The 67037-nt window shown below is 31.4% G+C and overlaps 2 protein-coding genes across 2 annotated transcripts; both read left to right on the top strand.

Annotated features, from left to right (window-relative positions):
• The first annotated feature begins 6547 nt into the window (after window positions 1-6547).
• On the top strand, window positions 6548-37026 carry LOC134248579 (uncharacterized protein in xynA 3'region-like). The gene is made up of 8 exons (XM_062730996.1): window positions 6548-6605; window positions 10359-10558; window positions 11957-12258; window positions 13948-14088; window positions 14661-14903; window positions 26234-26340; window positions 26443-26584; window positions 36817-37026. The coding sequence occupies exons 2-8, from the start codon at window positions 10363-10365 to the stop codon at window positions 37024-37026; spliced, it is 1341 nt and encodes a 446-aa protein (XP_062586980.1). The 5' UTR covers window positions 6548-6605; window positions 10359-10362.
• A 22023-nt stretch (window positions 37027-59049) lies between these two features.
• On the top strand, window positions 59050-60500 carry LOC134248578 (uncharacterized). Its single transcript, XM_062730995.1, has one exon. The coding sequence runs from the start codon at window positions 59050-59052 to the stop codon at window positions 60370-60372; it is 1323 nt and encodes a 440-aa protein (XP_062586979.1). The 3' UTR covers window positions 60373-60500.
• The last annotated feature ends 6537 nt before the right edge of the window (window positions 60501-67037 follow it).

The raw sequence follows: 67037 nt of genomic DNA, 5'->3' as shown, positions 1-67037 counted from the left end.
TGTATGGCGTCACGTAAGGGAAATGATAAAAAGTCAGAAACCCGTGCATGTTGATGATGATAATTTTGTGATGAAATTTTGTAATGCATTAGAGTTATAAACATCGCTTTTGCATATTTGCAGTCAGTATAAATTTCTTGCAATCGTGGTATTGCTGATGGAAGCCACTGTGGGTTTAGTAATTGAATTCAATATTGCATAAGTATATAAAAACATGCTGATTTACAGATTCTTTTCAACTTTTCAACCAAATAAAAGTTTTTCGGTTGTTAAAGAGTTAACGTAAAATGTTGTCAACCAACCATGACGGTGACGTTGGCGCGTAACAACGTCACAAAAAAGGACTTTTCATTATGTCACCTCGGTTATTGTCAAGGCATTATCACTGAAACTGATATTTATACAGCAGACAATCATACTCATTTTTTTCACCCTAGATCGACAGAATCTCTCTGCTCTAATTTGGGCCGCGAGTCTGGCCGCTTTACGTCGATTTCAATCTCAAACGCGGACGTACGCATCGTTTGTGTGATTTTTTTAGCATGTTTACACTAGAAAAATGTAGCTAGTGTTTGTTGAGACTTTTTTTTACAAACATCCACGTGTAACAAACCTGCTGGGTTCTGTACATTCTATCCTAAATCGAAAATTCGTGGGATTCGATTTGGCGGGGGATTTCTTGGCTTTAGAATAATGCAGTTAATCTCAGTCATTAAGACTACCGTCGGAAGGGTTGAATAATAATGCTATGAAAAAGATAAATACTCTGGTGAACACAATGCACAGGAAAATCAAGTTTGTTAGAGATGCGAAAGGGAGATTGTAAGAATTTTTAGTTTTATTTTTGGGGGGTGTTGACATATTGATATCAATATCTCAGGAAATATCACTCAAAATCACACAAAATTTTGGTAACTTATTGATTAAAGATGAATTAAAATGTATGATAACAATGCTGGAAAACATAGTACATATATATATATATATATATATATATATATATATATATATATATATATATATATATATATATATATATATATTTTTAAAATTTTACTAAAAGTTTAATATGCGTTTCTTTATCCTTTCAGTAAACAGTTACATATGATGGCTTGTTCGGGGCATGGTATAAGAATTATTCCATTAACTACTTTAGCCAAAAGTAAATTTTTGCGACGAAATGAAATTCTGAACTGCGGGAACAAACGATGGAACCCCCTTCCCCCGAAACGAAAGCATACGATCCCCCACAGAAAAAAGGGGATGAAAGGAAGGGGAACGGAATTCCTGGTCTAAAAATTAATTTTCTGTAATCAAAATAAAAGGTGTGGTAATAATTTTTGTTCGATGTATTGTGTTTCTACAGTACATGTACAGTAGAAAGCTCGAGAATCACATCATGTATTTTTTTAATGCAAAATTGTAAAAAAAAACTATTTCAATGCCAAAAAAATTAAACTTGGTAAACTTGAGTTGTCTATATTTTGAATAGAAGAACTACTTATAAGCTTCAATTGATTCATATTTACATTATTGTCGTCCTGTACAATAATGAGTTCTAAAACTGAATAATTAATGGGTCTTTTATAGAGGCCTTTCTTCCGCTTTATTTTAGTCTAAGTGGTCATTAAGGTTTAATTACATATCAATTTTTATAATAACACATTTTAACAGCATTATACAATGTTTAAAAGTGCAGCTCATATTGCTTTAAACATTTAACTGCTGCAGCAGTTTTAATGTTATTGTTATTTCTCTTGCTGCTTTATACTTATAAAAACAATTCATTTTTGATATATGAAAGCCTTTTCTTTCGGAATCCAAAATGTTTTACCACTCCATGTACCTTAAAAATAGAAAGTAACCAAAACTTCAAGCCAAATGGGTGAGTAAAACTATTATGGATTATTTGAGAAGATATTGACACAGGTAATACATGTATATTGAAAAAAATTATGATGCATTTACTCACTTATGTTTAAATCAAAGATTAATATTTTGAAAAGTATGACAAACTTCAAATAATTTGTGATGAGGTTATACACTATCCAGAACAATTGTATTTTATAGATAAAGGAGTAAGAGTAATGTGTGAATGTTATCTATTCATACTGCGGTATATTGTTTGATTATCTTTTACTGACGAACGTTATCAGAACGGTCGATAAGGGCGTAAAAGCAAAAATTGTTTTGCAGTTATTATGTCAAATTTGAGCGGCGGACCTGACACAAATAATGTGTAAGTAATCTAAACATACTTACTTTGAAAGCATAATTTTAACAATATATCTTTAAAGATCGTATTCACAATTATATTTTGTCTGTGTAAGGCTTCCCCTGCTGACTAGTCCCGCCCACCGAGTGATCTTTGTTATGATCAAGAACGGGAAAATCTGTCGTCAATTCAATGTATAAAGAATGGAATAACAATTAGTATGAAAAGCGTCAGTCACATTTGATTCAACGAAAAATTGTATTTGCTGACAAGGTCATTGTATCCACCATGGTATTTACGAAATGATTACTTTAATTGAGGCTGCTGATATTCTTGTTTCATCAGTTTGTTTGTCAATGATTTACATTGTTTTAGAAATTGTTCATACGTAAAGCATGCTCTTGCTTATCAAATCAACTGAGATATAAAAACTTCGTATGCAAGTGTTGAAGGTACATGCATATTGCTGCATAAGAAAGGGAATTTGACGATAGAATAGGTAAAGTCATCACGTTTAGCATAGAGTTTGGTTGTAAGATGATCATTGATGTCTTTTAAAATTAAATTGCAGTGATTTCATTAAAATTCATGGGAATCAAAGTTTGTTGATTTAGTGAAAATCACAGTTTTGAGGAAACGTAAACTAGTGGATAATGGTCGTGATATCTGTTATCTTTTTATATTTTGTTTAGTCGTTTGGTTTATCAGGAAACATAATGTCATCAACAATAAAAAGAATATGTAGGTATTTTTAATAATAAAATGCAAATTCTTTTGATAAATTGGATGAATTTTGACTCCTTTGAACGGAGAGTATTTATTTTTTTTTAATTCAACAATAAGTTGTTGCTTTTATTGTACATATGATAATGGGGAATTGGCAAATATTGTTTGAGAAAACACATGTGCAGTATATTAAAAAATATATTTTAATCAATATGTCCAAATAATTATGTAAAAGAATTTCTTTATCTATATTTAATATTCTTATAATGAGAAAAAAAAAACGTATATAAAATCAATCTGTTGAGAAAAAGAGGTGGGTGGGTTAATTTGATATACATTAACGAATGTGTCGTCATAATAGGCTTTTTAAAAGTTATCATTAATTTAAATGGAGGCAACAGACTTTGATGGACATTTAATTTCGAAGATTAACTCAACAACGAAATCCCCGCAAATAATGATGAAGGAACAGTTTCGAAGTTTGAAACAGATTAATCAGACTCTATGGTATCTTTTATCTCAAGCTCACCAGGATAAATTATATCGTATCAACATAGGATTGTTAATTGACAGCACGTCATCGATAAATCTAAATGTCGAGTTGAAGGTCACAGCAAGCACCAAAAATCACACATATACTGTCAATCAGAAACTCAATAATTTTCTTGATGTCAACTTAAGACTCTGTGTGTAATCAGAATGTGCTTTAACAAAATAATTTGCAAATAACCAATGACAAGAGAAGTGAATTTACGACGTCCATTTTTTATTCATAAGGTAGTTGTCGATGCTATCAAGTGTTGGTGTATGGGGATTGAGATGGGAGAAGTTATTCAGTATTAAGGTTCATTGATACTCTGATAAGAGAGATAACTCTACAGATAAGAAAGATAACTTTCTGCAGACATTTTGTCATGAAATTCAATAATTTGTCATGCCAGAGTTTACAGATCTCTATCATAAGGACCATTTTATTGTTAACTCAAGCAAACCTAACCCATGGTTCAGAGGTTGATTTATAGTTCTATTGCTAGTATATTTATAAATTATTTTTAATAGTTTACCTAAAACCTTTATACTCAGTTCCTTTAAACGGTGTAAATTGATAAAAAAAATCTATCTCTAAACGTGTAAGTCTTTTAATTGTACAGAAATAACAGCTGCAGAATTGTTTATAAACATTTAATTCATATTTAATTTCATTAAAAAAGAATTTCAAGGGCGATAATGGAAAGATAACTCTTGTTTATGGATGCATTTCATTTTACATGCACAGAAAACAATTTGATATTCTGATTTAAAAAGCATCGCTCCAGTATGTTTTCTAAAGGGAATTAGATAGGTATGAGAGTAAATATTATTTTTATATATATATTTCTAATTTAATTGTGAGATTAAAAATAATTGATCTTTCTAATGACCATATCAAATTTTCTTCAAATCACGATTTGACTTATCATTCATTTCTGAAAAAGTAAGCAACGCTTCATACTCCAAACTATTTTTTATTTGAATTGAATGTTATAGTTGTTGCTGAAAATCAATGTTTGGAATTTAAAAAAAAAAAGTCGTGAAATGTGGAGCAGAGGAATATTGTCCCTTAAAATGTATCTAAACATAAAAAAATGTTAATCGGAATTTCTCTTTATAAATTACGAGATACACAAAATATTTACTTTCATTACAACAGGTCCCCTTTTTCAGAACATCGAATTGTACTTTTTGCAAAAAAAACCCCGTACTTTACACAGTTAATGCTATGAGTTTTTAAAATTTTCTCGATTATCGTCTCCATCATTTAGACGTATGCCTTTTACACACATATCGAAGCAGTTTGATGATCAAGACTCATTTCTATCGTGTATTTCCCGGGCGACAATTAATGGTTACATCAATTTTTTCTTGGGTGTAAAGTTAAAAAGTCGAAAGTTTTAAAGCTATTGATTTTGGTAAGATCTTACTTGTAATTTTAAATTGTCAAAAAGTTATTTGGAGTTTTTTCAGTATCCACATCCAATTCACACCACGTCTGGAATATATTGTTGCACGGTACTCTTAAAATTTCTCTATCACTACTTTTAATATCTCAATGAATGGTAAAGAAAGAGACTTTGTTGAACATTACTGGAATCTGCAATGTATCTTTGTTTGTGAGGATTCTTATTGATGGCCAATTCATTTTCAAAATGGCCCATCAAAAATGTTAGAAGTTGTGTCCTCTTTAGCCCCCTTGACCTTTCAAATCACGGCTTCTGGCTCCGTTTAACATTGTTGAATAATAATGAGTTGGTAGATTATTGGATGAGGTCTTATTGAATATTTTCTTTTCAAAAATAAAAAATCAAATAATTAAACATTTTTAAGTCGACTTCATTGTTTGCGTTCCTTCACTTTTATCTATAATTATCATAACAACAAATTTCCATTGTGTTTTTTTATGATTAAATCTAGTGTTCATAAAAACCATCAAAACGGACCATTTTTAAATATAAAGGGAATCTGTCTTCATCTCCTTTGCAGGTATTTTCCACTTTATAAGTTAAGGAGTACGGAAAGGGAAATAACAAAATAATCTTCTGTTTTAAGACATATGCCCAAAAGGTAGAAAAAAATGTCTGTTTCGCAGTTTACAGATGAAGAATTCAAAAGTAAAATGGTAAGGAAAAAAATAAATAACAAAATCCAATGTACATGCATGTAACATATGCATATTTTAATTTGCTGAATGCAAAAGTTTATGCATAATTTTTTTTTATATTCATATACAAGAGATTTAGGCATTGATATTACTCTTCAAACAATCAGTTCGTCTGAAGATTTGATCATTAAATTTAAATGGAAACACAGAATACTATGAGAATCTTTCTATAAATTATTTTTCACTTTCGTAAGTTGTTAAGTTTGTATATTCTTTGTAGTTAACAGAAAATTCAAGCAAGAGTGAATATCTGACAGAAGGTGAAACTAAACCAGACAGGTTGGCATATTTATAAATAGCAAGAGCTCGGAAGGTTTATATTGTCAGCAATAAATCTCAAATACTTTATGTCTTTGGCTTCATGTAAAGAGTGTTTTTTTAATAGTGTAAAGAGCAATCTTGTCTCATTTTATTTCAACATCTTATCACATTATCAATCTATTTGTTTACTTACTTAATAGCTTCTGTGCATTTATACCCTTTGACTTAGTTTATATATTTTAACATTTCATAAAACCAGCACATGAGGTACCAAGGAATACTGAAAATCAAATTAACAAGTAATTCTCTATTCCCTATGCACAAATGGTAGTAAATGAACTTCCTGGTTCACAAGACCAGTTTACAGATGAAGAGTTTAAAATCAAACAGGTATGGAAAAATTAGAATAAAAAAATCGATATATATACATGAGCGTAAAATATGCATTCCCTTTAAGTATAATGTATAATTTTGTCTATATATCTTTTTGAAACATATTTGCATGTAATTATTCTTATAATTCTTCCAATGTTCAGTTTAACACTTTAATCACTAAATCTTAAAGGAAAATACAGACTACTATAAGAAGCTTTTTTAATAATGAGTTATTTTTACTTCCACCCATACGTTTGTATTTTCCTAATAGTCAACAGAAGATTCAAGCAAGAGTGAATACCCTTCTGATAACAAAACTGAACCCAGCAGGTAAGCATATTCATTATTTCTAAGAGTTCGGATCGTTCATCTCGTAAACATTAAAAGAAAAAAACACTTGAGATATTTGCGCGACTTCATGTTAAGAGTTTCTTCTACTTTGCGTTAAAACTAATCTTGACTCCTTTTATTTGAATCTTTTACATGCATTGCAAAGTCAATTTGTCTGTTTTAATCACTTTATAGTTTCTGTCCATGAGATTTACATGTAAACTATATATTCTAAACATTTAATAAAATTGTTAACATTATTTTAATTATTTAATTAATAGATTAATTGCTGTTTTTACTTCCTTACTGATCGAGAAGATTTTCAGGAAGAAAGATTTACTAATCTATACATATGCCTTTTAACAAATTATGCATATTAAAGGTTCAACAACAACCCACAAAATGAAAATTTTTGAACTTATTTCATATAAAGGAAAGCAGGAGGTGTTGTAGTTTATTGTAATGCTCATTTTTTTTTTATTTTGTTAATTTAATTAATTACAGATGATACAAACAAAATTTTGTCAAAAATTTGAAAATAACAACTTGTGTCATTATAAAATGAATAAAATTAATAACTTTCGCCGCCTAGTTTTTATTTTTTTTTTCAAATTTCGACAAAGATGGAATTCACAGTAAAAAATATTTTGTTTAGATTAATAAGGATAGTTTCAATAGGGCAGAAGACCTTTGAACATCACAGAAGGTTTACAATTTCCTGACATTCTAGAAATTTATCATTTGCCTCATTTGCAATGCAATTAGGCCAAATAATACATACGAATCCAAGCATCTATTTAGACGTTGTATCATCTGTCCTTAAGTATAGATCGTGCAATGACTTTTTATTGTATATTTGAAATCGTCATAAAAATGATGCTGAAATGTTTTTGTTATAGATCAGTGGTATAATGATTCCTAAAGTCGAAATCTAGGTTGTATTATAGTTTTGTGGAAATAAAGCTGCCCAAATGAAACGTATTTTTTTTTTTACATTGAGTCATAAAAATTTGATATCTTCAAACGCACAGAATAAGTTAAAGAAATAATAGGCATTCAAAATTTGATTGAAAATTTGACCTTAATTACAGTTTCTTAGATGTTCCGTGGGCCGGTGAAATGTTGAATATTAACCCAAGTTAAAAATTGACCCAGGGTTTATTTGGCAAGGTTGAATATTGAACGTATGGGTTTTTTACATTGAAAATTGAGACCAAAAGTCGTTAAATTTATATCCTGGTTCATATTTCAAAAACGTGATAATTTTTTTCCGATGATCTCAGCAAGTTGAAAATTGACCTTGTTAAATATTGACCCCACCGCAGAGTTTGAACATTTTTTTAACTGTAAAGTTATTTTACGGAATAAAATAGTATCTCTATATTAAAATTTGGTTTCAATTTTTCCCTTTTCAAGAATAATAGAAATAAACCTATCAACCTTGTATATATGTACATTTTGATCAGTATACGGATTCAGTTATCTTCAAGCAGGACAACCTTATTTTTTGAAAATACAATCTAAACCCCATATCACCAATAAATAACTGCAAATCTATGATAGGACATAAAACAAAAATCCTGGAAATCTGGTGTCTAAAAAGTGAGCCTTATATATATTGATCAGGTGTGCAAACCATCTCATATAGTCAAATTCAGTATAAAAATCAACCAAATCCAAAGCCCTAAAATTTAGAATGAAACACACCAGCCAAATCGAATCCTATTATATGGTATATTTGTGAAACAAATCAATGTAGCAACCATGATATATAAGTAATGACTTATAACAAGATTATTGAAATCTCTGTAACAAACCTATCTGTCAATAGTATAGCCTGCTTGGCTTAAAAATTGATCGTTTTCGGAGCATAGTCTTGTGAATTAGATAATTCTTATTCTAAATGATGTCATTCTAATTCTATTTAATGTGATTTCTATTCGATTGGTAGTTATTCCTATTTGATAACTTGTAATTTGTATTTGATAAATTGCTATTACCATTTGGAAGAAATATGACAATATGATTCCTATGTCATAATATATCATTCCTTTTGAAAACATGCGTTTCCTTTTCGATGTCATTCATATTTAAAAACATGCAATTCCTATTAGCTAACTCTGTCCTTCCTATTTGATAATTTTATCATATGCAATAAAGTTGTTGGTCGAAAACGCCATTCGATTTTTATATGATAAGCTTCTTATTGTATTGCAAATTAAAATATTATCTCTCTTTTACGACGCTTTTCCGTTTCTTTTTCAATAATTACATTCTGGGAAATATGACAAAACTGGATCTGGTCGTAAATTCAATTAAAGGTGCATGGACACAGATTTGAAGCTAATATTTTCTTTATAATAGTACGACTAATATAGTTTAATAGCATTTCAAACAAAAATATATTAAAAATCTTACTACATCACAAAATTTTTATAACAAAGTTTTATAACAAATTTTTATAACAAATTTTTATAACAAAGTTATTAAAATTTCAATTTTTTATACGCGTTTGATTGACACTATTATAAAATTTAATTTTTTTCTGAATACTAAGAAAAGTGGCAATCTTGTTTATAAATGAAAAAATATGAAAACTATCATCCAGAAAATTCAGAGTAGAAATGTTTGAAAGCAAACCATACATACAGTATATTGTCAGTCGTGGTAAACAGACTTTAAAAACTGAAAGCTCCCAGTGAATCTTAAACATCAACAATAACAGAACTCGTGCCCAGTTTACAAAAACTGTATCTTTCGCAGGTGAGATCTATTTGTAAAACTCTGTACATAATACTTAGCACGGGATGACGATACTATTGAAGGGGTTGTGCGATCTAACACTTCTATTTTAAATATAATTATTTTTCTTGAACAAAGTTTATTAATGCATAATTATAACAAGATTGCTACCTTTCCTGAGAATTCAATATAAAAGTAAAATTTGTGAGAGTGCTAGGATGTGTCAGTCAAACCCATCTAAAAATTTTAATTTTCATTAACTTTAAGATGAAATACTTTTTTTTTAATTTTTGGTGTGGAATGCTTTTAAAATATCTACACTGTAAGTCGATAAGTCGTTATATCATACAGAAAATATTAATTTCAAATCTGTATCCATGCAACTTTGAATAAGAATTACATGTTTATCATGATTATCGAATACAAATCATTTTAGAAATGACAAAATGTCGTATAGGAATCGTATATTTTCGAATAAAATGACAAGTTATATGTAAAGGTGATGTATTCTCGAACAGTTATAACTTTTTTCGCACAAGAATAAGAACTTACCTATAGGAATAATATTTTTTTCGAACAGGAATGACATGATTTAGAAAAAGAAAAAAAAAATCTTTTTTATAAAAATAACGAAAAAATATAACAATGCAACGCTTCACCCGTCATACCATAAACAGGTGAAAGCGGAATATTACTTTACAAATACGGAAATTTTCACTTAAGATAAAAAAATGAAGAATAAATAATTTCTTTTCTTACACTATATAGTTTCAGTTGACCCGGATTAATTTTCAATCCGGGTCAAATATCAACGTTACACCTATTTATCGTTGTATCGTATTTTCGCGCGCCTTCTCCCAGCAATGGAAAAAAAAAACATTTGCAGTGAAATGTTATGGTTTATTAAAAAAATGCCAATGTATGAAAAAAAAATACAGACTATTTACTGTTTATTGAATATATTTCATATTTTAAAGCGCATATTATTTACATATCTACAATTTTATTAAGATTAATGGTTCGGCCGCCAACAGAAAGTCCGCAGAATAAATTAAGTATCTTGTTTGAAGAACTTCAGAAAATTCTTGAGAGTGATGAATTTGACGACGGCCTAAGGAAATACTTACACGAATCCAATCCAGACTATTTGAGAAAAATTGAAAAATGTAAGAAAGATTTGTTAAAGGAGGATCATGGAATTGTAGTTGCAGGTAATATATTGTACAATAAATTACTCTGTTCAACACATTTAATGGAAATAAAATCTATTACAATCATTATATTGTTTTTGTAAAGATAGACTGAAAAAAAATATAAAAAAAAGTATTAGAATTTATTTTTCAAGGTGATTTGAAAACTCGGCAGTAAAGATTGGAAAATGCAGTTATGTTTCCTGAGTTGTTCCAAGGCCCCCGGGTAAGGGAGAGGCCATTTTAGTGAATCAAAGTTTAAAATTGAAACATAATGGAAAAACCTTTAAAAATATTTTCTTCTCAGTAATAATTAGACCAGTACAGCTCAAAATTTTCTAAAAGGTTCCCGATGTTTGTTAATTCTTAATTGTTCAAAACATGGTTAAGGCATTCAATACCTAATAGGATCAAATTCAATGCAATTGAATACATAACAGATATGTAGGCACTGAATACTCAGTTTATTTAGACATACTTCCCATTTATTTGCATTAGTATGTATATTGGGGTGTTGTGACCTTGAACTATGACCTTTTTTTTAACTAATAAAACAATTAATTAAAAAAAATTAACTGTAAAAAAGTTGTTTTCAATTGTCATTCCTTTTATCAGCAGGATTTACTGATATTCAAATTATTTGAATTTTTATTTTGAAAAAAAAAACAACAACGCTTTTCCCATAGAATTCAATGAATTCTTTGTTAATTTACAACTTCTTAATTATTGACATTTTTAAAACTTTCTCAAGGACAATCCTTTTCTATTATAAAATGCTTTAATATAAAATCAGAGTATTATGTTCTTGACAGACATTTAAAGGTAGATAATTTGGTCCCATTAGTGATGGAAATCCTCAAATGGGTAGGTTGAGGCTACAAGAGGAATCAAAGTATTACAAGGGGAATCTGTTGCGGGATAATTTGCATAACAAACGAAATCCGTTATGCATAAAATAAATTATCACACGTTTCCAGCTATCGTTAATGGCCCTGGCATATTCTAATAAATAGACAGTGATTTCTTGTATTGCCATTGCATAATGAAATAAAATTACAAATTTACATTTTGAAAATATACATTCATAGATTTAAAATACAGGAGGCCTACCATTTCAATTTCAATAACCCCGTCCCTTGACGTCAAACACAAAGACAGTTGCACGAGATTTACATGCATATAAGGCCTCTTTAGCATCTCAGATTCAAAGACGGACTCAAGATATTCACGTGTGTATTAGGTCTCCATAGTTCCTGAGGTATCGCTTGGAAAAGTTTACATGTCGGAAGAATTATCAAGATATCAAAATATCTATTCTTAAAAGAGTTATCACAGAGAATACAAATAGAAATGGAAATATCATAGTATAAATTACTTTAAAAGAGACTAGAATGCAGTTAAATAAAATTCTCTTTTTAGGTGAAACGAGTGCAGGGAAATCAACGTTAATCAACAAGCTACTACAGAAAAGGATATTCAAAGGCAGAAATAAAGAATCCACATCTACAATTTGTAAAATAAGAAATTCTGAAGATATAAAGATTATAACTGAACTCTTAAATGGGGAAACAGAAATAATTCCTTTACAGTGCAGTATCGAAACAGAGATTGGAGAAAAGATATTAAGGGATACATTGAAAAGATTAACAGATATGACGTCTTCGAAAGACAGCAAAGATTTTCGATCTGTAGACGTAGGATTTCCGATACCTTTTCTGAAGGTGATGTATATATATATATTAAAATATAGATAATCCAATTAAAAGTTTCAGTGGTCGGTATTAAATACTTGAAATAAAAAGAAAAACACGAAAAACTTCAGTAAAGCTTTAGGCCTTTCATTCTATCATCAGAAGCTTTACAAAATAAATATATTATAATAAATATAAATATAAATAAATATATTAAAATATATATATATAATATAAACATAAAGCATATATAGGCTATTTTGATTAGTACCTTATGAAAAAATAAATGCATTGACAAACTTTTCGAAAAAGTACACAGGATGTGCATTTTGATCTGCTTAGCAGAATGCCTGCATGTCTTTTTTTTACTTGGTACATGATTGGATTTATAATGGTCAGTACAAGTTAGACCAGCTCTGAATTAATTGTTTTATAAACACAGTCAGGGGCAATGGACTGGTAATATGGAGCATTTCTCTAAACAATGCATTGTTTTAATATTGTTACATAACCCAGAGGCATAGTGTGTTTTGATGACATTCTAGTTATTGAAAAGGTGGCAATTGTCAGTTTACAGTGTACAGTAATTAATGTATCTCATATGCGATTTTTTAAAAAAAGATATTTTAAAACTATTTTATATAATTCTTTGAAATCAATTCTTATCTGAAATACGTTTGAAAACTTAATTGTAATGTATTTGTACTTTCAACAGCAAAAAGTGCATTTAAATAGATACAGAAATTCTATTAAAATAGTTTAACTTCTTCCATTCAATTTTATCATTTGCAGAAGTAAATAAATAATCAAATAAAAATAACCTAAACAATAATTTCCATCATCAATGTCAAATTCAATATCTTAAAATAGGTACATGCAAAATAATGCTGTGTAATGCTATGTAATGCCAGCATTATACTGGATTTTATGAAGTAATGCATAACATTACATTACCATTACATGTAATGCAAATTTTTGGGCATTACACATTACTAGCATTACTTTGAGTTCATGTAATGCATTACAATTACAATTACCATTACAATTACCATTACCTCAAGCCTGATATATATATATATATATATATATATATATATATATATATATATATATATATATATATATATATATATATATATATATATATAACGTCGTCATGTCAACGGAGTGGTTTTATAAACTTAGTCACATTCTGCGAAAGTGATGTGTTCTACCATAATATCTACATTTGCAAATGTTTTCCTTCATATAACACTACTGAAAGCAATGCGTATGTATAACTGTATAAATACAGGTACGGGGTCAAGAGGTCATCGATGTGCGTTTGGATAAACGTTTCGACGTAATTTCTCTTTGACTTCATAAAGGGTCGATACGCGTTTAGTTGATTACATACATTCCGTTTAGTTTGAAAAATAACGCATTTCACACGTTAAAAGTAACAATCAGGTAAATTTAAAGTATGAATAAGTCACAAATGTAAATATAAGTAATAAAGCATAATTTTTTTAGTTTATTTAGGATGTAAAACGGGTTGGCATATGATCAAATCTTCCATAAAGCCCTTCGGGCTTGATGGGATTTGATCACGTGACCAACCCGTTTTACATCTCAAAAAAACTCAAGAAATGATACCTTATTTCTTAAATAATACACGTGATTTTATTTTATTTATATTGCATTTTTTTTTTCAATTTTTTAAATCTATCACTCCGACAGGGCAACACAATCATAGTTGATACTCCAGGAATTGGTGGTTCAGGAGAAGTGAGCAAGAAAGTTATGGAGTACCTCCCTTATGCAGTTTCTTTTATTTTTGTTGTTGATGTAGGAAGTGCTGGTGGCATGCAGAATGATCGGGTACTTTTCTTTGCTAAGTCATATTCATTCTTAAAATTTGAGAGTAAACAAGCTTCATTTAAAGACACTGTGTCACTTTCGTCCTTGTTTTCTTTATCAGCATATTTCATTCCTATGGTCTTTTTCTATGTAAATGATAAGTGTCTTTTATGGCCCCACCTTACACTTATGGTAGTGATTTAAGCTAATATTATTACTGGTGTGCATGCATACTATATGAAGATGCTTTAAAATTTTATCTAATCATCCATGTTTTTGCATCATTCTGAAACCATTCTCTTTTTTTTCAAATGTTTCTCTCCCTCATATAACTAAGTGTAAAACTTTGAACATGATTAAGTCTCAAACTGTCCATGGGTTCCGGACTTAATATATATAAATCTACTTTAGGAAATCCTTTTCATGGCAAAATGCTTTTTAAGAAAATATTCGTGAATTAACGACTATAATGACTACACACAGTAGAGTTTTTCTTTTATTTGAAGTGTTAACTTGTGCTTTTGTCTGGGATATGCAAATAAGCATTCTATCTTCAAAGTCGAATAACTTTTTACTACTTAAACTATTCAAAGCTTCCGGAGATTCTGAGGTCAATAATTGAACTACAGTTAGAAGATGAGATGCCATGCTTTGATCCAAGAGAAGTAATCTTTATTACAAATAAGTGGGACACAATAGCGAGAGATGGGGACAGTGATGAGGACAGCAGCGATGAAGATCAAGAAGAAAAGACCTGGATTGAACTTAAACAGGATATAAAAAACATCTGGCCTTCTGTAAAAGAGGAAAACATTTTCAAAATGAACCTTAAGCATGTAAGAATTACTGGAATCTTCCTTCATTTCATAACTCAGAAAAAAGCATTGTAGTATTTGTCTTACGTCATGTGCAGAGTGTTTCAGAAAATATGCTGCCATTTTAATTTCTGAAATTTCAATTATGTCTCATCAATACCATGCCGAAAGATAGCTGCAGATCTGTAGCTCTCCGAAAATATATATATTGATATTGATATTGATAGACCGGAGAGCTACAGTGCCACCCATTTAAAAAACTGTATATTTATTGCGCACAAAAAGTGCGCTCGGTTCTTGATTAACTCTTCCAAATTCTAACCTTAATTGTAAAATATGGAAGATTTCAAAAAATTCCTCTTTCCCCTATCGAGTACCCTCATAGTTGACATCCGAACGAAGCATATTGGGTCGAATTATCTTTAAAACCAAAATGGCAGTATAAATAAGCGAAATGTTCGATGATTGCAATAACAGGATCAGGAGGGCCATTAACAACCATTATGAGGAATGTTTTGTTGTCGAAAGTGTAAAAGAATATGTTAGGAAGACACGGTTAGTAATATTTTGAGAATACAGTTTTAAAAACATGGAGAAATAAATCGAGAACCGAGCGCACTTTTTTGTGCCCAATAAACGTACAGTTTTTTCAATGGGTGACTCTGTAGCTCTCCGGTCTATCAATATTTTTTTTCGCAGAGCTACAGATCTGCAGCTAGCAGAAAGAGTATCAAAAACTTAAACGTAAGACTTTACCTAGTTCAAACGACATTTTCGCTAAATGAATAAATATTATCGGCGCAGGAAATTTCTTATTTCGAAGCACGCAAAGTAACCCTATAAAATGTTCGTGTCGTGGTCATTTATAATGCTTTATATAAATTTCCATCCGTGACCTTGTATCTACTCGGTAGATCCGACATTTAGGATATACAGTGTTGTTGGTTTTTTAGTGCTTTATATATATATATATATATATATATATATATATATATATATATATATATATATATATATATATATATATATATATATATATATATATATATATATATATATGTGTGTGTGTGTGTGTGTGTGTGTGTGTGTGTGTGTGTGTGTGTGTGTGGGTGCGTGAAGGGTATCAAACGGGGACATTTGTTTGTTTACACACCTTCCAACCGGGGACGACCTTCCAACCGGGGACGTCCCCGGTTGTCTCCGATTGAAAATAGCGCCAAATTCGAAATCAGGGATGTTTAATTACCCCAAAAAGCCGAAAAAATCCATTTTTTAACATGTTGAAAAATGTCCCCGGTTAGTTAGGATTAAAAGATGTGTGTTAGTGTGAACTTTTCATAATGAGCGAAGGTTCGTACTTGGGGGTTACACACGTGTCCCCGGTAGTATAGTGAAAAACGTGTCACGTGACCTTTCCTGAAACAAACATTACCTTGAGATATATTATCTTTCTTATTTTTAAGTCCGTATTTTTTTTTTAGATTTTAAAGTTACACATATTATGTTACGTTACTAGGGTATAATCATCAGCCAGTCTGACAAACGTTCGTGTTAATGGAACATCTGGATTATAGATGTACGATTGACTTTGTACTTACGCATGTAAATTAAGTTTCTTAATCGAGCCTATAATTTTTTTAAGGAATGAAGGTAATTTAAACTTAAGTTATTCGAATAATTCGATAATTCTAACATAACTTGGGGCAGTTTGCACGTTATAAACCATGCATTATTGCAGTTTGATGATTGACGATCAGCAGTTGCGATACATTCAGCATAATTCATAGGCGTCAAAAGAAAATTAAACCGGGGGGGGGAGCTAATATTGAAAGGGGCTAACCCCCAATAAAACCGTTAACCCTATTTTCAATGTCCACATAATGTATATCTTTGCAAAAAAGTGGAGTACTTAAGTCGATAATTCGAAATAATATTGTTTATATTATGTTTGAATGCTGCAGTAGGGTTGATTTTCTTAAGCTTAAACATGATTCTTGATTTAGTGACAAAATAATACTCATTTAAATAAATATACTTTGGTATTATTCGCATAGTTAATTAAAGAATTTCCTGTAAATATACATTTCACCAGAATTGAAAGTTGTCATGCATTTTTTTTTTTGGGGGGGGGGGGGATTAGAGCGGGGTTGGTGTTGAAAAGTAACAGCTTACAGTGTTTTTACCATTTTATTTCTAGGCTGTTATTTGCATAGCTAAGGATGGTACACATATCCATATACATGCATGGGATTCCTATAATGTGCCTTGTAATAGTGGTGTGGCAAATGCTAGCTGCAGAACGGTAGTTCTCCGAAAAAATATTTTGACAGACTGGAGAGCTACAGTCCCATCCATTGTGAAAACTGTATATTTATTGCTTGGACAAAAAGCAGCGCTAAGTTCTGAATTAATTTTCCATTTTTTTTTACCTGAATTGCAAAAAAAAGATATATCTTAACTCTCGTACAAATATAGGTGACATCTGCACAAAGTGCGTTGGACCAAATTATGTTGCATACCAAATTGAAAGTATAAATTGTCGAAATTTTTGATGATCACAGGAGGGCTATTAACAACAATAAAATTTTAAAATAAAGCTTCGACAGTCTGAGATTCTGAAGGGGAGAGATACTGGAATAAAAAAATATCAATAAATGCCTCGCTTCATGAAAACGAAATGTTTAATGTGGCGTTGAAGAGAAGGAAGGGGGGGGGGTATGCTGTAATATTTCCATTTCTAATTTTTCTCTCTGTGATAACTCTTTGAAACTTAGCGGAGTTAATTCATTGGTAATTATACCGGAATGTAAGTTAGACAGGTCAATAGGTCAGGAGCTAAGGAGGCCTTATATGCATGCAAATCTCGTGCGCATCTGTCTGCGAGTCTAACGCTAAGGAGGCCAAATTTGCATGAAAATCTCGAGCGGCTGCTGTTGTGTTTGACTTCAGTGGTCGATGGCTATTGAAATTGGGATGGGAATCATCGTGTAATTTAAATCTATGTCTGCATTTTATTTAAGTCTAAATCTAAAATTTTATTTTCACAATGACATGGAAGTATAAGGAATCATTGACTAGGCTTCGCCCATAATGCAAATTATCCCATGTTTCACACTATTGTTGATGCCCTGGCATACTATACTAACTCGACAGTGATTCCTTAATTGTATGCTGTCTATATGCCACAGCGATCTGATCATACCCCTTAGAATTCGAAGTGTGTGAAGACGAGATATTGAAAAAAAACCTATATATTAAACCTGTGCGATTCATACAGTTAGCTTATATAGAGTATTTTCAATAAATCTGATTAATTAAAAGGATCCTTTATCTGTAATTAACCAGTAACCATTGTAAATATTCGGACAACCATTATATCTGCTACTAGTATTTTCAAATTAAAAATATAAAAATAATTATATTTTTATAATACACAGAATAAGTAGCAGTCCACTCCCGGTACGTCGGTACGTGGAAGTTGTTATGCATGGACATATAGAGTAGTACAATGCTTACGTTTGATCACAGTCGAAAGATAGAAAGGAAGAAGGCGTAAAGAATAATGAAGAAAAAATATTTAATCATTTGACTGCTTTTATGAAAAAAGGGTCCTTAAGGACATACGCAAGGTACCTTACCTGCTGATAATTTTTCAAGATATTCTAAATTTAAGATTATAGTGTCATCAGATGTTTATAGACAAAAAATCAGCATGCATTACCAGGGTTTTCGAAATTATGAAAATGTTCCCATTATTCAAAGAAAAGTATACAAAAATTACAAAGCACAATTTACAGATTTTTTTCGAAATTTGTTTTAGAAGAGGTGTGCAAATCCATAATAATAGAAAAATTTAAAGTACTGCACACAGGTCAATCATCTAGTAGAATTCAACTCCAGGTAAAAGCTCAATAAAGTTCAAAGTATGTTGCATACGACCTTAAGGTCAAAATTTCAGAAAGGTATCGTCGTTATTCAGTAAGAACATAAAATGACGTCGCGTGCAACGAATTAAGTTTCCAATCATTCAAATAACTTTATAACATATATAAACTCTTTAAAGATGTTTTTTTTATAATTGTCTTCTTTCAAGATCTTGAATTTTCAATATATACCATGAAGATGAATTTGTTCTCTCCCATAAGCAGATCTAGTAATTTCGACGGGAGGGGGGGGGGGGTATATACGGATTCTGAAAACAGATTTTGTTTATTTGGAAATATAATATGTGTACCGTACAATTCAACACTAATAATTATATTTGATATTCTACCTCGATTAAAAGATACAAAGCACTATACATTAAGACATAAAATCTACTGATGATATACTTTTTCTATAAAAAAATGTCGGATGGTCATTTAAAGGAAGTAAATAATTTCTTGACAGCTTTATATATTGTTTCTTTTCAAATTATTTCATGCATATATTTTTAAGAATAAGTACACTACTGTCGATGTTATCATTACTTCACTTTAACATTGATTTATACGCTTGGAGGTTTGATGAGGTGTGGATAGGAGTTCCACATTAAATGTATTTAATTCCTAAACAAAATGCAAACTCAATTTCAAGCTTTCATCCGAACAAAATAGAATCAAAAGTAATTATTATCAGAGAATAGCTTTTCGGCATCTTAAATTTTATAATTGCTACCTTTTAAAAAACACTCCGTATTTTCACTCAATTCTTCTCCATTGAGGTATTAGAATAATTCATAAACATGTTCCTTCTTGTATTTTGATAAGCCTAAGGTACCTGTATATACATACGTCATTCACATTTTTTTTTGTATTTGCATGTTATATACAGGAATGTCCACTTTTGTATTATAACCATTTATACCAACAATGTCCCCTATTGTAATGTGAATTTTTATACACAAATATGTCCCCTATTGTATTGTGAATTTTTACACACAAATTATGTCCCCTATTGTATTGTAGTTTTTTATACACAAATGTCCCCTTTTGTATTGTGTATTTTTATACACAAAATATGTCCCCTATTGTGTTGTAGTTTTTCATACACAAATGTCCCCTATTGTATTGTGTATTTTTATACACAAAATATGTCCCCTATTGTGTTGACGTTTTTTATACACAAATGTCCTCCATTGTATTGTGATAATTTATACACACAGTTCCCTATTTGATTAAGATATTTTTTTTTAATTTATTCCCAAGATATACTAGTATTACAAAATTCTTTCTGTTGTTATGCTGTATTTTTTATGATCTTTTTTGTACTGATTCGCGAATGTCCATACAGCTTACTGATATTCTTCATTATCCATTCATGCGTCCTCTACTTTTCGGTTATAATCAAATGTAATGCATACAAATATCGGTCTTTCCCCTTTATAATCTCACCCATCGTAAAACTAGCTCTATAGTAGAATTTCGCCCAAGGAGAACTGGCTTAATCAAATGAGCTAGTCCCCGCCCCCAAAAGCTTATTCTCAGTTATCCATAACACCACAATCCTCATTAATATATAATTTATTATTATTTTTGTGTAGGTATAATTGTATATATAAAATGTATATCATTGATGGAGTAAACAAGGTTCCAGTTCCCCTCAACCAGGTCCTGACCTTGGGGATCTGGAATCTTGCTAACCCCCCTTAATGACATTCTTTAACTGTATAATAATTACCTCTTTTAAACGAGTTAATTATCTCGAAATAATTTTTCCTTAGAGTTGATATCTGTTAAAGTAAAGAATAACAGAACTAGAAATAAGCGTATTCGAGTTATTAAAATGTCTGTGTAATATGTAAAATGAAGAGATAAACGAATTGAAGAATTGTTTTGCAACTGATTGATTAGTGTTTTTTTATATGTCAAAAAAGTATCTCCTTGTTCACGACTTTTTTACAGCAGTGATAAAGTTAATCCTTAAGATTATTGGCAGCAGAACAGCTTAAGAACAGCTTTTTCATAACTTAGCCCCAACGCTAAGTAAAATTTTAGCCATTTATCAAACATTAGAAAGATAATCATTAATGGGATTTAAGGTGAGAAAAAAGTGTGTAGAAAACTAAGGATAGTCACAGAAAGATGGAAAATTGAACATCTAAGTAAATTAAAATTTCTTAGTACATGTATTTTTTAAATGTATATTTTTAATCATTTACAATCAAAAAATATTCAAGAAAAGATTCCCATCTATACGATCAGTTTTTGTTCGTATCATCTGTCCTTAACATGATAACAAACCTGTTATTATATACTGCATGAAATGCATGAAATTGATTAATGGATTCCTCTGGAGAACTCTTCACTCATATGTAAACGTACGCCACCACTTTCCGGTGGAGAGCTCCAAAATTTGCCCTTCACTCGGCAACCAGGGTCATTGAGCAGTGATGGATCATTTTTGTGCCAGCACCTACTGCGACACGGGACATCGGTTTATACGGTCTCAAACCCGCGGCTAAAGCAGGCGCGGATCTAGAAATTTTTTCCAGGGGGGTCCACCAAGTCAAAAAAAAAATTCCAATCCCAGAAATTTCTTGACAAGCAAAAAAAAAAAAAAAAAAAAAAAAAACGTTAACTCGCCCAAACTTAAAAAACCTATTTCGTGGGTAGATTAATATATTGGATAAGTATCCTATCAATACCGTCCACTCCAACGAAAACTAATGTTTTTTTAGCCTCACGAAATACGAATTCTATGAAAACATATTACAACTAGAGGTACTGTGAGCAATGAGCTCACTAAATAATACCCCCACCTCCCATATGAATATAATGGCAGTATCCACGTTTTGCTCTGGAAAATCACAAAAATAGGTGTCAGATGAAAAAGTAAAATAAGAGGTGCACAATGGCAATATGTAATAAAGATTCTGTGAAAGTTTGCATTGAATTTCCTTCAGTGGTAGGAGAGGAGTTGCAGATAAGAGATGGGTACCCCAAACGTAACAGACGGACGTGCAGACGGACGGTCGGGCATACCATTCTTTTTATATATACCCTCCCACTGTTCAAGCGGGGGTATTATGAACCTTACGCGCATGAATTCTGCACAATCAATATTTTTTTTTATACTATCACCGTCATCAAGCAGTGTTGATTGTTGCTACGCTTGCATTTTGAGGGCGTGGTTTCATTAGTCAGCGGATAATAGTGGCTGTGTCTCGGGAAATAGTCCTGGTCAGGGGGAACTAGAATCTTGCTAAATCACCAATTATATACTTTCTGACTATTATACCGATATAAAAGTAATTAAAAAAATTAAGGATTACGAATGACCGGGTATTAGCTTCCGGACTAACGCACGAGGATTAGCCCCTTAGCATATTAGAACCGATGCAAAAGTAAAATCTAGAGATACATGTAACAGATAACCGGGGAATTAACTTCCGAAGCAGGGATTAGATCATTTACAATATGTAACTATCTCACGGGGATTAGTCCACTCGCAGAGATTTCTAGGGAATTATTCACATTTTACTGCGTAACTTTTATAGAGGAAAAAATCAGTAGACGTATGAAATAAAAGGAGATAACTTACTCTGTATTTATGAAATGATTAATTCGTTTTCACATGATACGAACTCAAACAATTCTTCCGTTCATTGGATTCAAGCAAAATATAAGTAGCAAAAAGTATGCATAAATAAGGGACTTTCTATGAAAAAAATCTTTAAACAGCCTTGTCAAAAAGAACATTAAAATACATCTACCGCTGAGCCACTAGAGGTGTTAATACATCTAATCTGGGGAGATTTGCGTTTCTTTTGAAAGCTTAACATTTTGGTTGATGAATTGAAATATATACTTCCTAAATGTACATAAGTTGAAAAACACTAATTTACCATTTAAAAATCTTTTTGTCGTTTATTTCATTATAAATGCGGCTATGGTTTATATTTACTCTCTATATGACAAGGGTTGGGGGTCCTATTCTGATAAAGAGAGAACTTCAAGGAGTAATTTGGTTCTGGTGGTTCTTGGAGGGAAATTCTGCTCTAGAGTACGATTCCTTGTGGAGCAGATGGGGGTTGGCTGTGAGGGAAATGCAACTCTACAACAAAAGTGTCTACTTTCTGAAATAATTTTTTTTTTACAATGAGGACGAGGGTGCTGGAACCCGCCCCCCCCCTTTACAGTAGTGAGTACAGTATACATATCTCAAGCAATCAGACGATTTTGCAAAAAGTTAATCGGTTTAAAGTACCCTATTTGCAGCAGTCGCAACTGAAATGTCATGTAAATTTTCTTTTATAATTTAAGCAACGGTTATGGAAAACATATTTAACTCCTGTTTTTTATTTCTGTTAATTTTGTTCATTTGTATATTTCTTATAAAAAATAAAATTATTAGCTTTAGTTTCATAAACATTTGGTGCCATTAAAAATACTGCACAGGTATAATACTTCCGGATCATCGGTTTTCTGCGTAAAACAAAAAATGAATAATTGTCTTTGCTTTGAAAGATTTTTTAGTTAATGTTTTTTTTTTGAATAAAAGTACCTGATTATGGAATGCCATATACGACAGCTAACTGCTTACTGCCAACTGTCAGCTGCTTACTGCCAACTGCCACACAAACATGAATAAATTTTATTTTTATATTGATTTTTATGTGAATTTTCAAAAAAAGAGAAGAAGAAGGAAAAACCGGCGCGGATCAAGGACATTTTTTTCCAAGAGGGTCACCCTGGTAAAATTAAATTGGTTAAATGACCAACATTTTTTAAACTTATGTTATATAAAATGTATGCGATTGATAAAGTACATTGTTTATTTTTTTTATTTGATTCTTTTTTTAAATAGGTATATAATAAAATGACTATTTTCTGCTTCTAATTTTTAAAGAAGACCCCCCCCCCCCCCCCGAGACAACAAAACCTTTGAAGAGAGAAAAATAAAATAAAAAAAAGGTTTGTCGTTTCGCAGAGAAAGATGTCTTAAAAATAAATTAACATTTTTCTACTATATTCTATAGTTAAAAATTTCCTAAAAGGAAAGGTATATATCTCCGTGTGTTATCTGTGTGTTATAATGTTTCACAACTAAACAAACTAAAACTGACCTTGGACCCGGCCTCCAAGAAAACGCCGATCAAACATTTATATCTCTTTGTTTTTACAAATAAGAGATGTTTTACATGCATAGATCTAGAGAGAGGGATCCGGACCACCCCGCTGAAATTTGTAAAGTTATTTAATGCACAAACTAAACCAACTAAAAGTTATTTAATGTATTAAAAATCAATAAAAAGGGACCTTAGACACCCCCTCCCCCCCCCAGGAAAATACGGAATCGTGTTAAGTTGGTATAAAAAAAAATGTCATAGACATGAAGGTATGACGCATTAGAAACCCCCTCTCCCCGACTGAAATAAATTTTCACATTTAGGGAAGGATTTACAAATGTACATTTTTTCTTGTCAAGAAATTTCTGGGTTGGATTTTATTTTTACCAGAGCGACTCTCTTGGAAAAAATGCCCTTGATTTGCGCCTTTTTTTTTTAATTCACATAAATATTAATATGACAATAAAATTTATTCAAATATGTGTGGCAGTTGGCAGTAGGCAGCTCACAGTTGGCAGTAAGCAGTCAGCAGTTGGCAGTAACTTGAGTAAGCAGTTGGCTGTCGTATATGGTATTCCATACCTGATCAAAGATGCAATGTAATATAAATATTTTAAAGAAGTCGTCGTCGACTGTAATGAAGCGTATACGTAAATGCATTTATTTGATTTTAAAGTGTTTATCGATTATATTCAATACCTGAACATTATCAATAGGTCAATGTAAATTTTTCTTTTTTTTTTAAATTGGTCATTTTTTTGAGTGGTATTATCAGCGCCCCCTTCTGATCTTGTGTTATATTTTTTTATAGTTGTAAGTATGTCAAATGACAATATTTTTTCTTGTTCAATACTGTAATTCTGAAACAAAAACTTGGAAAATCATAAATTACATGTAAAAGAAGTAGCTTTGAATTTTGCAAACTATGTTGCAATCACCATATTTAAATTCCATTAATCATGTCACTGCGACAAAGAGGTCAGTGATGCCAAATTGATAAATTTAAGACAGATTCCTAAACTTCAAAATTATTTGAGCAGAAAAATTTAAAATATATTTTCATTATGCATTAACTGTTCGTAATTTCCATATTTGATTTAAAATAGTAAGCATTCAAGTGCCTATGAAGACAGCGGTCTTAATCAGTGATGAGAACGGTTGTAATGAGTGAATAAAAGGCACAAAAGAGAGGATTTTATTCGTTTTGGAAAATGTCCCCGTTTAGATACAATAAAACAAGAACTGGTGTGTGAATATTAATGAGTGTGAAATAGGTCCCCGTTTGTGCTGTGAAATGTGCTTAGCTTAAAATTAAAGATATTGATATGTTCTCATTATATTTGTCATCAGGGTTACATGGTGATTAATATTTTAAGTCAAAAGTCAATGAAATATCAAAAATGAAGAAGTCCCCACTTTGACAGTCTTTAACCCCTGTCCCCGTTTGACACCCTTCACACGTAGGTGTGTGTGTGTGTGTGTGTGTGTATGTATACATCCAAAGTCTCTTTTTGTCAATACAATAAAAAACTATAAGTAACATCGAAAAGTGTTTTATAATCATCACGTTTATCATAGAGCTTGGTTGTGAGAAAACTGTTGATGTCTTTTTCAAATAAAATATCCAAGTATGAAACAAATGTGTCAGATTCTGTGGTATATTTTATCTCAAGCTTCCCAAAATATATCGTATCAACATAGGAATGGATTATACCATTGTTAATTGACAGAACGTCGTTCATATATTTAAATATCGATTTGGAGACCACAGCAAGTGTTTTCTTTTCATGCATAATAATTTGCACAAATCCTGCTTCATATGAATTCAAAAATAGGTCCGCTGTTAACGAATTGGTACCTATGGGGAATCCAATTTCTGGAAGACTTGAACTCTAAAAAATACATACTAGATATTATCAATTAGAAACTCGAGCATGTTTTTCATGTAAACTTTAGAGTACCTGCGTGTGCAATCAGAACGTGTTTTAACAAAATATTTTCGCAAATTACCACACGAAGTCCTTAAAAGATAAATACATTTTGTGTTTGAACGACATCCTTGGATACATTTGTCAATCCCCATATTTCTGGATTAAGAAATCATCCTTATATCATTGCAAATGCATAATACTACTTGAAATACATGTTAAAACAAAAAAAAATGAAAAGACAAAAAACAATCATGTTAAAAACAGTTTCATTTTATAGGTTGAAACTGGCTCTTGCATAGATTTTGAATTATTCGTTGTACAGTTCATTTACGCTTTACTATGCATTATTTTCAAAGGTGTTTTCAAAAAAGATGAATGCTAGAACAGTTGCCTCAGCGAAAGAATTTGAAAACTTTCAACATTCTTTGAAACGAATTATTAAAGGAAATGAAAATATAAGACTTTTGCATCATATACGGTAACAACTTTAAAACTGTTATTTTTGTTTAAATAGAAAATTAATAAATTAAGATAAATACTAATAATAATAAGAAGAAGAATAATACACGTTTTATCTCAGGTTTCTGGACGAATTGCTGAAGAATATGGCAAAAGGAATCAATTTTGGACTAGCCTTAAGCAAAAGATGTGTAGAAGAACAAAAGGCCTTAACAAATAAACATCAAGCGAAAATCAAGGATTTAAAGAGAAAATGGAAAGAGGTATTCCTTTATTTTAGAAAAAATATATTTTTCTTATAGAGAGAAAACCATCTTTAACAAGATGTGCTATTTTATTATATTTTATCAAAAAAGCAAAACATCATATACATGTTACATAAAATCCATTTATTTCATAAGTTGAACAATTACTTTTTTCTATTTCCATGTATAAATCACAAAATATCAAAATGAAGAAAAGTCAGTTAGAAGAAATCGAGCTGAATATTGTATGTGTAATTGCATACATGTGGTACACTTAACTTATTTATCTTGGAGACCTCACCTCCAGCTCAAATACAGTCTATTTATTGTCTCCCAGATAAGATTTGTACAACAGGCTTATTCTACAATGAGTTTTTGATTTATAATTTGTCTTAATACATTTTATAACATTACAATATTCCATATGGTTCTTTTATATATACTTCAGAGAAAAATATTCAATATACTCTTTATATGATAACATATTTCTTCAGGCTTTTCCTCTTTGGTTTCTGTCTACAGTACATTTTGCATTTGTAAATTTTGCATGCAGTCAGGGATATTATGCTATTCGTAAATAATATCTTTTCATTTTTTTCCATTATATAATCTACTAACAATATTTTCCCATGATATATCAAATTTCAAACTTCCTGAACAACATTCCATATATGAGAAACATTTTGACATTTTACATCTCTACAAAAAACACATTTCATTTTCAACAATTTTCCATTTCTTAAACATTTCTCTATTACAGAATATGTTATTCAATAACCTATCATTGAAATTTGGTATGCCTCTAGCTGCAATTACTAATATATATTTTTTTCATATATAAATTTCCAAACTGTTTTTGGAATTTCAAACAATTTTTCATAAAAGTATTGATGTAATGGTGGTTTAAATTTATCATGACATAGAATATTATAAATCAATTTTGATATGAATATCGAACACTGTTACTTGATGATTGTTTTGTAAATCGTATGAATTATTTTCATATATGATATTTTCATACTGTTTATTGGTAAATTCATTATCAACAAAAATTTTCAAAACTACATTTTTCATTATTTATCATATATTCACAAATCCAATTTCTCTTATATACAACTTTATCGTAAAAAACCATTATATGGGTTGCATACAATATCACCAATACATTTGAATCTACTTTTCAGCCAATTTACAAAAAAAAATAACGGTTTGTTTTTATACTTCATTTTATTATTACACCACAGTTTCTCCTTTAATAAAGCATTCAAATTTAGCTCTCTTTTGTAACTTATACATTCATTAAAAAATAGTAGCATTTATTACAATTGTACCCGTGAAATAATGTAATTTATTCATTGAACAAAAATGATATCTTGTCACAATGTGAAATGATTTCATAATGATATCCTGTCACAATGTGACGAATATCAGAAGTGCGGGGAAACTCTCGATTACCATTCCCATAAGGAAGGTTGTTGTGAAAAAAATCTTCCTTGATCTAATATAAGATAGATGAAAAAAATAAACCATTTAGATAAACTGTCAAAATTACCAAAAACATGTTGCTAAATCCATGTTTACAGTGTTTTCACTCCACTCGGCTATGACGTCTCAGCCGCTCAACTATGATGTCATGTAGCCTATAACTGCATTACAAAAAGACAAAGGCAGAGGAAAAATCAAAGAATTTTTTAAAAAATTTTATCAATGTTTTTTTAATGTAATGAATAGAAATTCAATGTTTTGTAGCTGAATATGGAATTTATTTCACTCATGGGACAGGATTTTTTGATATTTTTACTCAAGTTTCGCACTCGTGAAAATATAAAAAATCCTGTCCCACTCGTGAAATAAACTCCATATGCAACTAAAAAATATTGAATATCCTTTATTTCTTTGTAAAACAAGGGAAGTTTTCCATAATTCGATAATCTTTTGTATCAATAACGTTTGTAATACATGGACATTCGAAATCAAAAATTTTCTCTCTACATAAACTATCAATAAATAGGAATAAGGAATTTGTTTTACTTGATATGTTTTAATCCACGATACTTTTATGGATATAAGTTTGAAAAGGACATCGACAATACTTATTCCTCCTTTTTGAACAATTCCAATCTGAATATTTCGTTTTATTCAGTCTTTTTTATTCCATACGAAATTGAAAATTAGACTTTGTATTTTCTTAACTGTATTTTCATTTGGAAAATTAAACATTGATCCAACATATATAATTTTTGATATTGCTAGATTATTAATTACACAAACTTTGCAAAGAATTGTTAATTTTATCAAAAAGTTTTTTTCTAAGTCGTCTACTATTTTTTGTCCAGTTTTTAATGTAACAAATCTCCTTATCATGTCCTATGAATATCCCTAGAGCTTTTATACAGGAATTATTAACGTCAACATTTTCTATTTGCCGATACAAGTTTTTCCATTGACCTGCAAGGAGACACTCTGTTTTGGACATGTTTAGTTTCATACTAGATACCTTACTGAATTTTTCTATAACCCTCTTAAGAATGTTTAAGGGACTTCTTATCTTTCAAAGGAAGTGTGCAGTCATCTACATGTTGTATTATATTTATAATATCAGTCATTCCGGGTTTTTGAAAACCTTTTATGTTAGGATTTAATCTAATAGCAATGACTAACACTTCTACTACAAATAGGAATAAAATAGAAGAAAGAGGATATCTTTGTCTTAAACCTCTATGCATATCACGTTATAGATTTCCACCCATTATTTTTCCATTTTAAATATAGGCTTATCATATAAAATGGTTATCCATTCTACAGAGTCAAAAGCCTTTTGGATGAAGGAATAACAGTATTGATTAAGTTATTTTTCTTCACAATATTCAAAAATATTAACAATTAATCTTGCATTAAGGGCAATATTGCGCCCTTTTATTTATGCCGATTGATTTACATGTATTGTATTATTCAGTATTTTTTGTACTTTGTTTGCTGAGATAAAGGGTATTATTTTGTAATCAGTATTTATTAGATTAATAGGTCCATAATTTATCAGGTTCTTAGAGTCACGTTTTTTAAATAAAAGAGTTATTAAAGATACTTGTCATTTGGGTTTTTTAAATAAAAATCTTTATGGTTTTCCCAGAATGTTTGATAAAATTCATATAGTAGTCCATCAAGTCCTGGTGATTTATTTTTCTTCATTTTAAACACTCCTTCTTTACAATCAAATATTGAAGGAAATTCATTCTATTCTTCTATTATTAGAAGAATATTATTCTATTCTTTCCTTACCATTTATAGTATATTCTAACTGTAAATCGTTGAGATATTCCCCTATCTTATTATCAATTACATTTTCTGAAGTGTATGATTTCTCCAAAAATTACCTGTTGATTGCAATATTTCATCTTCATCAAAACAGAACCGTGTTCAGTATTTAAATATCTTATATTTGATATCTGTCTTTTCTTTTATAAGGTTAAGAAATATGAAAGGTTTTATCTCTCCATTTTCAGTCCAGTCTGCTCCTGATCTAACTTGAGCACCTTTTGCATTTTTGTTAATCAATTTTATTAACTCCTTTTCTAATTTTCGTTTTCTATTCATATCAATTTTTTAATAGGGCAGGTATTATATTTTATTTAATTCTTCTTGAATTAAATTTATTTTATTTTGTGAAATTTTGAAAGATTCTTGGGAGAAATTTATACAAAAATCTTTTTCATCCCTCTTTAAGTCTTCCCAAGATTCTGTTGGGTTTTCTCTATCGAAATAAATATCTTTGAAAAAAATATTCATATCAATGATAAAAGTTACATTTTCAATTATAGATGTGTTGAATTTCCAGTATCATGGACCTCTAAGGTTTTCATTTACTAACATAGAGAAGATTATACAATTATGATCAGACATTCTTGTTCCATTTGAATGTGAACCAGGGGTGTTTTGGAGTCATAGTTTTACATTGATAACAAAAAGTAGTTGAAAGTAAAATATAGTGAATTCATCTTGTTGGAGTATTTTCTCCATTATATCAAGTACATCCTAGTTTGAAACTTTTCATAGTTTTCCATAAATCATGTAAGTCTAACTTATTCAAAAGTTGTTTAAAAGAAAAAGTATTTTAATCATTATTGTTTTCTGACAAACAGTTCAGATCGCCGCATATCAATATATTTTCAAAACTTTCTGTGTATTTACTTATCCAGTCTTTAGTACGTTTAAGACAATTAGTTCTATTATTAATACCATTCGGTGCATACATATTGACAAGGTCATAAATTCATCATCATAATCTATATTCACCACAAGTTTTCTTCCATTGTTAAATATATGCGTACTAATTATTCTGAGAGGAAAATCTTTAAATTTTTTAATAGAATTGAATTATCCCTGCTATATTAAGAATCTCAGTAGCTGTGAAAAGATACACCTAGTAAGCCAGCATTTTTTCGATATAATGAGTTTCTTAAATAAATATGTTATCATTTATCCATGTATAAAACTTTACTCGCTTTTCTGCATTATTTAAACCTCTGCAGATATGTTTGTGAAACATAATGGGCCCAGTGGCAACAAAATTCGAAAAAAGCTATTTGAGCATATACTTGACAGTCAAGGTCACAAGGTCATTGACCTAAGTGTCATTTGAAAGAACTTATTTAGGGAAGTATGCATACCAAACATGAAATCTCTATCTATCATGATTTAAAAGGTATGGTGAAGGCTCAAAAATCTATTTTAAGAGTAAAGGTCACAGTCAAGGTCACCAGGTCATTGACCTTGATGTCATTTGACAAAAAAAGATTTGTGGAGTATACATACCAAATATGAAATATTTATCTTTTACGGTTCAAAAGTTATAGTGAAGGGTGAAGTTTGCAGAAAAAAAACTTTTTTAGCATGTAGCTCACAGTCAAGATTACAAGGTCAATGACTGTCAAATAATGACCTTGCCTAGAGAATAGTGATCCAAATTCCTCTTTGATAAATAACAGAAAATCTTTTCTATACTTTAACTTTACATTTTAATTAACAAAATATGACACAACAAAATAAACTGCTTTGGTGTGTGATCGTCCGTGTCCCTCGAATGTCGGTAGTCTATAGTTCCAAACAGTGTTTGGGTTACACTACTGTCCCTTGCCGCTAAGGAGGCTCAGACATCCCTCTCCAGTGCGAGGAGATTACACTTCCCCCTCTCGAGTGCCGAGGAGGTTACACGTCCGTCTTGCATTCAAGACTATGAGATGTGACTGGTACGGGCCGCCATCTCTACACTACTATATAGGAATGATCAATGAGACCTGTTAAATATCATACACAGAATACTATAGACATACAATTTACGCTGTGAAACGTTACAGTGCAATATATACAATGCAATAATTGCTATAGTTTCACAACAGTTATTACAGAACGTAGAACCGACAAATAAAGATACAAACAAGCCACCGTACATTTAAGACTCAAGCAGTTTCGAATACAAATGTAACTATAAATAACACAGCTTAAAAATATGTAAAAGAAAAGCTTAAAGTTGCATATTTTAGAAATTCCGTATCTGGGTGTTTTAAGATATTTACCACTCATGAAATAATAAAAACAACCGCAAACTAGAGGTACTGTGAGCAATGAGCTCACTAAATGATACCCCCCGCCTCCCATAATGTCGATGTGTTGCTTTATATTGTTTTACGGTATGTTTAAAGAGGAATAACTCGTCCTATGAAATGTTATCCAGAAGCTTCTATTATGTGACGTCATGGGTAAACAAAAAATGACAATGTCCATGTTTTGCTCTGGGAAACCTAAAATACGCGTCGAATAAAAAAGTAAAATAGGAGGTGCACAATGGCAATATGTAATAAAGATTCTGTGAAAGTTTCATTAAATTTCACTCAGTAGTATAAGAGGAGTTGCGGATAAGAGAAAAAGCGTAACAGACGGACGGACGGACGGACGGACAGACAGACGGACGGACGGACGGACGGAAATCCCGATCACTATATACCCTCCCGCTTTTCAAGCGGGGGGTATAATAAGGCTTACCTCAGAGAAGCAGGACCATACCATAAATTCTAAATAAGGGTTGGGTTGAAATACCCTCAGTGGTCTGCCACGTGTATAATACAAATCAAATATGTAAGTCTTGAGAAGTTTTGAAAACGTCCTTCTACCTGGACTGCCGTGTCCAAACTGAAGCACGGGCTCATCAATATTTTAAAGGTCCAGTGATTTGAGGTATAAAACGGGGTTAAATGAACCCAGTGAAAAATGGAGGCTCCCCACAGGTGAATACAAATTACTTGCGTGTTCGATAAGGAAATTTTAATGTGACAATGACCTTGCTGTCATTTGAAAGAACTTTATTAGTTGGGTATGGATACCAAATATAAAGTCGCTATGTTTCATGGTCCAAAAGTTATGGCGAAGGTTAAATTTGGAGGTTAAAAACAAGCAAACAAACGGACAGACAGGACATAAACAATATATGTCCCGGATCTATCGATCGGAATGCATAAAAATATTTTCAAATAACATAGGTCGCCAGCATGACACAGTTCTTTGACCATCTACTCTAGAGTCGCGATGTAAGGAGTTATCCTTATTTCGCGTGTTCGAAGCCCACTGTTGAACGTTTATACCGGTCCTTCGGATGAGACTGTATAAAACCAACGTCCAATTGTAGTAGGTATTGGCACAAAAGATACCCCTGCTCATTGGCCCCGAGTTCTGAGTATATAACAATCTTTGCAGCACTCCATCGGCAAGTGGTAACGTCTCCATATGAGTGAAAAAATCTCGAGAGGGACCTTAAGCAATAAGAAATCAATTAAATCAATCAAATAACATAGTATTCTAACTATAAACTTAACTGCTTTTACTACGTAAGGATTTATTCACTATTACAAAAAAAGATTAAGGAGAGAACAATTTCCCTGAAAAAGTAACATAAACAATTTTAAAATCTTTATTTGCTTTTTCCTACACGTAGCTCGTTACTCGATACAGGTTTTCTGGGTAGCATTGAGCTACGATGAATTTCAATTGCATACATTCCTGCTTGAGTTATTTGAGCTTATATTATTTAGAATTACATATACATGTACGTACCTTTGTTTTGAGTCATTGTTCTAAAGATCTAAAGGTTTGAAACAACAGGGGTACATATATCAGTGATTGAATTCACTTCATTTAGGTCTCTAGTGTGCACACATTAATGGAATGATTTATTGAATCCATGGCACTATTGTACAATACATAGTCTAGACATAAGGAATAGAAATCAACAGACAGTAGACATTACCATTATGTACCATGAGTATTAAAGAAAAATTACCAATTATTAGTCCCTTACCGGTAAAACTAGAGGGGACTATAGGTTTCCTCTGTGTCTGTCCGTCTGTACGTCTAGCTGTCTGTCTGTCTGTCAGTATGTCCTACTTGATTTTCCGCATTTTTTTATATAAAGATATTGAGTTGAATTTTGGTATGTGAATGTATCTTGATGAGTTAAAGATCAAGTTCGAATTTCTTTTCGCTTCATTGATTTTTAACAGAATTTTGGCATTTTGATTTTTTCATAATTGTTTAATAATATCTTGTTCGTGATGCGCTAAATGGTAAATATGAAGCGAGAAAAAATATGTTGAATGAGATGATTTTTCGTCTTTAAGTGGATTATTTTATTAGCTTAAAGGCATTCACAACCTAAAAGTCAATCAGTTTTGCCTTAGACATAACTTTTGCATATTATAAAATGACATCCTGAAGAAAAAAGGGGAACCCGGTAGGGGACACGTATTGCTTATGCAATACTCTCAGAATGTTTGTTACATTTAAGCAACATGAGCAATGAATCATTATTTTTTGAAAGATAGTCTAATAATTGCAACGGTGTGTGCAAACAAACTGAGTAATGCGCATTAGCGCGTTATGAAATTAAAATTTGTTTGCACACACCGTTCCAGTTATGAGACTCTTTTAAAAAATGATTCATTGCTTATATTCATATTTTTTTAAATGTTATGATACACCTTTGCTGCTAATCTTGATTTATATTCAAAAACCAATGTTTTTTTCGCAGCTACAGTTAATGGACCAGCCAGCGTAACAGCTTCTGGTCAATTTGAGCTTGGTTATTTTTTTTTTATTTTGGCTTGTGGAGTTGCACTTCATCGGCGTTCAACGATTATGACGTCAATCTAACACGCATGTTTTAACCTTTTGGCAACCTGTCTGTGTTATGGTGTTTTAAATGCAAAAGATTTCCATTCACTTTATATGTAAAAATAGCATAATTATGTAATGTAAATATTTGGAGATAACAAACTCAGAATATCATTGAAAGTGTTCCTCTTGAATCAACTCAGTGGAATAAAGACTGAAGAAAAACGAAATATTGCATGTATGCAGCCTAATGTCATTAATCTGAACGGAATTAAAAGAACTCTTTTTATAGAAAAAAGAAGCCATGTCCGATAGGTCAGATCCCTATCTATATATATTGAAGTCAACCCTTGGAGAGCTGACTTGAAATAAAATTATTTTCCTTTCCACAAAGCTTATAAGAAGTATTGCAGGCATTATAATTTAATATATTTTGTCATTTGTCGTTAAAATTTGTTTAATTTTTCATAATCTATTTATTTACGATTTTTAAAATATATACTGAAAGGGAAAAGAAACGCATAATAAACTTTTGAATAAATCAAAACTTTTATTTCCAATATGTTTTCAAGTATTGTCATCACACATTTTAATTCAACTTTAAACAACAAGTAACCGAAATCTTCTGTGAATTTGACTAATAATTCTGAGTTATTGAAATTGATATGTCGATAACCCCCAAAATAAAAATAAAAATTCTCCCTTGCGCATCAGAAACAGCCTTGATTTTCTTGTCCATTGAGTTCACCAGAGCATCTATCTTTGTCAAGGATTATCAGACAAGCCTTCTGACGTAATCTTAATGATTGAGAGTAACTGTATTATTCCAAAGCTAACAAATCTCCCCGCCCAATGAATCCCACGAATTTTCGATTCAGGATAGAATTTACAGAATCTAGCTGATTTGGTGCATGTGAATGTTTGTTAGGAAGTATCGACAAACACTGGCTACATTTTCACAGCGTGAACATGCTAAAAGCAATACGAATACGTCGCGTACGTGCGCGTGTGAGAGAAAAATCGACGTAAAGTTGCCAAGCTTGCGTACCGAATTAGAGCAGAGAGTTTCTGTCAGTATTAGGGTGAAAATATGAGTAGGATTGCCTGCCGTAAAAATATCGGTTTCAGTGATAATGACTTGACAATAACCGAGGTAGCATGATGAAAAGCCCTATCTTGGTGTGACGTTGTTACGCGCCAACGTCACCCTCATGGTTGGTTTGAGACCTTTAAAGTTACTCTCTGACAACCAAAAAAATTTTTTTTTGGTTGAAAAGTTAAAAACAAACTGCACAGCAACATGTTGTTGCCTTTTTATTCACTTATGCAACTCAATTACTAGACCCAATGTAACTTCCGTCAGCCAAACCATGATTGCAAGAAATTTATACTGACTGCAAATATCAGAAAACGATGTCTATAACTCTAATGCATCTCTTGGCACTACAAAATGTGGTCACAAAAATGTCATCATTAACATGCACGTGTATTTGGCTTTTTATCACTTCCCCTACGTGACACCATACATTTTATGGTTGAGTAATTTTGACCAGGGATTTTAGTGCACAGTAACCAAAATACACAACTGACCAATTTTCATAATTTTCGGCCACATAGTTAAATACTTTTCGCTATTATGCTATCAATTATGCGTGTCTTTTTCCTTCCTGTATAATAGGTAGTGACTGTTCCTTCGCCAAGCGCTCGGCATCAGAAGTGAAAGTCACGGGTCTTTCGGATATGACCTTAAAAACGTAGGTCCCGTGTCACGGTAGGCGCTGGCACGATAAAGAACCCTCACTGCTCAACGGCCCTGAGTGCCGAGTATAGGTCTAAATTTGAAGCCCTTCACCGGCATACGGTGACGTCTCCATATGAGTGAAAAATTCTCGAGAGGGACGTTAAACAATATACAATCAATCAATCAATCAATCCTTCCTGTATAAAAGGTTTTATTTAAGCTTAGAAATTGGTATGACGGTAGTTTAGAAATCATATGTTTTCGCTGTCTGTAAAATATCCATTTATATTTTGAACTTATTTGGCCAATCAGGTTCATTGTTATATCACAAATTGTCATTTCTTTTCAGGGGGAAAGGAAATTACTGGACGATATTCAAAAGATTATTAAAAATGAAGCTCATAGAGTGCTTAATTACATGTCTACTGATGTCGGAAAAGAAACAATATTAAATCCACCAGAACAAAAGAGCTTAACTGAAATTAGATACATCCCAATCCTTTTCAGTAAAGAGATCAGAAAGAGAATAGAGATGTATGTCCAAGGAGTATTGCATTAAGAACGAATCCAAGAAATGTTTTTAAAGTTAAGGAAGAGGGCATTTAATATTTATAGTGAAGTTTCTTTAGAGATTTCGGAAATGGAAAATGATTGGACAGACCATTCAGAAGATGCATTTGATCCGAGTGCTGAAGTAGAGTCAATAATGGCTCTTCAACTAGTCCTTGCTTTTTTCAGTTTTGGTTTTCATCCGATTTCTGCCATTCTTGGTCTTAAACAAAAAGTCATAGATGAGGAATATAAAAACTCTTTGTTAACAATCAAAAGCACAATACGCAGACATCTTCAGGCTATGTATGGGGACGTACTTGAAAAACTTATTAAAAAGATTAGTAAGGAAATACTATCGAGGAAGATAGGATCTTTGGAGAATATGATTCAGGAGGTGTCTGAAAACCGTCATCGAATACTTGCCAATCGATTCACACTGGTATGTCTTTCCAAAGATATCTCTTTCATAAAGAAAACAAAATTTGAAATACAGAAGAGCATTAAATCAATCAAATAGATTGAAAATATTCAGATGTTACACTCGATGCGGAAGATTGTTTTACATCATCAATTAATTTCGACCAGACTGAATATAACCAAAAATATCCAAATGAAAAAAAATCGACTGAGCAAACGTTTGGTATTAGCAATTTTTTTATTTAAGCAATCTGTTTGTTTAGAGCAAACAATATGATCATCCAGATTCCAAGCAAAGAAATAACAAAATACAAAAGTTAACTTTTTTATATTGACTTTATACAAAAGAGTAAAATTCAACAAATGAAAATGACGAAAATTGTCATTCTGAAACAATTTTATATACATACAAAAATGTAATGAGGGCATAAGACGGACCCTGGCAGTTCCAGAGGTGGAATCAGGTGCAAAAGAAAAATAACCATTACCTGTTGACCTGTCACACCCGCCTTGAGACCTTTGTATTAATTAATGCGATAGACGGAACTTTCCTAAAAAAAAAATCAGTGTAGAAACAAAGGCTTAGCTATTGATATCAAACATGTCAGCAAAATTAAAACCTATTGATATTGATATGTTACATATGCTTGTGTTTATATAAAGATGTTAATTTGGTATATCCTTATGTGAGTGTAAATATGTTTTAATGCAGGACCACAATAAATCCTAGCTTTATGCTCATTGTGTAATCCTGGATAGATTATGGTTATTATTATTATAATTATTATTATTATTTATTTATAAAATAGATACATTCAGATCAAACTGAATTTGTACAGTATAGAAATAATGCTGAAAATATTAGATTATTGAAGGTCTGTTAGAAACGGGTAAGTTTATCTTACAACCAAGTTTAGGTACCTTTTAATAATTTGCAATAATTTCCCGCTTCATATAAATTTTAATATAACACAAGTTATATGAATAGGTAGCAACAATGAAGTAATGAAGTTTTATGTAAAATTCAATTTCTTGGGTGTGGAAAGAAAATTTAGGTAACGCTATTAGCTATTGAATTTGATATAAATTTGCAACAAACACTTTCAAGTAGTCTCCGTACAAAGTTAGAAAATATAAAGAAAACAATAAGACAGTGAAAACATGAATCTCACCCCTGGGACGAATAACAGTTTCGTAAACACTTTTGTGCCAACATTTAACCATATTTTTATCTCCTTTCCTAAATCTCACTGATTCACATATCAAATATTTGGAAAACATCTTTTATTCATTGGTAAAGGAAAGTAATACATGTACCTTTAGCTTTAAAAGGTCGTTGTCTTAAGTATTCAAATATGGCGGTTTCAGATCAAGATTATTTTTTTATTATGTCTCTGAAATTTATGTGAATGAAAACTGTTATTCTGCAAGAAAAAAAATCGCATTCAACTTTAGATTAGAAAAATAGTTTTTTTTGTGGAGAAAAATACAACCTCAAGAAAATTAAAGACGTTAAAAAATAATGATTTTGAAAAATTATTACAGGCCCAGCTACATTTAACTTAAAGTTAGAAGAACAAGAAGCAAAGGCCTTTATGGAACTACTGTTTTTTAAATAAAAAAATATCTAGTTTGGTAAAAAATAAACAATTATCTATACAAGTGGTTTGAAAATAACATATTTTTCGAAAATGATATATCAAGAGGATGAATCCTTTATGGACGAAAATGTTATTTTTATTAGATACAAAGAATTAATGCGTGTACATAATTTCCTGAGTACATTGGGCTTATAACTACTATTAGAGGATGGTTCAAAAATAAAAATATTATTTCTATGCCAACTGCTTATATATCGTACAATGTATATTACACAAAAACAGCAACTCCATAAAATGTAGAAAAAAAATTCCAGAAATCTTTATGAACTTTTGAAAAGCAACGACATCAAGTCCTTAGCTTCATATAATAGAATTGGCTTATTTATTCATTTTTGTTTTATTTAATCTTATCTATATGAAAGCATTAGTGCTAAGTAGTTTACTGTTACAATCTATGGGGACCCCATTGGAAATAAGCACATTATGGCTTTCACGGGGCATCCTAATGTAAATGGAGGGGACAAAGTACACAAAATACATAGTGCTTTTCTTAGTTTTATTTAGATACACTGATTTAAATGTTTTTCTTAAGTACATGTCTTTTATAATATAATGTTAGTGTTTCAATTAAGAACAATGTTTTTTTTTTAAATTACGAGTTCTATGGATTTCATGTGCCTACTTATATATGGGCAGCGGAAAGGGCAAAAATTACCATATGTGAAAACAAACAATTATTTTAATTTCAATGACCATAAAAACTTAACAAATGATATACAATGCATAATGAACAGACGTTTTCGCACAACAAATATACATTAAAGCAAAACCAACGACCACGTACGTAACAAATATGTATGAATACAAAACCAACGATCATCTTTGCAGTACAATCGTACATAAAAACACGACAAGCGAAAAAAACTTAACAAACGTGCACGCGGTAAATCTAGTCCTCCCGGATCCCGACGGTCCCAGTTTTTTTCCCCCGCAGTATCACCTGTCAAAAAGCGACAAATCTAGTACTCAGCTATAAATGCGAAAACCACTGTAAAAAGGATACCGATGTTTTAGTAGAATCGCGATTAAAAACAACAAACTGAGGTATATTTTTTTAATAAATGAAAACCCTCATTTGCATGCAAGATAATTTGTATGCACAAAAATTCCCCACACATTTTTTTTTCGTATAGAACTCTTGGCCACATCATGTTTATATTCCCAGGCTCTACAATTAACATGGACGTGATTCTACCTCGGACCCTTCTTGAATTTTTCCTCTTTTTCGTAATTTTATCCTTAAAATTTCAAAAAGAAAAGAAAAGAAAAGAATTCACATAAAATGAAAAGAAAAATAAAATCTCATTCTCCTGAATGCCGTTTCCTCATTTTTTTATTTTGTTGTTGTTACATAATTTGGTTTTCTCCATTTCTTTAAATATTACAAGAATCTACATTACAGTGACATATTTTATTACAGGCACGTAGCAACATTTTCCAATTTTAAGAAAAAGGTATAAAAAAAAGGGGGGGTTATGTAGTATATATATTAGGGAAAAATTGGTACTAAAGGAAGTTGAACTGACAACCCCCCCCCCCACACACACACACACACATACGCGATCGGTTTTCGAGTTTGGGATATTTCATTTAATTTCCTTTTTGTTTTTGCTTGTCAAGTTTTTAAAATCTTTTTTTCAGCTTGATGGATTTTTTTTCTCTGGATTCTAGCTTTAGTAATAAATACATAAATTTGATTTTACATATTATTGAATTCATTTAAAAAGGAAATATGCATAAGAAGTTTGAAGAGTTTCTGTGCACCGACAAAACAAGAAATTGCCCCCCCCCCCAAAAAAAAAAAACAAACAAAAAAAACAAAACAAAAACGGGACCGCCGGGAGTCGGGAAGACTAGATTTACCGCGTGCACATTTGTTAAGTTTTTTTCGCTTGTCGTATTTTATGTACGTTTGTAAGGCAAAGATGATTGTTGGTTTTGCATTCATACATGTTTGTTACGTACGTGGTCGTTGGTTTTGCTTTAATGTATATTTGTTGTGCGAAAACGTCTGTTGATTATGCATTGTATATTATTTGTTAAGTTTTTATGGTCATTGAAATTAAAATAATCGTTTGTTTTCTCATTATGGTAATTTTTGCCCTTTCCGCTGTCCATACTTATACTTTTTTTATGTGCCAATCATATGTTTCATGTGCCATTTCCTGAATAAACGAACAACAATAGGTCAAACTGTGTGTAATAGAATTTTTAAAGCGGCACTCTGACGCACAAAGGGAAAATTGACAGATGTTGAATTTTTGCATGGCACTTGAAATTTTGTTCAACTCCTAAAAGTATTAGGTTTCTGAAAATTAAATGTTTCAGAAACTAACATTTCTATTTTTATGCAGAAAAATAAAAGTAAAAATAATTTCAGTATCCCCCAAAAGAAAATATTGCAAAATACCCTGGTATTTGTTCCTCCCTATTGTACGCGTGCGCAGAAAAGTTAAATGTTTCCATAGTAATGATGGTCTCACGTATCCAAGAATAATTGTAAGTAGACGAAATATTTTGAAGTAATCTTTTTATAAAGTTGTTAGAACATATTTCTCATCTTTGATGCTCCAGTTGAGTGTTGTTTACAAGTTTGAACTTAAATTAAAAGTAGTGAAGCCTTAGTATTCTTGCAGGTTAATTGTCATATCTTCGCTATATACTTATATTTTTCATGAGTCTTTCTCTGTTTGCTAAGATTTTTTTAAAAATATCTTAAAAGAAAGGCACGATTTTGACTCATTGTGTCCTTTTAACTTAAATGAAATTGAATGAGTAAAAATCTTTTTTTTTTTAGCTCACTGAAGATTAAGAATCAGTGGATTTAGTTTCGAATTAATCATAAAATATTTAAGCATATTTTATTTAGTTCATATGGGTGTTCTTTTTATAAAAGTATGACGGAAAATATGAAACACATCTTTTTGGAATGTGAAGTAGATCAAGAAATATTGAACAGTTTTGATAATTATTCTTTTAGAATATCTTATATTGAATTCGTATATTCAAAGAAGGACTTCCTATGGTAATCATTTGCAAAATTAGACAAATCTAACTTTAAACTTCATAAGCATTCTTTTTAAAATAAAATATCCAGGTATGAAACACATGTGTCAGACTCTATAGTATCTATTATATCAAGCTCATCGGGATAAATATTATCGACATAAAAATGTAAATATCCATTGTTAATTGACAATACGTCGTCTATCTAGCTTTGTTAAATTGTGTCGAGAGGAAAACCAAAGCAAGTGTTTTCTTCTTCTCACGCATAAGATTTTGCACAAATTCTGCTTCATATGAATACAAAAATAGGTCTGCTAAAAAGGAGCGCAATTGGTACCCATGGGAATTCCAATAGATTGTTGGAAGACCCGGTCTCCAAAAACCGCAAAGATATTGTTAATTAGAAACTAAAGCATCTTTTTGATGTCAACTTCAGATTACTTGCGTGTGTAATCAGAAATCTTTGAACAAAATAATTTTGCAAATGACCAGGTTCGTAAATTTACAAAATCCATTTTTAACGAAAAAGCAGCTGTCAATGATATCCCAGAGCGTGGACTTTAATTTAATGGGGAATGATTGCATAATTATAAAGTTGAATAGTCGTAGTTTTTTAGCTGTTGATTTTAATAAAATATTTGTCAAATTTTTTTTTTTTAATTTTTGAGTATCCACATCTGATTCACACCACTTCTTGAATTTATTAAAATATATTTATATTATTCTTGAATAATATCCAATACTGCTTCCCAAATATCTATTGACATCTGATACGGGGTCACAGATTTAAAACACGGCAACTTTTGCTCTGTTTAATGTTTTTTTTCCCAGAATCGAGTACATGTAACACAATATGAATGAGCCGTGTCCTCGAACCATGTATGTTTACACTAAGGTATAGTTCCATTTGACTGCGTTAAGTTAAAGAGAATTTATGGTCTGCATTCAGTAAAAAATATCTTTTATATCAACAGCAAACATGCAATTAAGGAAGGAAGAAGAAGTAATATGCAAAAGCCTTAAAATTAAGTAGCAGTTTGTACAGGTGAAAAGTTTGGAAAAAAAATGTTTAAAAGTGTGTCCCATGGTGGACACTGTAAATGTTCATGATTAGCGTCTGCAGTCTATCTTTCTGAGCTATAAGGGCTATAAAATCATAGGTCATAAATATCAATCAGTGTTCCAGCAATAGATTTGCGCATTTCATTTCTATATTTTTACGAATTTCGACCCTATCACAGGGGTTCCCCTTTAAAAAATTGTTTTTAATCATTCCTTTAAGTTAGATCAAAATACTGTAGATTCCTAATTATACTCGAGGAATTTATTTCTGCGTAATTTAGCGAGAAGATTCACAAGCGAAATAATATTACTCGCTTTTATTTTTATGGTGTTGAAATCAATGTAAATTTTGCATGTAGATCAACCGTCCATTTGCGAAATATTATTCTCGCGATTTCATGTTAAAGACCTTGTTCGCGATAATAAGTATTCCCTAAAATAAGAAACTATAATTTAATTTAGGGACAGGCCTGTCCTGAAGGATTTCTACGCTAAAATTCAAGCAAAAAGTGGTGCTTTTAACGGACAAAATGCTGTTTTGAGAACTTTGGATGTTAATTTCAAAGTTGCAACTGCATCGCTGCTTATTACAAAAAGAAAGAATATATAATACATGTAAAAATGCAACTCATAATTTTTTTGGTAAGCGTTAATAGGTCGGAAAATGCGTCCTCTTGATGTATGAAAATACTTTTTGCACACGATCTGAACTATTTTGATTATGGTATGTTATTGACACAAGCGTTATGCTATGCGAAGAATATTAGAGGTACGCAAGCCTATTATGGTTTCATCAAAGGTCTCAAAAATTATTTGTACAATAGCTCCAATTAAAAGTACGAGGGTTGTCTGGTAAAATCGTGGGCAGGTTGTCTAGTGTGTAAAAAATAATCATCACTGCGTTGTGAAATTTTCACTACTCTTTAGTACATATTTTATGAATAAACATAGCAACTTTCAGATAGATATATCCATAAATTAACCAATGATGAGATTTTATGCTATACATTGTACCACCTTATGGCGCACGGGTGATAACGTCAGTGTAAAAAACAGTGTCAAATGTTTCGTCTTTGCTAAAAATGAAGTTGAATAAGTTGCAGTTAAATTGTGGAATTTTATTGATGCACATACTTGAGTCTCCATAAACAGTATAGAAACCAATCTGGCACAAACATATGCTCTTCTGATGATTTGATAGTAGGTTACGGATATATTCTCACCATCATTCAACCAACAGACAATCTTATATCGACTTTCGACTGTGACAGCGTCTTTTTTCAGTACAAATTGCATTTTGTCCGTGTGTTTTGTACTACCCGGGGACCCGATTAAAAGATACTTCACTAAGAAAATTCACATTTCATTTGTACACTAAAGATCTGGTGATATTTTTAAAATATATTTTGTTTCTTCTGTATTCAACTTTAAGTCTCTTAACGTATCATTTCAATATCTAAAACAACACGAACTGCTCTACGCCATCAAACGTTGCCATTTTTCCATTGTGTGTTGCGTTTACCATTTTCCCATTTCGAATGCTCAGGAAACTGTCAAAAATTAACCAAATGTCTTGAAATTTTTAACAAGACGACAAAATAGATTGGGGAACCGAATAAGGATAATTTTTACCCTAATCTTTTCTATTTCAAGCGCGTCTCCATATGAGTGAAAAATTCTCGAGAGGGACGTTAAACAACATATAATCAATCAATTTATCAATCAATCAATAAATCTATATCAAGCATTTATTTCAAAGTAATAGTTGTGTATTATCTAATAAAACCTTGGTTTTCTGACCGTACGCTGTAGGATCGTACCATGTGCTTCTTCAAGCATTATAAAATCTTTAGTTCGGTCTATATTTTATCAAAATAAGTATGATTTAATGAAATCTTATTAATAATCATTTACTAAAAATTTCAGCTTAGTGCGCCAATTATTTTCAGAGAAAAACGCCTTGTCCACGATTTCACCGGACAACCCCCATATATGAGATACAAAGCTAAAACTTTTATAGTTTTTAAATATATCGTTGAAAAATAGATAGAGAGTATTACTTGAAAACAAATATCTTAAAAAATATACTTTTTAAGAAAAATTGTATCAAAAATTGTACATATTTATGAAAATGCACTGCTTTATTCTATCCTTTTTGTGAAAACCACCATTACAGAAATAATATATGTTTACCAAGTCCAACTTGCCCTTCATTGATAAATATATTTTGTTTTTGCAATGAAGGTTTTCATTAAAAGCACGGAATTGCTTGTGTTCTTTTTTTTTAATATATAACATTTTTAAAAAGAATTTTTCTCGATAGATATATTTTAAAGTAATTTTTATCAAGTGACACTTTCTATCTGTTAATCAATTATGTATATATGAACTGTTTTAATGTCATTCCTCACATAGATTTTGAGCTATTGTAAAAATAAGTTTTTGGACATGTTGACCTTTGACTAAATCTTAAGGTCATATCAAAGCGTATATCTATAGTATATATATATATACTGTTGTACCTTGATTTCAATTTGTCCTCTGCTGACAAACGTTATCTTAAGATTCGATGGGGGCGTACACGCTTAGAAAAAGCTAAAAAAAAACTGTTTTAATGTAATTATGTCAAATTTAAGCGAAGGACCTCAAACAAATACTGTGTAAGTAATCTATACATACTTTCATTTAAGGTAATTAATTTTTTTTTATCTAAATATCCTTCATTATTTATTATACTTACTAATTTTGTGTTCATGTGCGCGTATGAGGGTAAGGGATTGTGAAAAGGTGTGTATTTGTGTTTGTGTGTGAACGTGAGAGATAAAAAAATATTTGTACATTAATGTTATTAGAGGAATGTTAACAATACACGTTGTAATGAAATCAATGTTATATGCATTATCTCTTTAACTAACATAACCGCCCTAGGTGAAGAAATATTGATTAAAAAAGCACAAAGAAATTCACTTCCTATAAATCAACAAAATCGAATACGATCTCGTTTCTCATAAAACTCATTCTTAACAAACTGATTTCTATATATCTTCTTACACGCATGCAGGTACGATTAAATGATTTACTTCTTAAACTCATGCACATTCAGATGTGGCCGATATCTCTTATTCACAGATTTGTATGAAGTTACTATATACCCCCTTAATATTTATATCTTGGACTGAGAGAAAATGAGGGCTTTTAATGTTCAAAGTTATATGGAAGGTCAAATGAAAAATGTAATTGACACTCTTAATTGCTCATTAGTTTGTTTTAGTGCATTAAGTTTACAGTAATGAAAATGATAACAATATAAAAGGGAAAATATAGAGAAAGGTATTTGAAAATCTCAAATTTAAGGTGGAAAAGGAATGATTAAAGTTGGAAAACCCCACTTTTAAGTCGAAGAAGCAAAACTAAAGTTGGGTTATCCTAAATAAAGTTAAAATTATTAGTAACTTTAACGTTTGCAAAGCCAAAATTTAAAGTTTGGTAAAGTTTGAAAAACCAAAATTAAAAGACTGGAAAAGCCAAGATTAAAATTGAAAAGTTCCTTCGATGTGTCTTTATATTTCAACGTGGAGTGAAAATAAATTACAAAAATATACCCTTTAAAAATTTATTCGAAATAAAAAATTATTAGTCCTAAAATCTACTTTACGAAGAACATTCTTTTCTTGCTCAATTACAATGTGGATGTCTTTCACTTAGCGTTAAAATCAGCTGCAGAGGGTACATGAGGGAAAATCTAGACGATCGAAAGATTTTGCTGTTTTTTCATGAGCAACAGTTACCTAAAACAAAAGTTGAATTTTTATTTGATTGTCATTTTTATGACAAAATCAGAAAAAAAGAACTCATTTGCAGAACTTTTTATCATCAACATTTTCGATCTAAGAACCAGTGTAAAAAATGTAAACAAATATGCAAGAAAACTTTCAAAGTTAATAGTACAAGCTTATTCAAAGAGACATATAAACAATTGTATAATTTAAAAACACGTGATTTATTTTTGAATAACTCTTAAAGGTCACATATTGGGCATGGTGTTTGTTTTATTGTAATGTAATTCTATGTAATTATCTATTTTCTTTCCACATGCAACTAAAATAAATATACATTGGCATTTCATGATTAAATCTAGTGTTCATACAAAACAATCATACCTGTATTTCATTATGAAATCTTGTGTTTCTATAAATCATTCATCTACTTTACAGGTATTTTCCACTTTAATCAGTTAAGGAATATTGAAAGGCAAATTAATCTTTTGTTTTAGGACCCATGCACAAGCTGCAGTAAATAAGGGTTCTTCTTCCCGAGAGCAGTCAATATTTACAGATGGAGAGTCCAGTATTAAAAAAGTATGGAAAATTTAAATTATAACATAAATTCAAAATTCATGCATGTAATATAAAAGTATGCATTTTAATTTTCTTTAATTTTTTCGCTCACTGCTAAAGTTAATACAGAATTTTGTCAACATTCACTTATAATTAAACGGATTTAAGAATACCTTTTACTATTCAAACATTCATATAAAAGTTTGATTTTGATCTTGATTTATAGTCAACTGGAGGTTCAATCAAGAGTGAACATCCGTCAGAAAATGAAAGCGAACCAATCAGGTTAGGACATTTATATAATCATTATTTGCAAAAGTTCATCTTGGTTATTTAGTAAACATTAAACAACACATGATATATTTGCAAGGCTTCATGAAATGTTTTATTTTTTTATTTGGTCACCTGGGTCATCCAGGTTACCGACCTATTATGCTATATATATATACGGATATTCTGGTGTTGGAGGGGGTGCTCTTATGATTATATTGAAAATGTATTTATTCTTTGAAAATATTTTCCTCTGCTCCTGGGTATCAAACGAAGAAACTGTGTACATAGTTAAAATAAGAAAGGATGCCTCTTCCAAATGTGAATATCTTGATTCCTGGGTCAGGGTGTATGGTGTCAGGGTGAGGCTCTAATAATTATATCGTGAAAATGAATTCATTATTTGAACACCTTCTCCTCTGCTCCTTGGTATTAAATGTTGTGTTATTGTGAAATATGTTGCCCCAGGGTCAGTTGGTCCTGTGGGGTGGGGCACTATTGATTATATAGTGGATATGTATTCTTTCTTTGTTCCTATGATTTGCCTCTGGGTATCAAGTAATCAAAGTAAGCATGCTGAGTGTGTAAATAAAACATAGCAATAACTTTCAAAATTGTGAATTTCATGGCCTCTAATCTAAAACATAGACGAAGTTCAATTGTTGGAAATTTGTTGCATAATATTCAGGTGACCTTTAACAGCCCCATGGGCGTCTTGTTTATATGCTTTTACGTTGCAGAGAAAACAAGAGAAATGGGTCTCTTGTTAGATTACAAATCAATCTTGTCTCCACTTATTTAAACCTCTTATCAGGATATCGTTTTGTCTGCACTTATCACATAATAACTTTACATTATTTCAACATGACAGTGCACCCATTGACTTTTTTTAATCGGAACATTTTATACATTGTACACGGAATACTTTTAATTTTAAAAAATGAAAAATTATTGCTTTACGTCCCATTCGAGAATTTTTTAACTCATTTAAGTACGGGTCTCTGTAAGAATCAGGCAATATGTGTATAAAAGTGAATCACGAGGGTTCTCAGAATTCGATGATTTTACACACATAGGTTTCTCTTACACTATGAACCACGTATGTAAAATGAAAATTATTTTGGGTTCTGGTTACTATGGAAACACGGCCAAAGAAATTTTCCCTAGCAACCAGTCAATTTTCCATGAGAATGGACAAATATCTCACTAAACTTAGAGGCTTGAAATTCAATGTGAATTTTACCAGAGGGGTTCTTAAATAATGTTATCATAAAGATAAACATTTCAAGTGATAAAACCATGTAATACATAGAATTTTTTTTTTTAGATATTTCTTTTACGGGCAATGGAAGATATGCATGTTTTGCATTTTTTGCTGATTCAGCATTTTTGTTAATTTGGGCAATTTTAAAGGCCATATATCTCAAACTTCTGGCATAATACAAGAGTATGCTTTATTTTACATAAAGGCAGAGGAATATCCTTTTTGGAATATAAATTCAAAAACGTGTGTTTTTTAATATTTACAATTGGTTGCCTAGCAACAAAAATGGATGTTTTGATTAAGAGAAAGAGAAAAATTGTCAAATGTGAGAGTTATTTATGAAATTAAATCTTATCGGTGGATCCCAAAATCAATTTTTAAAGTAAAAACTTATTTCTGAGACTTCTTTATGAATCCAGTGAATATTTTACAAATACGAGGGGCGTTCAATAAATAATGTCACTGGGGCTCAGAAAGAAGCAAACGACGCTTTTCAATGATTTAGTCTTCATGATTTTACTTATTAATCTATTTTAATTCAAACACATGTCCGAAACATTTTTTTATCCAATTTTTGATTGTTTTTAGGACTCATTTTTGGGTATGACCCTTAGTATACTGGAAAATGGCAGATCCAATGATTTCCTGGACTTGTTTTTTTCCTTCTGAAAGGTGTTTTATTCAAGTTTGGAAATAGAAACAAGTCAAAAGGTCAAAAATCTGGCAAATATTGTTAATGTGAAAAAACATTAACTTTCTGTTTATCCCGTAAACCCTTTTACTCTTTAGGGCATGCGGGTTTAAACGCTGTCATGAAGAAATTCATTGTAGTGGATTCCTGATTCTGGGTCCTTTCTCTGATAAACCTTTCGATTTCTTTGCAAACAAACTGCTTTCTAGACACCTCTAGATATTAAACTGTCTCCCCGAATACTAATTTGAACAATAATACCACTAATATTTAAGAAAATTGCAAATAAATCTGTTTTAGTGCTCTTGCATACCTTTGCTCTTGACAGACCTTCGCCGTTTTTATCAAGAACATCTTATGTTAAATTTTGTTTTAATGGTTTTAAGCAATAGATTCATGTTCCATTATCTGTTTGAATATAAAACAAACGTGGATTACTACAATTACTGATATTTTAAAATAATTGTTAAGACTTTTGTACACGCTGTCGTTTACACTCATTTTTGAAAATACAGGGTGACCTTAGAGTACCAAGCTTAATTACTGTCAAACGTTTCTTAAAAACAGTGTAAACTACTCCCGATATGATGTCTATCAAATTTGCTATGTGTCTTAAAGTCAATCATACAACATCAAATACTATTTGTTGAAATTTGGCAAACAGTACATAAGTTGTTATAATTTTTGTTGGCAAGGAGGGTACCCAATTTTGATGCCCATTATATAATTTTTTATCTTTGAAATCCACCTGCTAATTTGTCTATAAAACAGGGATCGGTTGCTGTAAATGTCACATATTTCAGTGAATATTTGTTTGGGATTTTTAACAAGTTTTACAGCAGCTATAATGTAGCTTTTATTTTCACTCTAGTTTACTGATTTTTTACCATTCATTTATAATGCAGTGTCTCGAATAGCCCTTGTTTCCCAGCTTCTCACGATAAAACTATGTGATGAAAAGTGGTCACATAAACTGTTATAAATTCATTAAAGATTCAATAATGAGAGAAAGTCAAGCTTTATGTCATATGACTACTATGTTGTATGTCATCGAGCTAATGACATTATTTATTGAACGCCCCTCGTACTAATCGCCATAGCAACAGATTTGACTATTTTCGTCTTAAAATGATGACTTAGTATACATAAAAAATAGTGTTGAACTTTAACAATAGTAATTTTTGTTCTTAATTAATGCATAACAGTATTACGGAGTTTATAACGTTAATAAAATTATACATAAAACGAGCTTAAGTTATTCTCGAAAGTCTCTGTACATAAGCATTTTAAGACCAATTCTCCGTAATTATCAAAATTTATTGGCATTGCATAGTTACAGATTTGGATTTTTTCTATCATAAGTTTAAAGAAATGTGTGATTGATTGTGAAATCTATAAGTATTTTTGAATTATAACATCGGTTGCCATGGAAACGGGATACAAACTTTCTCATTTCTGTAAATCATGAAAATCTGCATTTTTCATAAGGATGTCCAGAAATGAAAGGAGGTAATTAAATTTGTGCTTATTTTTTTAAACCAATGCTAGGGATTCAAACAACAACGTTTACGGTTCAATTTTAATTTCACACTTGTTAATGGTCATGTTATTTACTGGAAAATATCAAAATATGGTACATTCTGCACAGTTTTTAAAGGCTAAAATAAAAAATACAATGATTTACAAATTAAGCATATATAGAAACATGAAGGTCAATATTTCATTGTATTAAACATTTTAAATAAAAAAGAAATCGGTTTGCAAATGATATGTGTAAATGAATATTCATTTTTTCTGCATTTTGAATCATTGCTTAATTATTACATGTTTGGAGCAAGCCCCTGTGCTTTTTTCTTTCCATTTTTTGGCTTTCATGCATTTAACCCGAGATTCCGCTGCTTTGAAAATTGTGACACCTAAAAGGGCCTCTGACCTGACTCTCTCCCTACCCGGTACATTTCGCAATAAAAATATTACATTAAAGCTGAACACTACTCGTAAATAGGCATAGTCCGCCATATTTCCCGTTCTTCAACGCTCTCCCTACAACTCGTATATAAGGAGCAGATCGCTAGTCAGTTCAATGTATTTCACTGTAGAGATCCGACGAGTGTAGACGTACATCTTACAAAGCGTGCTACTCAATCTCGATGAAATTATCAAATTTTACGTATTTTTTTCCAAAAGAGGACAAAAGTATCATGGAAAATACAGGTCAATACATTATTTACAAAAAGAAAATGCACATAAAAACAAGAAATAAACGCAAAAAATCTAAGACCACGATAGGAGTACTACATGTCGGCCACGAGTTTCAAGTGTGCAATCGGGTGTAACGAAAGCGAACGGTTTATATACCCGTCTGACAGTGCCTATTTATGAGAAGTGTTCAGCTTTAAAAACACATTGATGAGAGACAATGTATACGTATGTCAGGCAAGACAGTGACAGACACAATCTCTACGTAACACTGCATGTATACTTAGAGAAGCTTGCTCAGACTGTTAAATGTTCAAACTAGCATGATTTACAATTTTTACTACACTTTAAGCTTATGAAGTTAAAAAATGCATGTTGGTGCACAGGGGCTTGTTCCAGCTGTTTAAAAAAAATTTACTGAAATATCATGGTTTGTATAATTGGTATATGATATTTTTATTTATTTATTTTTTTTACAATAAAAGCACACCTTCATCTAGCACCAAATTTTTAGGTCACATGAGTAAACTCAGATGACCTATTGCTATCCGTTTTCGTCTGTCGTCGTGTGTCGTGCGTTATCATTTTCAGCTTCTTCATTGAAACCACTGAAACAATTTCAACCAATTTTGGCATACAGCATCTATGGGTGAAGGAGAAGAAAAATTGTGAATTCCATGGTCCCTGGGGCCTTGGGGGTGGGGCCAAAACCACTAAAATAAGTGCAATCTTAAAAATAAAAAATCTTCTTCTTTACTCCTGGACATCAAGCAGTCAAACTGTTGGTATGTTTGTAATCAGCATCGAGTCCTCTACCAAAATTGTGTAATTCATGGCCCCCGGAATAGGGGTTCTAGTGCTAGGGTGGGGCTCTATTGATTATATAGTGAAAATGCATAAATTCTTTGAAAATCTTCTTCTCTGCTCCTGGGTATCAAATTAACAAACTAAGTACATAGTTATGATGAGCAAAAGTGCCTCTTTTAGATTTGTGAATTTTATGGCCTCAGGGTCTGGGGTAAGGGCGGAGCTCTATTGATTATATAGTGAAAATGCATAAATTCTTTGAAAATCTTCTCTGCTCCTGGGTGCCAAACAAACAAATGAATTACATAGTTATTATGAGCAAGAGTGCCTCTTTCAATGGCCCTGAGTGACGAGTACAGGACAAAATTTGTAGCTCTCCACGCGGCAAGTGGTGGCGTCTCCATATGAGTGAAATATTTTCGAGAGGGACGTTAAACAACATACAATCAATCAATCATATGTGCTATACTCCCAAAGACTAAGTGCCCTCAAATTAGTACAGTAACTTAGTCATGTTATTACACAGAATAAAAAAGAATTATGTAATCTAGGAAAATTTGTACAACTAGTGAGTGTATCAAGAACAGTGCCTTTCACTTGTTTATACATTATAGAAAATATAATATGTACTGTATGTGTTGCATGTTAAAGTCATCATTATATTTGTTATTCAAAATATATTGTGAGATATATGTCTCTTGACTTCAATAAACTGAACTAAACTGAGGAAAAGTAAATAGAATTCCTAATGCACTTAAGGTACTCCGATCCTCGGGTTCTGAAAATCAAGCATTGACCAATTGAAAATGTTCACAAAAAAGTCTCTGAATTTTCAAAGTAACGTGTCTTTACTCATAATAATCCTTCAATCTTCATCTTTCAAGTTAATCATATTATAAAGAGAAAATTAGTAAATCTCAAATTTATTTTCAGGAATTGCGAATAAAAACTCCTGCTATGCATTTTCCAATTCAAATTTGATCAATTAACAGATTTCAAAAATAACAATCATAGGTATCCAGGCTTTTAAAGAAATTCCACAATTTTATACATATTATGTACTTTAATTTCTTTTATTTACTTCTATCATTGTACAATTCAAAGTGTATAAAGATACCCATGTCCTTGCAAAGCTCCATAAATCACTTCTAATTTCATATCATGTTGATAAACATTGGTATCTATGGTTAGATTAAAATGAACATTAATTTCTTGTTATATGTAATTTTGAAATGCTTTTACGGGGTAAAAATTTCGACTTTTAATTAAAAGTTTATGATAACTTTAATGAACCTTGGAAAACATTGAGAGGTATATAATGAAAATTGTTGCATGAAAAGATTTAATTTTCAAGGTTCATTTTGAGACTTTTCGAATTAAATTATAAATTAAAGAGTTGTCCTTCCTGGCAGAGGATCGGAGTCCCTTAATGTACCTGAATTTTCAAATACCAGTACCCGCTAGATTTTCTGACTTCAGCATAAATTTGCATGTTTCATTAGGTATCTGATTACTTAAATTGGGCTATTGCTCCTATCTTGAAAAACAAGAGACCCATGGGCCACATTGCTCACCTGAGAGGCTTACACCATTCCGTTCTTTACCAGATTTTCCCCTTGTTATACATATTGTGACCCCACCCTACCCCACTGATTATAATTTAGACAATTTGAAATCTACACTACCATAGGATGCTTTGATTCCCCATTGCAAAACTTTGATTCCCCATTGTGCCCCCCCAACCCCCAGGAGTCATTGTTTGAACAATTTTGAATCCACACTACCCCAGGATGCTTCCACATAAGTTTCAGTTTTTCTGGCCATGTGGTTCTTGAGTAGAAGATTTTCAAAGATTTTTCCTTTATATTACTATGTAAAACTTTGATTCCCCATTATGGCCCCACCCTATCCCCGTTGGTCATGATTTGAACAATTTATAATCTACACTACCCCAGGATGCTTCCACTTAAGTTTCAGCTTTTTTGGACCAGTGGATCTTGAGATGGATTTTTTAATGACCCCATCCTATTTTTGTCTTTTCTTGATTATCTCCCCTTGTGAGGGGACTTGGCCCTTTATTTTAACAATTTAAATTCCCCTTCACCCATGGATGCTTTGTACCAAGTCTGGTCAAAATTGGCACAGCGGTTCTTGAGAAGTCGAAAATGTGAAAAGTTTACAGACGCACGACGGACAAAATGTGAGCTAAAACAGGAAAATTCAGGAAAGTTGATCAAGGAATTTTGTCATGGGGGTGGAGGGGAGTAGCCTTGGAGACAGGGGGTCCTGGACTGCACTGAAGTCCCCAGTGGGTTTAGGGCATGTCACTAGTGGGGGTCCACAAATGAAAGATATTTTTTCCTTGATTTTAGGATAGTGAACATATAATTTTATATACACTACTGTACATGTACAAAATCTTTAAAAAAAAAAAAAAAGGGGGGCCTGAATCTGCATTTGTGACATGTACACATCTTTCTTAGGACCTTGCAACTCCACAACACCAACAACATAAAAAAAATTTGAGCATTTGTTTCCTTGCAGTGTGACCACAGAAACAAAGTACCAGTGGTTTAAAGTAATATCTTGCTGCCATTTGAATTTACTTTCTTGGGTACATTTACATGTAAAACTGAACATTTCTAATAAGTAGGCACTGTCAGACGGGTATACAAAGTTCGATTTCGTTACACCCGATTGCAAACTCGAAATGTGTTTTTTTTTTAAATATAGGATAAAATAAAAACATGCAGATTTTACAGTTAAAGGCTTGTTGTGGTTTCGTCCCTAGAAAATGTTTCAAGGCTCTTTTCTCAAATATTTTGTTGTACATGTATGTCAACCTTTAACTGTACGTGAGATTGAGATCGAAAGAAAATTAGTCTAACTTTTATAGCCTGTAACATTGTTTAGGTACAAATGTTAACTATAACACTCTAAACATGTTAAAAAATGCCATATTTTTTCAAAATTTATGACATGTTGCCATGGTAACAATGACACATAGCAACCATACCTTTCAATGACAATGTCAAAGACTTTAAAGGGGGTTTTAAGAAATTCAGAGACAGTACATATCACATGTACAGCTCCTGTATAAATGTTCAGATCATTATAGATGATGGCGCTTAATAACTTTTCATGATAGCTACATGCTCAATGTTGCTGCCAAGCGTTTACAAGCATTTTGAGATTATTGCATAAGCAATGCATGTCCCCTACCGGGTTCCCCCTTTTCTCTAGAATGTCATTTTACAATATGCAAAAGTTATGACCAAGAAAAAAGTGTTTCATGTTTTGCAGTTATGCATGCCTTTAATAAAAAAAATAATAAAACGCATAAAGGCGGAAATTCAACTCATTTTTTCAACACCTTCTTTTGACTTCGTATTTACCATGTTGACCTTTGGAATTTAGCGCAGCACGAACCCAATCTTATACCATTATGAAAAAATTAAAACGCCATCAAAAATCGAATGAGCCGTAACGACATTCAAACTCGATCTGTAACTCACCAAGATACACTCACATGCCGAAATTCAGCTCAATATCTGCAAGCGTTTAGAAAAGAAGTGCTGAAACCCAATTAAGTAGGACAGACTTACAGACAGACCTGGGGACAGCTATACCGACAGATCGACAGACTCAGAGGAAACCTATAGCCCCCTCCAGTTTCACAGGTTAGGGACTTATAAATTAAAAAAAAAATGTCCTGATGTTCTTAAATTACTGTGGTCTGTCAAACACTGAATAATCTTTGCACACATATATAAGAGTGTGTGTCAAAATTGGGTTTTACCGGTATTTCCTTTGTTAACGTTGCTATGGATGAGTTTCTGTTGCTATGGCAATTAGTATTTGTAAAATATTCACTGGATTCATAAAGAAGTCTCAGAAATATGTTTTTACTTTAAAAATTGATTTTGGGATCCATCGATAAGATTTAATTTCATAAATAACTCGCACATTTGACAATTTTTCTCTTTCTCTTAATCAAAACATCCATTTTTGTTGCTAGGCAACCGATTGTAAATATTAAAAAACACAGGTTTTTTAATTTATATTCCAAAAAGGATATTCCTCTGCCTTTATGTAAAATAAACCATACTCTTGTATTGTGCCAGAAGTTTGAGATATATGGCCTTTAAAATTGCTTAAATTAACAAAAATGCTGAATCAGCAAAAAATTCAAAACGTGCATATCTTCCATTGCCCGTAAAAGAAATATCTAAAAATAAAAAAATTATGTATTACATGGTTTTATCACTTGAAATGTTTATCTTTATGATAACATTATTTAAGAACCCCTCTGGTAATATTCACATTGAATTTCAAGCCTCTAAGTTTAGTGATATATTTGTCCATTCTCATGGAAAATTGACTGGTTGCTAGGGAAAATTTCTTTGGCCATGTTTCCATAGTAACCAGGACCCAAAATAATTTTCATTTTACATACGTTGTTCATAGTGCAAGAGAAACCTATGTGTGTAAAATCATCGAATTCTGAGAAACCTCATGATTCACCCTTTGCCTGATTCTTACAGAGACCTGTACTTAAGAGAGATGTCAGGATAAAATTTTGAAGGACTAAAAATTACCGGTAAGACTTTCATTCGGCACCCAGTGCCATATCAATGAGTTTTTAAGGTTTCATCCAAAGGACTTGTAACGTCTACTTCAAATACTAAGCTCTTGGTTAAGGAACAATTACTATCTATGTTTATTCGCCGTACATGTAGTTCAGCAGCGGTCGTTGTTCGTGCATATATTACTTTTTGATTACATTGCTAGTAAAGGCCCGACCACAGTGTTAGCTGTTTAAAATTCCGTAATGATTTATAATAATATAATCATGATAATATATCAGTAACTGTTGTTTTAGCAATTTGATTTCTTGATGGAAAAGCTTGAGAGTAACAAGTAAATGATCTGTAATTACTTATATATTATCAAAACCTCCTTTGCTTTTATCTTCTGATAAAATGTCCATACATGCAAGATTTAAAAGTTGGTAACTTTCAATGTTGAGAAGTTTTGAAGAAATCTTTTTAGGAGTTTTGAACTTCACACATCGGTCACAGTTCTTGATTTTCTCTATAATGTCTTTGATCATTTTTGGCTAGAAAAATCTTTATTTATTTTTCATGAACTTGATGGTTCTGTCATGTCCATTTTACGACTCTAGAAAGTTAGGCATTGGTTAGGTTTATGAATACCATTTGATGAAATGTTAAAGTAAGAATTTAGAATAACTTCTTACGCAAAAGAATTAAGTACCACGATATATAATTATAAATTTAATATAATGGCACTGTCCATGTTTTGCTAAGGAAAACCCAAAATATGTGTATGATCAAAAAATAAAATAGGAAGTGCACAATGGCAATGGTTTTGAAGATTCCTTGAAAGTTTCATCAAATTTCATCCAGTGGTTTGGGAGGAGTTGCGGATAAGAGATGTGTTCCCCAAAGGGTAACAAACGGACGGACGGACATAACGATAACTATATACCCTCCAGCTTTTCAAGCGGGATTATAATGATCAGTGTAACAAGCTACTTTCAGAAGGCCAAGAGATCATGAAACATCTTAAATTTAAGGATGGTATATACAACAATTTTTGATGACGCACTACACATAATGATAAACCACCAATGATTCATTCCTTTTTTTACATGGTATAAATCATACAAATTTTATTATTTTGTAATAATATTTTTTTAAATCTTTAATTTTTTTTTTCAAAATAGACTAAAAATACAACGTTGTAAATATTAAAAACACAGTAACCGATTCGTTTTGAAGCAAAAGGAAGAACGGTTAATTAAAATAAGACCAGAGAGAATGACAATTAAAATTCACTACACAACTAATACATCTAACATTCATTGTCATTTTAAGCTACAGTAGCAAGCTCTAGATGTACCAATGACAACAAATGTATTTTGTATGAAATTCGAAAAAACCTTGAGCCGTAAATTGCATATTTTCATTACGGGATAGTTATGACCAGAGTCTAAAATATAAAACCATAATACTCCAATATGTACATGTAATCAGTTAATCATAGTCACGTGACATGGACGACACTGGACGTGTTTTTTTGTCGCTCCGTGTTTTTTTGACCATTTCATCCGGATTTAAGTTGGATTTCTTTAATTTCGGAAGTCTTGTGTGAGTTTGTGAGTTTGTGAATGTTAGTTTTTGGGATTTACCAGCAAAACCACATTGTAAAAAAGTTTGATTTCTTGTACATATGTTTATTGATTTCTTCTGTGATATCATCTCACCTGTTTACCTGTACATTTCACCTGGCGATGGCAGAGAGTGATTTCGATTCGGTTGACAGAACATCAAAGCCGTTATACTTAAAGAACAATGATCTTCGGGGTTCCTTAAAGAAACAGATCACTGACTTTGATCTTATTGACCCAATAAAAAAAGTAATCGGTGATGAGATACTTTGCGTGCAAATCGACCGCAATCTGTGGAGAATCTATCTCAAAAGCACAGAATGTCGACATAAGCTCCTAACCCAGGGTATTGACATCAATAGCGTAGCATACCAGTTCTATGACACTAACCCATACACCTCAGGAGCTACATCCGTTTCTCAAAAAACCCTAAAACTGAGGATATGTGGTCTCCCTCTCTCTGTGGCAGATTCCGCGGTACAGGAATTACTTAACAAACTCGATGTCAAATTAACAAGTAAAATTCTGTACGAAAAAATCCGCCATCCAGAGACAAACCGGATGACAAGTATCCTAAATGGAACAAGGTTCATGTATATTGAGCCTCTTCCAGACGGAAAATATCTTCCGAGAATTAACTACTGCGGTGGTATCCAGTGTAAGCTTTTTCACTATGGTAAACCCAAAAAGGACATTCACCTTTTATGTACTAACTGCTGGAAAACCGACCACACCCGCTCTAACTGTTCCTTCGAAACCTGTTGTAAGGTATGCAAACAACCTGGTCATTCCCCCGGGAATGAAGCATGCCCTCATTATCAGCCACAAAAGCATTTGACCCCTTTCAGTGGTGCAGAGGATGTTCTATCCAACTTTTACCCATGCGTTTTGGATATCTTCGGAATTAAATACAAGTCGGCTGAGCATGCCTTTCAGTACATAAAGGCAGTAAGATGCAGTGACCTAGATTCTGCCAATATCATCAAAGATGCCGATGACGCCCTTTCCGCTCTACGCATAGGAAAAAAAATAAAACCTAACGAGCAGTGGGTTTCTACCAAGGAGGCTGTTATGGAGGAGATTTTGGAAAACAAATGTGTCCAGGGCCCTGTTTTCCGCGATAAATTGTGTACTTCCAAGCAGTCGACAGTATTCGTTGAAACAACATACAACAACGAATGGGGCTCAGGGCTTGACCGGGATGGTACATGCAACACCAAACCCGAACAATGGCCAGGAAAGAACATTCTTGGTGTCCTTATGAAAAAAATCGCAAGAAAGGTTCGGAAAAGAAAGCTAAGCGATTCAGCAAAAAGCGAAAGAAAACAAAAACAAAAAGATCTTCCGAAACAAAAAACAATACCGCAAATGCTTAATCAGCTGAGAGAAATGTCCGATAGTGATGAACCTGACACGGAGAGTTCCGGTGATGATACGTGTAAGTAACTGTATTATCTCCGATCAGACTGACGCAGCATTGCATGAACTGTGGTATGTGCTTAGTAATATTTATTTACAGACATTTTTGGCATACTTTAAAAATGCTATAATGAATTGGTATGTTCTATTTTTACTTTTTTAGTGATAAGACGTAAATTAGCCCCCCCCCCCCCCGTTTATTTTTCATAAAATTATTATACATTTATATCCACCAGACAAATGGAAAATTTAAGTTTACTTTCGGTGAATGTAAGAGGTCTTAATTCGCCGGAAAAAAGGGCAAAAATCTTTACATGGTTAGCAGAATGTAAAATAGATATAATACTTTTACAAGAAACTCATTTTGTGGAAAAACAAGTAGAAAACTATGATCGAAATTGGAATGGGAAAATAATTCATGCTTTTTCAGACTCTCCCTATAGTAGAGGTGTTTCTATTTTTTTTAAAAGAGAATGTAATGTAGATATTCTAAATGTTCATAAGTCTAATGACGGTAGGAAAATTCTTGTTAATGTAAAAATAGACGGTGACTTATTTACAATTATTAACGTTTACGCACCTAACAAAGAGTCAGATAGATTAGCATTCCTATCAACTCTAAACACATATATTTCTTCGTTTTCTGCGCAAGATAGTACAATCATAGTAGGAGGTGATTTCAATTGCAATTTTGATAAAGAAAATGACAAATCCAATAAAAAATTAAGTAAACTGGTAAATAAATTCGACTTAGTCGATGTATGGCTTAATAAGAATCCTAATAATAACGGTTACACCTGGTGTGATGCAGAAAATTGTCCAAAGAGTAGGATTGATTATATTTTTGTAAGTAAAGACTTTATAAAAAATGTAAAAAATATCATTGTCAGACGAATTCCTGGTACTCATAATAATAACACTCGATTAAGTGACCACAGATATCTTAAATGTACTTTAAATCTGAATAAATTAGATAGAGGTGCAGGTTACTGGAAATTGAATGTATCTCACCTTGATAATGATGATTACAAACACGGTATAGAGGAAATATTTAACAACATTGATGAAACGCTAGATCCAATTTTAAAATGGGAAACTTTTAAAATAAGTGTACGTGATTACTCTATTAAATACGCGAAACAATCCAAACATAATATAAAATATAAAATAAAATTACTTGAGGAAAAAATCGATAAAATTGAATTTTTGCCTAGTCTAGAAATTAATATGAATGAAAAGCGAAAACTAGAGAAAGAACTAGATGCAATGTATGATGAAATTGCTAAAGGAGCTCAAATAAGATCAAAAGCGCAATGGATAAGTGAGGGAGAGCGAAATACCAGTTTCTTTCTAGGTCTAGAAAAGAAACATCAAACGAATAATACAATAACTGAATTAAAAAAGAATAATAAAACCTTTGCAAGTAATAGTGAAATTTTACAAGAAATGTGTCTTTTTTACGAAAACTTATATACAAGCAAATCTGACGATGGAAACAATATTTCTTCATATCTACAAGACATTGAATGTCCAAAACTTAGTGATCGCGATAGAAAGTTTTGTGACACATTTCCAACATTTGATGAATGCTCGGATGTGGTATACAATTTAAAAAGGAATTTTATAAATGTATTTGAAAAAGACGAATTACCATATTCTCAGCGATTGGCACTTATCACTCTTTTATTTAAAAAGGGAGACAAGAATAACCTTAAAAACTACAGACCATTGAGTTTAACAAATACCGATTACAAGATTATAGCTTTTGTTCTCGCAAAAAAATTACAATTAGCAATGAACAATCAGCATATATCAAAGGTCGTATAAATGCAAGATTGATTTTAGATATTTATGAATACTGCATGGAAAATGAAAAAGACGGAATATTATTATTTTTAGATTTTGAAAAAGCTTTTGATTCGGAGTGGAATTTTCTTTTTCAAGTTTTAAGAAAATTTAACTTCGGTGATAATTTTCTTCAATGGATCCGAATTCTATATAATAAACCAATATTCAGAATTAAAAACAATGGTTGGATTTCTAAAACATGTAGCATGAATAGAGGTATTAGACAAGGATGCCCTATTTCAGCTCTATTGTATCTATTTGTGGCAGAAATACTGGCCTTAAAAATTAAAAATAACAATGAAATACAAGGTATCAATGTTTCAAATATGAAAAGGGATATTAAAAATATTCAGCATGCAGACGATATCACATTGGCTTTAAAAATATATCTTCTTTGAAGGTTGCAGTTAAGACTGTTAATGATTTTTGTAAACACGCTGGTTCAAAGGTCAATATAAGCAAAACACAATGTATATTATTGGGTAGTCTAAAAGATAAATACACTAACATAGAAGTTATCCAGGTAACAAATGATGCTGTTCGATGTTTAGGTATACACATTGGCCATAATAAAATATAATGTTATGAATTGAACTGGCTAAAGACTTTTCAAAACATGGAAAAACTCTTTGAATCTTGGAAAAAAAGAAAATTGACTATTTTTGGAAAAACATGTGTCGTTAACTCTTTAGCTACGTCACAACTTATATACATGGCTTCAATATTACCAATGCCCGATCCCGATCATACTCGACAAATTAAGAAAAGCATATTTAACTTTATATGGAATAAGCGCGATAGGATTAAAAGAGATACTGTGATCGGAAAACAGGAAGATGGTGGAATAGGTGTGATAGATATTGAATTGAAATTTAAGGCCTTAAAGGCAGCATGGACTAGATATTTAATAGAAGAAAACTGTATAATCGGCGAAATAGTTAGAGGATATTTAAATCGCCTTAATATTGATATTAACTATCTATTAACATTATCAGAGACAAAACCCTCAGACTTTCAAATCATTTCAAACCTTCCGGTTTTTTATAAAGAAGTATTTTGCAGTTTTAACGATTGCAAAAGATACATAGATGAAACGAAATTGTCTAATGTAAGTTTTGCTCAACAACCAATATGGAATAATAATATGTTTAAATATGAAAACAAAACAATATGTTTTAAACATTGGATCAAAAGTGGGATAACACATGTTAAAGACCTTTTTAACAAAAATGGAAATTTTAAAACTCTACAAGAGTTGTCCGGTGATTTAAAACAAAAATCGAATTGGATGTGTGAATATAAAATAGTAAAAACAGCAATCTATAAAAAATCTTTAAGATTCAATATGACTTGTTGTGCATACATACAAAATATAGGGAAGTGTTATTTTAATTTTGTAAATGGTGTACATTGTATTGAAGATAAAAAATGTAAATTTTTTTACGATAATTTACTCTTTAAGAAATTAAATCTCCAGGCCATCAATTAATGTATAAAAAACTATTTTCTGTTGCTCAAGAGAGTTGGAAGGATATATATAGAAACAAGGTTAAGGATATCTATGACAAAAGAATTTGTGAATTTAATTACAAATTGTTGAATAATACATTGTGTTGTAACCGTTTTCTTTTTAAATGCAAATATAGAGCTTCTGCTTTATGTAATATGTGTGATGAAAGTGAAGATATTAGACATTTAATTTTTGATTGTGAACATGTTCATATACTGTGGAAAAATCTGAGTTCTGTGTTAAATTTTGATGTACAGTGGAAGCATGTCGTCCTAGGTTTTTATTCTGAACGGAATTCCAAAATACAATTTTTAAATACCTTTGTGTCTTTCATAACATATAAGATATATAAATTTAAAATGTTTTGTAGAGTTACGAACAAAACTGCAACAAAAGATATGTTATTTTCTTATGTCAAAACAAATATTAAAAACAATATGGACATTTTACTGAATTTAACAAAGACTCACCTGTATAAAAATAAGATGGTGTCATTTGTAGAAATGCTTTAATTAATATATGTTGTTCTGTTATTTTTGTTATACTAACTATCCTGGCCCGGGTTAGTTAGAAATTGTAATCGGGCGTGCATAATTATTAATAAATTTATTTAAAAAAAAAATTAATCAGCTACTTCGAGAGAACAGTCTCAAGTAGTATCGTCCACTGGGGAGTGTTTGGACTTTTTCTGGTTTTAGGACCCCGGTGGACCATATTTGTTCAACTCTGATTCAGTATATATTTTGTGTATTTATACTCTGCAACACTTTGTCTTAAAAAAACCATTATTCCATTATATGTATATGCACTATAAAAAAATTGTTATAATCGAAAAAAAAAGGAATTTACTATTTATTTTTGTAATAACTTGCATAAATATGTAAACATTTGATGTATTTAACAACATATAGATAATCATGTTTCTCTCTTATTATTTTTGTACTGTTCATGTATTGTTGTTATTTATAAAAAAAAAATCCTGAATACAATCTTATTACAAAAAAAAAATTAGATATGAAAATGTTTTACAAAAACTGTAGTTTGATTAATATACGTGGAATATTTTGGTGATTTTACAACGTTTATACATTTTAAAACATTTTTACTATTAGTATGCGTAAAAGCAACGTAAGGGATCGGCTGCCAACAGATAGTCCACAGAAGAAATTAAGTATCTTGTTTGAAGAACTTCAGCAGATTCTAGAGAGTGATGAGTATAACAACAGCCTAAGAAAATACTTACACGAATCAAACCCAGACTACCTAAAAATAATTGAAAAAAGGAACAAAGATCTTTTGAAGGAGGATCATGGAATTGTAATTGCAGGTAAATAATTATATAACTGTACAAATTAAACTAATTAAGACGTATTTTTGAGAATATGATACATAACAATAGTTATATTGGTTTTGTAAAGAAAGGTAAAAAAATATATATATTAGGAAGATTTATTGCAAGGTGATTTGTACCCTCTGATCCAGCGAGAAAAAGAATTGCAGTTCATCATAATGTTTTCCGAAGGCTCAACATGCAGTATAAAAACATGATATTTTATCTTGCACTAATTCAGGCTACAGTTTTTAAATTTGTAGGCATGTACAACCAATATGGTGAGAGAAATTTGAAAGCATCATGATAATCATAAAGCTTGCAATTTTCTCTCTCCATATTGGTTGTACATGCATTCTTATCATTTTTCGGGAGTCACATTACTTTATTAATCATTTTACAAACAATTTCAAATTTTCTTAACGTTACAAAATAGTTAAATCTGCACAAATGGTTAATTTTGTGAACGGTTTGTTACGATATTCATTTAATTTTATTCAATTTCATGCATGTAGAGGGTACTAATGGCAAGTCTGAATTTAACTTGAAAAACAAAATATTTGAATATAACTTGAACATACCCACACGCATGAGGGCATTTTTTTGTCGCACTTTTTACAAAATACTGTAAAGCAACTATGAAGTTGGACTATAATAGGAAAGAAACGGATGAAAAACAGCTGTGCCAAGTGACGCATGTGAGCGGTGTTGCTCATGGACCTCTAGTCGATGTTGTTTGAATAACAGACAAGATAAAGGGGTATCAATATTAAATTGCATGATTTTAAGATCATTATAACACATTGAAGTCCAAAATAAAATATGTCAAAGGTTAAAGTTTCTCAAAAGCAAAATTCAATGTACTATTTCGGTTGGGTTCAGAGCGACTGCAATCCCTAGTATTTATGAAAAGCATTATGCTCTAAATCATTGCTGAATTATTTTTCATTGTGTTTCTGCTTTATCCGTAATAGTTATTCAAATAAAAAGTCTTCGATGTTTGTTCATGTGCATAAAATATATGGAGATATCGAACAATATTCAAGGGTCGGAGGGACTCAAGTTCTTTATTCATTTGAAATGACTGTGGGATATTACAACTTGCTTCAAGATATGAAAACCTTTCCTCATCAAAGCGATTCACAGATGTTGGGGAGTGGAGATGTAACCCAACCTGTATAAAATGCAACCAAGACAGTCGCAATTCAGATTTCCACTCTTTATTAAATTAAACAATCTTTTTTATATTAATAATTACAATAGATGTTTTCACCAAATTCACTAAAAATTATAATAGCATAACTACTTATAATAATAAATATTTTAAAAACATAATACAATAATTAAGCCACCAGAAAAACTGAAAAATTGAATAAAAAATATTGCATGTCTAAAAAGTTATCTCACCTTTATAAAATGCATTCAAGACAGTCACAATTCAGATTTCCACTGAAATTGTGTCAGTTCCGACCGCTTGTTTTATACTAAGTTACATTCGTTCATCTCTATTGTTATTCTTTCGGAATTTGCAATAAGGACCCTTCCGTCTGAATTTTACTACTATCATTCTGTCTTCCAAAACTTTTTAATTTTCTACTGCACCTAAAAAAAGTACAGTTTTTAACAAGAATTCTAAAAAAAATTATTTTTTTTTAAATAAAAACTCATTTCTTTTTTACGAAAATTAAATTCAAGAACACAATAAATCCTTTACAGTTTACCGTTCCCTTTTCAACCTAATTCCATCCTAATAATTCAGATTTATGACCCTTTTCAATTCTAAAAGTAAATAATATTTATTTCAAGTTATCAAAAAAAAAAGATTGAATATTATTTGCAAGAAAATTATTGGTTTACTTTCATTCATAAAAGTAATGAATATCGGAGTATTCATTTGACTACTTTTTGACGGTCAACTGACCGTCAATTGATCATTAGTTGAATTTTTGCCATGCAAATGAGAGAGCCTTCAACTTATTTGCAGAGAGTGGGCCGCTGTTGAAT

This window comes from Saccostrea cucullata, unplaced genomic scaffold, assembly GCF_032062105.1.
Source record: "Saccostrea cucullata isolate Sc308-1 unplaced genomic scaffold, CSIRO_AGI_Scuc_v1 ctg1945, whole genome shotgun sequence".
Lineage (NCBI taxonomy): Eukaryota > Metazoa > Mollusca > Bivalvia > Ostreida > Ostreidae > Saccostrea > Saccostrea cuccullata.
Note: the sequence above shows the minus strand (reverse complement) of the source record. Positions and strands in the feature narration are given on the sequence as shown.

Excerpts from the sequence above, each read along its gene's own strand:
- LOC134248579 (XM_062730996.1), top strand. The coding sequence starts at position 10,363 with ATGGTTCGGCCGCCAACAGAAAGTCCGCAGAATAAATTAAGTATCTTG. Across the intron at positions 10,559-11,956 it reads TCATGGAATTGTAGTTGCAG|GTGAAACGAGTGCAGGGAAA; the intron begins GTAATATATTGT and ends TTCTCTTTTTAG. Across the intron at positions 14,089-14,660 it reads GTGGCATGCAGAATGATCGG|CTTCCGGAGATTCTGAGGTC; the intron begins GTACTTTTCTTT and ends AACTATTCAAAG.
- LOC134248578 (XM_062730995.1), top strand. The coding sequence starts at position 59,050 with ATGGCAGAGAGTGATTTCGATTCGGTTGACAGAACATCAAAGCCGTTA.